Source organism: Primulina tabacum, chromosome 15 (assembly GCF_025594145.1).
Source record: "Primulina tabacum isolate GXHZ01 chromosome 15, ASM2559414v2, whole genome shotgun sequence".
Classification (NCBI taxonomy): Eukaryota; Viridiplantae; Streptophyta; class Magnoliopsida; order Lamiales; family Gesneriaceae; genus Primulina; species Primulina tabacum.
In genome coordinates this window covers 29,750,071-29,820,255 of record NC_134564.1, presented here as the reverse complement: position 1 = coordinate 29,820,255, position 70,185 = coordinate 29,750,071, and the positions used below count along the sequence as shown (strand labels likewise).

The 70,185-nt window shown below is 34.4% G+C and overlaps 4 protein-coding genes and 2 long non-coding RNA genes across 9 annotated transcripts; 4 read left to right on the top strand and 2 right to left on the bottom strand.

Moving 5' to 3' along the window:
* Positions 1-2,300: 2,300 nt before the first annotated feature.
* On the bottom strand, positions 2,301-2,855 carry LOC142526057 (uncharacterized). The gene has a single exon (XM_075630331.1). The coding sequence runs from the start codon at positions 2,853-2,855 to the stop codon at positions 2,301-2,303; it is 555 nt and encodes a 184-aa protein (XP_075486446.1).
* A 16,251-nt stretch (positions 2,856-19,106) lies between these two features.
* LOC142526056 (uncharacterized) lies at positions 19,107-20,255 on the top strand. Its single transcript, XM_075630330.1, has 4 exons — positions 19,107-19,125; positions 19,442-19,609; positions 19,677-20,075; positions 20,191-20,255. Exons 1-4 carry the CDS (start codon positions 19,107-19,109, stop codon positions 20,253-20,255), a joined length of 651 nt encoding a protein of 216 aa, XP_075486445.1.
* A 9,594-nt stretch (positions 20,256-29,849) lies between these two features.
* Positions 29,850-32,339, top strand: LOC142526339 (uncharacterized). 4 transcript variants are annotated; one of them, XR_012815226.1, is made up of 8 exons: positions 29,850-30,007; positions 30,527-30,594; positions 30,677-30,748; positions 30,867-31,192; positions 31,295-31,366; positions 31,445-31,945; positions 32,040-32,111; positions 32,209-32,339. It is a non-coding gene; the product is annotated as an uncharacterized LOC142526339 (long non-coding RNA). The 4 variants fall into 4 exon arrangements; XR_012815228.1 differs by lacking the exon at positions 29,850-30,007 and having other exon boundaries at positions 30,163-30,594; positions 31,445-31,730; positions 31,820-31,945; XR_012815225.1 differs by lacking the exon at positions 29,850-30,007 and having other exon boundaries at positions 30,163-30,594.
* A 118-nt stretch (positions 32,340-32,457) lies between these two features.
* On the top strand, positions 32,458-34,294 carry LOC142526340 (uncharacterized). Its single transcript, XR_012815229.1, has 3 exons — positions 32,458-32,718; positions 32,819-33,344; positions 33,634-34,294. It is a non-coding gene; the product is annotated as an uncharacterized LOC142526340 (long non-coding RNA).
* A 7,631-nt stretch (positions 34,295-41,925) lies between these two features.
* LOC142526338 (phenylacetaldehyde reductase) lies at positions 41,926-44,101 on the bottom strand. The gene is made up of 3 exons (XM_075630663.1): positions 43,486-44,101; positions 42,861-43,210; positions 41,926-42,251 (listed from the first exon to the last, which is right to left on the bottom strand). The coding sequence occupies exons 1-3, from the start codon at positions 43,984-43,986 to the stop codon at positions 42,089-42,091; spliced, it is 1,014 nt and encodes a 337-aa protein (XP_075486778.1). The 5' UTR covers positions 43,987-44,101; the 3' UTR covers positions 41,926-42,088.
* A 19,869-nt stretch (positions 44,102-63,970) lies between these two features.
* Positions 63,971-67,286, top strand: LOC142527842 (NAC domain-containing protein 6-like). Its single transcript, XM_075632817.1, has 3 exons — positions 63,971-64,336; positions 65,050-65,318; positions 65,882-67,286. Exons 1-3 carry the CDS (start codon positions 64,129-64,131, stop codon positions 66,521-66,523), a joined length of 1,119 nt encoding a protein of 372 aa, XP_075488932.1. The 5' UTR covers positions 63,971-64,128; the 3' UTR covers positions 66,524-67,286.
* The last annotated feature ends 2,899 nt before the right edge of the window (positions 67,287-70,185 follow it).

Here is a 70,185-nt window from a genome sequence, read left to right as displayed (position 1 = left end):
AAGTCTCGCCTTGAATCGATCCACTGTCCCATCAGACTTGAATTTAACTTTGTATACCCATCTACATCCAATAGGTTTGTTAGCCAATGGTAAATCAACCACATCCCAAGTATGATTGTTTTCCAATGCTGCCAATTCTAAGTTCATCGCATCTCGCCATCTAGGATCTGTGATAGCCTTATGATAAGAATTTGGCTCTGTTATTGAAGACATAGCAGCAAGATAAGCTTGGTATGAGGAAGAAAAGTTGGAATATGTCAGGTACTTAGATATGGGGTAATAACAAACGGCTGAATTGGCTTTGGTTAGTTGAGAACAAGAAAAATCCTTCAACCAAATGGGGGGAACAATGGCCCTTGATGACCTTCGCAATGGTGGATCAGCAGAAATCTCAGAATGAGTGACAGGAGCTGAAGCAACAGCTTCAGTATGGACGGATGTAGATTCATCTTCATCTAAAGGAGTGGTACATGGAAAAATTGGAGCTTCAGAGTGTTCAGTGATAAAAGGAAATGTATTCTCATGGAATGTCACGTCTTTATAAATAAACACTCGTTTGGTATGTAAGTCTAGGACTTTATATCCCTTTTGAACAGTCAAATAGCCCAAGAAAACACAACGAGCAGCCCTAGGTGAAAACTTTTATCCTACTGGTAGGACATAAACATAACACAAACATCCAAATATCCGTAGATGTTTAAATGCAGGGGGCTTATGAAAAAGTAATTCAAATGGTGTCTTATGGTTCAAAATAGGGGTAGGAGTTCGATTAATAAGGTAAAACTGCTGTCAATACACGATCTCCCCAGTATTTCAATGGAATGGAAGACTGAAAACTCAATGATCTAGCCACATTAAGAATGTGTCTATGTTTTCTCTCCACCAACCCGTTTTGCTGCGGAGTGTATGGACTAAGAGCTTTGATGCACTATCCCAAGAGATTGAAAAAGGGTATTGCAACCAGAGTTGAAGAAATCTGTTACATTGTCAGTCCTAATGATTTTGATCTTGGTGGAAAATTGGGTATCAACCATGGCAAGAAAAAAACGAATCATCTCAAGTGTATCTAGTTTGGAATGCATAAGAAACACCCATGTGCCTCTAGAAAATTCATCCACAATGGTCAAGAAGTATTTTTCTCCATTGTATGTGGGAGTGTTAAATGGACCCCATATATCCATGTGCACTAATTCAAATACCCGAGATGTTTTAGTGTAACTTTCAGAAGGCAAACTTAGTCTTGATTGCTTTGATATTGGGCAAATAGAACAATGTGGCAACGCATCATTATTGGAGATAAAAGGTAGTAGTTTCATCCTAGTAAAAGACATATGACCCAAATGCTTATGCCAATCATGAAAACTAACAGAAGTATGAGCAACAAAAGGCCTGTCTACTGTCAAAGTATTACATCTTGTTTCAAAAGGAAAGAAACCTAGTCTCTGTGTTGACAGGCAATTTGGAGCAAAATGATAGAGTCCACCCTCTTCTCTACAATCCCCATTATCCTCCCAGTCTTGAGGTCCTGAAACAAACAAAAACACGGATCAAAGGTAACAAAGCAATGGTGGTGCTTGGTGAATTTGGAAACAAAATATTGAATATGAGAGGGTAAGGGTATTGGTTATAGGTACTGTCCCTATTTTGCTTATGTATGTTTGACTACCATTCGACAATCCCACGGACTTAGTGGAATCTGCGATGGACTTCGAATTTTGCAACAAAAAAATATCTCCAACCATATGCTCATTTACTCCTGTATCCACTATCCAGGCATGTGGGGCACGATGTAAGTGTAAGTTGTTACCTGCCATATTCACCACTGGCTCTGTGGTCGTTTGAAGACTCGAACTTCCAAGCAACTTCATAATTTCTGCATATTGTGCTGCTATAAAAACTTGTGCACCAATTGGTGTGTTAGAATGTGGTGTCTCAGCAGATCCTTTCTCCACTAAGTTTACTTCTCTTTGAACCTTTTTGTTTTTCTGAAAATCTTTGCCAAACTTCTTACTGTAAGACTTTCCTTGTTGTGGTTTATACAACTTGTGCCCTGGTGGATAGCCATTGAGATGAAAGCAGTAATCTATTCTGTGTCCAGTCCAGTGACAATAGTCACATTTCATGTCTCTTTTGTGCTCTGTATTCTTATCCTTATTCTGCATAGAATAGAAAACTGATGTTTGAGTTTCATTCGATGTAAGTGATCTATGCGATTCTTCTTGTGATAGCATGGAAAACGCTTGACCAACAGTTGGTAAAGGAGTCATCATAAGTATCTGGCTCCTAATGTGTACATAGCTTTAATTCAATCCCATCAAAAACTGAAGCAATCGCTGCTGTTGATCATGTTCAACATATTGCCTTGCCGTAGCACATTCACAAGAAGGCAGAGTAACTAGTGAAGCATATTCATCCCACAAGTGTTTCAATTTATAGTAATAGGTGGATATGGTGCTACTACCTTGCACCAATCGACCTATATCACGATGAAGTGAAAAAATTCTGGAACCATTCACCTTATCAAACTGATCCTTAAGATCTATCCACACATTCGAAGCCTCGGTGGAATGCACCATCCAGCCAAAAATCTCCTTCGATACTGAATTCATAATCCAGGACAACACTAATGCATTGCATCGTTCCCACTGTTGCAACATGAGATTGCCTGCAACTGGTCGCTTACATGTACCATCAATGAACACAACTTTATTCTTTGCACGCAATGAAATTAGCATAGCCCTACTCCAAATCCCGTAATTCTCAACTCCAGTTAACTGCTCATTAATTAAATTCAAACCTGGAGTGTCCGAAGCATGAATGGTCATCGGATCGTTGAAATTGTTAGCGCTTCCCATATTTGCAAGGGTAGAGCAGAGAAATCGAATCTTCAATTCCAGTCCAGAAAGTGAACGCGATCTATGGCAATCACCAGTCACGCGAAGTTCAGCTGGATCCCTAGCTCAATCTCCAAGCTCTGATACCATGTTGAATTTGTGTTTGGAGCGAAGGGAAGATTCGTGTTTATTGAGAGAGTTTGAAAATTAGTTTCAGTTACAAGAGCTTACAGTATTTATAGGCTTATGAAGAATAGAAAGTAAGAAACGCTAATACACTTACTGATGCTAATGTTCTCAACATTTTATGAAACAGACCGCCATCTCTTAAAATTTGTTATGCATGCATATGAAAAAGAATAGGTCTTTTGTGAGACAGTCTCACAAATCTTTATCTGTGAGACAGGTCAACCCTATCGATATTCACAATAAAAAGTAATACTCTTAACATAAAAAGTAATATGTTTTCATGGTTGACCCAAATAAGATATCCGTATCACAAAATACGACCCGTGAGACCGTCTCACACAAGTTTTTTCCTATGAAAAAATAGGGGAATTTTGTAAATTCAGATGACTTTCTTTTTTATTATTCTTATAATTTTCTCCCGTAAATAGGGATATCAATGAACCTAGTGCATTAAACTTGTCATGTTTGGGAAAAGGTTTAAACCCGGTCAATCGGGTCTCGAGACTCGTTAAGACCCGATCGACTATATAAATTAATAATAATTTACTTACATTTTATGTCACGCCCCGAGACCGGGTTATGACATCGGCGTTGTTTAACAACCACACGATCGAAAAACAACTAGCCTCGTAGTACATCATAAACCGAAACCAGTTTATCATCATAAATTTCTCAAAAGTTCACTGTCGTTACAACTCAAAAGAAATAGAAACATGCGGAAGCGTAAATACACGATACTGAAATCATAAGACAGAATAATCGACCGGTCCCGAATTAGACTGCTTCATCACCATCCCCAAAAGTAGTCTTGCTCCTCATCCTCAATTTGATTCTCATTCTTATCTGGGTGGGAAAGTAAGGGGTGAGTATTTTGGAGAAATACTCAGTAAATGGGGGCTGATCGCGCATGACAATTATCGAGGATATACATATGAATAAATTATCAAAATTTCAATATTAAGCATGTTGAATCAAATACTAACACAAATACGAATATAGCACTGAAAATCATCTCATTTTCTACGGTTTTTACTGATCAGTCCCCTATATGTTACTTCCTCTAAGGGGCGAGGCCAAAAAAACGGTTATTATAACCCACCGCATCAGGGCCTAAACAAAGTATATCAAAGTTCGGAATTTCCTTTACCATTTCTAAATCGAGTCATTACAGTGCATTTCAAAAAAAAATTCAAACATGCTTTCACATATTTAACTGATATCGAACAAAGAACAATTCAAGGGATTTCAATACCAAATGGAAATGAATATATCACGCCGATCGAATTTTCAAAGTCATGTTTAATTTATTTTCGAAACATATTATGCCCACTTAAAAAGAAATAAGTGTGCCAAATAAAATAATATCAAGAACCCACTTACAAAGAAAGATATATAGCAAAAGCCCACTTACCGTATTCTGACTGCTCAAGGAAACGTAAACGTGAACGGTGAGATTGCGGCAGAGCTTTGTTACTAGAGGGCGAAGAGCTTCGAGAATACGGTGCTGCTAGAGAGGATTTCGAGAATTTGGATGTGCAAGTTTCGAATGAGGAGCCTTTCTTTTTATAGGCACGAATAATCTGCTACAAGGTAAGCTCTGAAGTCGCTCCACGAATGACGCTGCGTTGATGGCTCCACGAATGACGCTGATGGCTTAATCAATGGGTGATTGCACTAACCTCTCCCGGATGAATGTGGCCACTTTTTGGTTCAAGGTGCTCACTCGAGATTTATGCTGAAATGGAGTGATTTTGGTTGTATGAGTTCCTCCACAATTGGTGCACTTCCATAGTGCATGGTCTTCACATTCTCCCCTCCTTAATGTAAGTTTCGTCCTCGAAACTTGGATTATCTTGTCCTTCGAAAAGGTAAGGGTAATGGTTTCTCATTTTCTCTTCGAGTTCCCAAGTGGCTTCTCTTTCGGTGTGATTGGACCATTGTACTTTGACGTATGGAATCGTTCGTCGTCTTAGCACTTGGTCTTTGGCATCCACAATTCTGATCGTGACTTCCTTATAAGTAAGGCCTTCATTCAAGTCTCCTTCGATTAGGATTGGTTCAGCTTCGAGGATGTGGCTTGGATCCGAAACATATCTTCTTAGTTGTGACACATGGAAAACATTATGGATTCTAGACATACTCGGTGGGAGTGCCAATCTGTATGCAAGTGTACCCACTTTCCCTAGAATTTCAAAAGGTCCAACATATCTAGGGTTCAGTTTCCCGGGTTTGTTGAATCGAACCACACCTTTCATTGGTGATACTTTCAAGTATGCTTTATCTCCCGCTATGAATTCCACTGGTCTTCTTTTCAAATTAGCCCAACTTTTCTGTCGGTCTTGTGCCACTTTAAGTCTCTCCTCGATTATAGTGATTTTATCCACTGTTTCTTGGATCAATTCGGGTCCAGTGATGGCCTTTTCTCCTACTTCATCCCAATATAGTGGTGACCGACATTTTCACCCATACAGAGCTTTATACGGCGCCATTCCGATGCTGCTGTGAAAACTGTTATTGTAAGCAAACTCAATCAAAGGCAAATGTTCACTCCAATTACCGCTAAAGTCTAGGGCACACGCTCTCAGCATGTCTTCCAAAGTTTGAATTGTCCTCTCTGTTTGACCATCGGTCTGAGGGTGGTAGGCCGTAATGAGGGTGACCTTAGTTCCCATGGATTGTTGAAAACTCTTCCAAAAACGAGATACAAACCTCAGGTCTCTGTCTGACAAGATGCTGGCTGGAACCCCATGTAATCGTACGATGTTATTCATGTACAATGTGGCTAGCTTGTCCAAATTATAGTTCATGCGGACTGGTAAGAAATGCACAGATTTTGTGAGTCTATCTACGATTACCCAGATGCCATCATGGCTTTGTCTAGACTTTGGTAACCCAACCACAAAGCCCATGGAGATATGTTCCCATTTCCATTCTGGAATTTCTAGAGGTTGAAGAAGTCCTCCAGGTCTTTGGTGCTCTGCTTTGACCTGTTGGCACACAAGACATTTGGAAACAAATATCGCAACATCCTTTTTCATTCCACTCCACCAGAAATTCTTCTTTAAGTCTCTGTACATCTTGGTACTGCCAGGATGGACTGAAAATTTCGACTTATGTGCTTCTGACATTACTTCTTGTCGAAGGTTATCTATGTCTGGTACACACAATCGTCCTTTCATCCAAATGACTCCTTTGTCGTCGATCTGAGTATCTTGAGACTTTGCTTTCTTGGCTTGTTCCTTAAGTTTTACTAGAACTGGGTCTCGATCCTGGTTCAACTTGACGATTTCTCGCAGACATGGTTGAGCGGAGAGTGCAGCTAAGGTAACCTTACTCATATTCCTCCGACTCAAAGCATCAACTACTTTGTTTACCTTACCTGGATGGTAGCTTATGGTCAAGTCATAATCCTTCAACAGCTCAATCCATCGCCTTTGTCTCATATTTAATTCCTTTTGGATGAACAAGTATTTGAGGCTCTGGTGGTCTGTGAAGATTTCGCACTTGGAGCCATAGAGATAATGTCTCCATATCTTCAAAGCAAAGACGACTGCTGCCAGTTCGAGGTCGTGAGTGGGATAATTTCGTTCATGCGGCTTCAACTGCCTTGATGCATAGGCAATCACTCTTCCTTCTTGCATGAGTACACATCCCAACCCTTCCTTCGATGCGTCATTGTAGATGGTGAAATCCTTATCTTCAGTGGGCAAGACTAACACTGGTGTAGACGCGAGCTTTTCTTTCAATGTCTGAAAACTTTTCTCGCAGTTGTCATCCCAAATGAATTTAGAATTCTTTTGAGTAAGCCTTATTAATGGTACGGCTATGGAAGAGAATCCTTCAACGAATTTCCTGTAATAGCCTGCCAATCCAAGAAAGCTTCTAATGTCTGTGGCGTTTCTCGGTTTCGACCAATCTAGAATTGACTCCACTTTCTTTGGATCCACTGATACTCCTGCTTCCGATATCACATGCCCTAAAAAGGATACACTGTTTAGCCAGAATTCGCATTTCTTGAACTTGGCATAGAGTTCTTTCTCCCTTAAGGTTTGTAGAGTGAGGCGGAGATGCTCTTCGTGATCTTCTTTGCTAGGAGAGTAGACAAGGATGTCATCAATGAATACCACTATGAACCGATCCAGGAACGGTTTGAATACTTTGTTCATTAGGTCCATAAAGGCTGCTGGTGCGTTTGTCAGACCAAAAGGCATCACCGTGAATTCGTAGTGTCCATACCTTGTCCGAAAGGCCGTCTTTGGGATGTCTTCAGCCCTGACCTTCAATTGGTGGTAGCCCGTTCTCAAATCCAATTTGGAAAATATTGTGGCTCCCTTAAGCTGATCGAACAGGTCATCTATTCTCGGAAGAGGGTACTTGTTCTTGATAGTGATCTTATTCAATTCCCTATAGTCAATGCACAGTCTCATGCTCCCATCTTTCTTCTTGACAAAAAGTACTGGAGCTCCCCATGGAGACGCACTTGGTCGAATATGCTTTTTGTCTAACAATTCTTGAAGTTGCTCCTTTAGCTCCTTAAGTTCAGCTGGTGCCATTCTGTACGGTACCTTGGAGATGGGTGCCGCCCCGGGCACTAAATTGATTTCGAACTCAATTTCACGATCTGGGACTGTCCCTGGTAGTTCCTCTGGAAAGACGTCTGAGAATTCTCGCACGATAGGGATATCCTCTGGTTTAAGTTCACTCTCCTCCTTCACTACGTTAACCATAGCTAGACAGATATCTTCTCCAGATTTCATGGCTTTCCATGCTTGGGATGCGGAAAGAAGTGACTTCCGTTCCTTGGATTTGCCATGATACACGACCTCTTTTTGGTTCGGGGTTCGGAGCCTAACACTCTTTCCCTTGCAATCTACCATCGCATTGTTTCTTGCTAACCAATCCATTCCTAAGATGATATCGAACTCCACCATGTTTAGTTGTATCAATTCTGCTTGGAATAGGTGCTCATTGATACAGATTTTACACTTTCGGTGCACTCTATGCGTTTCGATTGTCTTACTAGTAGGAGTTGCTACTCTAAATGGTTCGACTAGTAATTCAGGTGTAACCCTTAGTTTCTTAGTGAACCTTTTAGATATAAATGAATGAGTAGCACCACTGTCAAACAAAACATAAGCTGGCATTTCATTGACAAAAATGGTACCTACCACGACATCGTTTGCATCATCTGCTTCTTCTTGAGTTATTGCAAACACACGAGCGTTGGGCTTATTCTCCCTTGGCTTGTTGAGGTTAGCATCAGCATTAGGCTTGGTACTTCTTTTCAATGGCTCGGGGAAGTTAGCAATTCGATGCCCTAATTTCCCACAATTGAAACATGCTCCCGTCTGTCGGTGGCATTCTCCAGAATGACGATTATTACATTTGGGGCACATCTTTAGTTCTTGGTAAGCTGGGTGGGACGAAGCACCTTTGAATGACCCACTGGATTGGTTTGGTCTTTTGAATGGTGGTTTCCCTTGAGATGACTGTCCAGTGAGAGGTCGCTTATTCTTGTTCTCATCCTCCCGGCGCTTGATGTCTGTCTCGGATCTTATTGCTGCGCCCATCAGATCAGCAAAGCTCGTGGGTTGGTAAACTGCTAAAGCTGACTGGATACGGCTACTCAGACCACGCTTGAACCGATGCATTTTCAAGGTGTCATCACCCATGATAGTGGGTGCATAGGTTCCAAGGGAGTTGAATCGGGAGGTGTAATCTACTACTGACATGTCTGGAGTTTGCGAGAAATTCTCAAACTCGCTCAATTTCTGTAGTCTTACTTCTGCTGGGAAATACTGTTTGAGAAAGACATCTCTGAATTGTTGCCAGGTGATCGCTCCGGCGGCTGTCAGGGTAGGTGAGACTGTTTCCCACCACTTGCTCGCCTTATCTTCAAGGAATGGTATTATCACCTCTACTTTGAGTGCCTCGGGTATCTCTAATAGTCGCAGCTGGGTTTCCACACTTTTCAACCAATTCTGGCTACTTTCAGGGTCGGCGTCTCCCTTGAACACTGGGCAACGGTTCTTACGAAGGAACTCATAATGGTGCTTGATCCCATTGTGTGCCGGTGGTGGTTGAGGCTGCTGATTACCGTTACCATTGGTGTTTCCCAAACCCTGGATAGTTGTTGCCACTATGGTGGCTATAGCCATCAAATCTACTTGGCTCAGGCCCACTCTGGGTGGTGGATTGCCGTCAGCATTTGGATCTCCAATATTATCGTTGCGGTTGTTAATGTTTGCGTACCGCAGGTTGCGATTGTTTCGTGGAGGTCTTCCGGCCATTTCCTACAAGGGTACAAGTTTCTAAGATATTGTTTGCTCACATACATATGAATTAATCATGAACTGAAATTGGCCGCTGATATAATCAAGTAAACTTTTTATTGATTCAATCGAAAATAGAAGCAATACAAATCAAAGTTTTTAGGAAACAAGAAAAGAAAGGACAGAAAATTCATGAGAAAGCAAATGGATTATAAATCCTTATTACAAATAGTCACGACTCTAAATCCTTAATTATCTAAAATCTCGCCATCTCCTACTGCTTCATCTTCAGTTGGTTCTTCTATCGGTTCCATTTCAGGTCCTAAGTTGATAATGACATCCTGAAGTTGTTGAACCTGATTTTGTAAGTGTTCGTTATGCATAGTCAGATGTTGCACTGATTCTTGCAGCTCTTGAATGATCAGTGCATCTTGCTGATGTCGTTGGACTGCTATATAAGAGGTCTGCTCCAAGAGAGCACTGAGATGAGCTTTCTTTTCCTCTAGCTCGTGCTTTTCTTCTTGCAGCTTATGTAATGTCGCAATCAACTTCCCGTTGTCTTTTTGTTCTAGTGCGAGGGATGCTCGAAGGTCCTTAATGATGAGGTCCTTGTCAGGGACGGGTATAACACTCATACGTGCTGTGGTCCGAGTGCGAGGCATAGAAGAACTTGAAGCCATTTCCTGAAATCGAGAAAAAAATTGGAAAGGCTCAGAGTAAATCAATCATATAGAGCAGAAAGCAGCAAAAATGCTGGAATAGAAATTTATCGAAAATTTTCCAAAAATGGCAATTTTCGAGATATGTACATGGATGGAAAGCACATGTCGAGAGGGCTCCAGAACAATCGACGGAATCGAATTCGGAATTTCCTACGAAAAGTTCTTGGAGTTACAAAACTTTCCTAAAACGGCAAAATCGAGGTTTCGGAGGCCTAAACGAAGGAATTTCGCGATTTCGCGCTGTAGCTCCCGATTAGGGTCGGGAGTCTTGATCGTTGGGCCGTTTCGGAGGGGAATAGCATTGGCCGATTTATAAAATTCCACCGAAAATTTTTTTTTTTCCGAAGATTTTCTTCCCCAACCGGATTATGAACCTGGCGGCTCTGATACCACTTAAATGTCACGCCCCGAGACCGGGTTATGACACCGGCGTTGTTTAACAACCACACGATCGAAAAACAACTAACCTCGTAGTACATCATAAACCGAAACCAGTTTATTATCATAAATTTCTCAAAAGTTCACTGTCTTTACAACTCAAAAGAAATAGAAACATGCGGAAGCGTAAATACACGATACTGAAATCATAAGACAGAATAATCGACCGGTCCCGAATTAGACTGCTTCATCACCATCCCCAAAAGTAGTCTTGCTCCTCATCCTCAATTTGATTCTCATTCTTATCTGGGTGGGAAAGTAAGGGGTGAGTATTTTGGAGAAATACTCAGTAAATGGGGGCTGATCGCGCATGACAATTATCGAGGATATACATATGAATAAATTATCAAAATTTCAATATTAAGCATGTTGAATCAAATACTAACACAAATACGAATATAGCACTGAAAATCATCTCATTTTCTACGGTTTTTACTGATCAGCCCCCGATATGTTATTCCTCTAAGGGGCGAGGCCAAAGGAACGGTTATTATAACCCACCGCATCAGGGCCTAAACAATGTATATCAAAGTTCGGAATTTCCTTTACCATTTCTAAATCGAGTCATTACAGTGCATTTCAAAAAAAAATTCAAACATGCTTTCACATATTTAACTGATATCGAACAAAGAACAATTCAAGGGATTTCAATACCAAATGGAAATGAATATATCACGCCGACCGAATTTTCAATGTCATGTTTAATTTATTTTCGAAACATATTATGCCCACTTAAAAAGAAATAAGTGTGCCAAATAAAATAGTATCAAGAACCCACTTACAAAGAAATATATATAGCAAAAGCCCACTTATCGTATTCTGACTGCTCAAGGAAACGTAAACGTGAACGGTGAGATTGCGGCAGAGCTTTGTTACTAGAGGGCGAAGAGCTTCGAGAATACGGTGCTGCTAGAGAGGATTTCGAGAATTTGGATGTGCAAGTTTCGAATGAGGAGCCTTTCTTTTTATAGGCACGAATAATCTGCTACAAGGTAAGCTCTGAAGTCGCTCCACGAATGACGCTGCGTTGATGGCTCCACGAATGACGCTGATGGCTTAATCAATGGGTGATTGCACTAACCTCTCCCGGATGAATGTGGCCACTTTTTGGTTCAAGGTGCTCACTCGAGATTTATGCTGAAATGGAGTGATTTTGGTTGTATGAGTTCCTCCACAATTGGTGCACTTCCATAGTGCATGGTCTTCACATTTTATATCATATTGAATAATGAATATGATAAAATCTTTAATTCTCATTCACAATATTTTAGTCCATTGTTGCTAACTTATTATTAATTATTAAAATGTTACGATTTGGATATAATTTTAATGAATAAATTATATTTTAGAATTTTTGTTGTGTATTTATTAGAATAAAATTTTTTTCAAATGTTTAGTGGGTTTGCGGGTCAATTCAGATTTGACCCGTCTAGTTTTGAGACAGGACGACGAGTCTCGAGTCAAATTTTTCTTGGTATCATTAGGGGTGAGAAATAATATCGAATTTTCGCTATACCGAGATTACCGTACCGAAAAAATATCGAATTTATCGAATTTTCGGTATACCAAAGATTTCGGTACGGTACGATAATAATACCGAGTTTTTTGGTACGGTAAAAGTATGCAATTTGAAAATTTCAGTATATATCAGAATACCGAAATAACGAAAAAATATAATATTTTAAAATAATAAATTTATAAAATTTTAAAAATATAAGGTTTTTTCGGTATAAAATGATATATACCGACACCGTACCGAAATTTTCGGTATGCCGTACAATTTCGCTATAATCGGTATGCTAGTTATACGTACCGAAATTTTCGGTATACCAAATTTCGGTACGGTATCGGTATGAATTTTCTAATACCGTAATTTTCGGTATGGTATACGTATATAATTTTCGGTATAGTACGATATACCACGGCTAGGTAAGATAGGTTTCAGTGTTGGCTAAATCTATCCCAAACCCACCCCATTGTCATTCGTTTTCATAACTTGATTATCATTCCTCGTTTTCCACTCAAACTTGATTCCTATCCTTGACCATGAATTTATGCCATTTTTTGACCTTTTCAATGTATGCTCAATAAATTCTTAAAAAAATGTATTCTCAATAAATACAGAGGTATAATATTAATGCATTATTATTTGGGAAACTGAAATATTTTACTTTACACAGAATAAATGAATGCAAAGATAAAATTAAAAACATGTGATCGATTTGTCATACTGCTTTACTCTAATTCATATTTAGTTATTTTATCTTTGGTTTATTTAAGCTAATGTCGTTATTTTAATAATTTTACTTATACACCCACTCTCAACAGCTTAGGAAATTAGAGGCCAAATAACTAGGTTAGAGTCAGAAGATCATTCGAGAGCCCATTCCAGATCTAATCGATCGACCTTCCAATGGTCCATTTGAAGCTCACGAAGGGAACTTGGCCAACTTGCCCGCAGACCTGATTACACACTACTGTTTGGTCATGCACCCGCCCCCGTAATCCGACCTCCCGACTCAAGCTCTTAGGAAGGCCCCGAATGGATCGCTTAGTATAGATAGGGCTCGCGTGTTATGATCATCTAGATCATATTCAAGATTTTTATTTGTAAATTCAGTATCACAATCACTTCGAATCCTATTTATCTCATAAGATTTCTGATTTTGAATATGTTTTAGAAACTTGATCAGCACTGCACTGCATGATCCTTACCACTAAAGAATATTACCCAAGTAAATTTTGAATTATCAATAATAACATGGATGTATTTCATTCCTTCTAAGTTTAGTACTAATATGTGCCCAAAAATATCCATGTGCAATATTTCTAAGTATCGATATGTCAGTTTACTCTCTTTATTTTTAAAATTAGATCTGATTTGCTTACCAAACTGATAAGTTGAACGTACCTTATTTTTCACAAACTCGATTTTGACATGCCAAAACCAAATCTTGCTCACACAAGTTATTAATTGATTTAAAGTTTAGTTAATTAAGTTTATTGTGTCATAACCAATGCTTATCATTATTAATAGATACAAAACAATTCGGCGTCAGTAAGGTTCGATTATCAACATTTTTAGTTAAGTAGTCACTCTTATGAAATTCAACTCAGTAACCATTATCACATAGCCAACTGATAGTGATTAAATTATGTCATATTTCAACAAGTAAAAGATCTAATAACTACATTTTCGTGAGTAATCTTACCATTACTCATGGTCTTACCATTCACTTTGTCAGCAGAAATAATCTGTGGTCATTGAAATCATATAAGTTCTATCAAAAGTTGGGCTTAATTCACGTGTCTCGAAAATCTATTGTCCAATTATCATTTTGAATCCTCCAATATTTCTTTATTATTAACATGCAGACACAAATGTGATCAACTAGTACCCAATCTTATTTGGGTCGTCATTTTGTAACCCACAAATTGATCATTCTGATTGTCACGCCATGAGCCCGGGCCTATGCATGTGTGACTGCACAACGGGCCCCTATAGCAACTACTTCGTATTCGTCATCGTTTTTATGAAAATGATTAACTCAAGTTGCTATAGAAGTTCATTATAAGCCCACTATAAACTCATTTTAAATCTTTAAATTTTTTTTAAGATGTAGGACAAGGGTATCACAATCATCCTTTCTTCAGAACGCGATTTGCTCGTCGCGACCTGACCACTCGATCTGCCAGCGCCGAGAATCTAGAGGTGACTCCTACATGTTCAAGAGGTGGCTCCCGTCATGTAGTATTTTCTCCCGCAGGTTCAAAAGGTGACTCTTATGCACGTAACACTTTGCCCCGCATAGAATTTATTTCCCGATGTTCTTTGCCGGTGACCGGATCTGATACCATTCTGTCGCGCACCTAGCCTGGGTCCGCGCCTGCGTGGCTGCACAATGGGCCCCTATAGCAACTATTTCGTATTTGTCCTCGCTTTTACGAAAATGATTAATTGCTATAGAAGTCCATTGTAGCCTATTATAAACTCATTTTAGATCTTTAATTTTTTTAAGATGTGGGACAAGGGTATCACACTGATCGACCAACCACTTTAGTTTTTACGAATTATTGTGCAGAAACATGTTTGTGTGGTGTTCTATGTGTGCCAGAAACAAAATGTTTTTTTCCCACTTTTCTCACTTCATTGGTCATCGTATATCTCTTCTAAACAAGCTTACTGATATAGTATTGGTATGATTTACCCTTCATAGAGTCTTATCTTACCAAACTGAATCTATGGTCAAACCAGTTGGGCTCAGCATGAAAATTGTTTGGTCTATGCCCCATACCAAATTTTCGGCCCTTGTTCATATGTTCAATAGGATTTTCAACTTAAGAGATAAAATCCTGATGTTCGTACATTGTGCAAGATAAAACAAAACTAATGAATCTAGTTTTGCTTTTGTATAAGCACACTTGATAATTATCGTCAGCGAGGTTTCTATAATTGATACGGAAACCGAGACATGTCATGTCTCTTGATGGATTCTGCAGCTCCTGCATTTTCTCAAAGCTAACTGAAGACTAGTTCTAAAGTTTTATCTGCTCGTCTAATTTATTGTTCTCAGAAATCAGTAGTTGATGCTCAACTTATACTAGCTCATTCTCAGTTTCTAGCTTCGCGGCTTTTGCCAGACTCGACACTTTACATTACTGTTTCTAGTTACGATCTATCTACTTTTCAGACAGGATTGAATGCTTAGCTTTAAATTTGTCAAACGATTGAGAAAGTATCTTATAATAAGTATCCATGTCATGAAGTGTTGTGACAAGATCATCTCGTGTGAATTCAGTTGAGATAAAATCAAATATCTAGTCACTAACTGATTTCAGCTCGGAATCGGCAACGAGGCACTGAACCTCTTCTTCATCACTGCTACTACTGGTACTATCTGATTTATATAAGTCGAACTCAGAATCTGTAAGGCCCTGTAATTAATTATCCTGTAATTTGGCATAGTTGGAATAATTATTGAGTTGTAAATTAAAATAATGATTTATGCCAAATATGTATTTTAGAATATCGAAAAATTTAACGATATAAAATATATATAGAGTTTAAATAATACACGAGAGCAAAATAAATACAAACCAGGATAAATAGGCTTGAGCTACTATTTTTTGGTGACCAATTATTATATTTATACATACACACACACACACCCCATTCTAAAAAGAAGAAACAAGAGAAGAAAGGAAAGAAAACTCATTTCCCTCGACCTCTCTTCTCGCAACCCTTGTAACAGCTATCGTAAAATCAATATATCTCCTCCGTCCCAAATCAAAACTAAAAAACTCTTAAAAGGTTGTTTTTCTAACATCCCAAGCTTCGATTCAAGTCATAAATCACAAATTTTGAGCAAGGATTGGACTAAATGGGAATTTAGTCCCATTTTGAAGTTTCAAAAGTAGTAACATTTTGTTTAAACTAATTAAAATTTTATTTGTGAAAGCAATTCATACAAATTAATAAAAGTTAATAACATGTTTTTACAAGAAGAAACTAGCATAAAAGAAACATATATTGATGAAGGTGACAATAATTTATTATAAATATTCCAGACGAACTGACTCATAGAATATATGACTCAGCATGCTATCAAAATTACTTAATCAATACAACAATTGACGAATAATTCATTGTTATTTCCTTCTTATTCAATTCTGGGATACTTGGATCAGGAAGTTACGATAGATAAAAAAATTTAAAGGTTAAGTCTATAAAGATTTAATGAGAATTAAACGATGGTCCATATGATATTAAATTTTAAAGAATAATACGATAAGCGATATAATTAACATACGATCATATGATGTACGAAAAAAGAGGTTAGCAAAGAATTCTTGAAGAAATCGAACCAAGAACTAATTTGTCCAGACAAAGTCACTTTATTCAATAGACTCGATCTCCGTACTGAAATCCATTGTCTAGGACTCTATTCTATTTAATCACTTTAACATTGAATCATTCGATGATTAACCAAGACATCATTTGGAAGAAATTATATAAGAATGACACTTAGTGTGATGATATTTTAATGAGAAAATTACGCTGAATCATTCAATAAGATAATTACAACATATTAGTAATAAGAAGAGAAATGAGTAGAGTAAATTCTCAAACAAGATATTATCGAGATGATAGATTTGATCGTTAAAAAAGATACAAGTATGGTTGAAAATTCAATATGATAGAAGGAGCGATCATCGGAGTAATACATATCTTATATGCACCAACAAGATTAGAAGATACAATAATTATACATGCACAATAAAACTTGATGATTATCATTTGAGAATACATCATATCATAATTTCCGTGTCAAATGTCAAAAGGCTGTTGAAAGAAACCACCCCAAATCCAGCTCGTGCTCGGTCATCCGGCCTGGGAGCTCGGGTTACCATCCAAGCCCTTCTTCGAAGGAACCACCCCAAATCCATTTCTCTCGTCAGATCGAGCATCCCATCTCAAGCCATACCTACCGAACTTGGGATAACCTTCTATCCGCAACCCTTCCACGCACTTATGCTAATCCCCCAAACAAAGTCCCCTCTACTATCATTCTATTGCATGTACCCGGAGCTCAGCTTAGCCTCCTTCACCCACGGGGTGTAGACGTTAGAGATTTTAAATTTGGTGGGTAGGATTTGTTTTGAAGTATACATATAAACATAAAAATGTGACATATTATATAGATTTTCTTTAGTAAAAATTGTTGGATTTATTTTGTGGGCTCACATAATTTAATTAATTGTATATGTACAATTTATCTAATAAAGGGTCCAATAAAGTGATCTAATTAATTATGGGTTTTCAAAGTATTAAATAAATTGGTATGGTCCACCTTATGTGTAGAAACCCAGCCCAATTAGGTATTCTATGATGAGTTGAATACTGCTAAGGTTATGGTCCCCAAGGCACAGCGAACATAACACAGAATACATACGGCACACGTATTCTAGATATCTCTCCTTCTCCCATCAAAGGCAAGAATAAGGTGGTCGATTCTATGTTGCCTTGAAAGATCTATAACTCTGACGCTATCTCAATCAATGGATTCTGGTATGTGTTTACTGTTATTTATATTTTCTGATAATTCGACATGAATTTCTGGCGTGTTGTGATGTATGGATTTAATCACATGATTTATAGATTTATTTTATTAAATCTCCAACAAGTGGTATCAGAGCCACATTCATGTTGAATTATGAGAATTTTTTATTGATGGATCGAAACAGAAAATTACGTTTTATTCCCAGATCTGAGACGATTTTTTAGTCTATAAATTTTTTTTGGATTCAGATCTGATTTTTCTTAAAATTTTATGAATTTGGATCTGAATAAATTCATGCTCTTTGGATCTAGAATTTTCGAATTTAACATCCAAAATTCAGATTAATTTTTTTAAAAAAATTAAAATTTAAATTAAAAAATGAAAATTCGATTTTCGAAATTTGGGATAAGCAGCCGGATTTTGGCTAATCGGACGTTAATCGGCCGATTTCCCGCGGCGAATGCTTAGGCATTTTGTTTTCAACACTCAGGCGCTCTATATACCTCCGTCCATTAGTCGTATAATCTTCTGTATCGATCGAATTTGGTTGCATTTGCTTCCTGAATCGCGATCTTATGTGTGTTTTGTATCTGGACTGATTCCGGCCGATTTTCGGCCTAATACGGATCGATGATGGTATGGAGGTGGTCGGCCGTGGTAAGGCGACGACTGGTCATGGTCGCCGCCGACTGGTTTGGCAGGAGGTGGCAGCGGCGGCGGTTTTAAGGATATAGTTAGGGTTTCGGGATTTGGGGATTTTTTTGGTGATTTAAGGCCTTGTTTGGTTTCTAATTTTGAACCAGATTTTGAAATCCAGAATTTTGAACATTTATTAAATTTTGACTTCCGCAATTCTGATTTGTGAAATTAAATTCGACCATTTCAAAATTTAATTGCATGAAATAAAATTAATATGAAATTATTCTTTATTTTATTGTCTTTGTTTATTTCGATAAAATATTTATGGATGAATAATTATAAGATGCAAATATTTTATTTCTTGCATATTTGGTCTCTATGTTTTATTTGGCTCAATCAAAGTTAAATTAATATCTTGTATCTCAAATTTGGTTAAATTTGAATTACATGTTAATAAAGTGATTTTTTGAGATATGTAGATATTGTTCAAGTTCAAAATAAATTGTATTTCAATTTATGCGAAAAATAGTCGGCCTAAAGGAAGACAATTTTTTGGCCAAATTCCAAACACAATAGATGATTTTAAAGTGTATCTAGATCTATGCGAAAAATAATCGGCCCAAAGGAAGATTATTTTCTGGCCAGATTTTAGATTCAATATATCTTCTTCAAGTGCATTTATATCTATAAGAAAAATATTCGGCCCAAAAGAAGAATATTTTTTGGCCAGATTGCAGACATAATAAGTGGAAAAAAAATGTGTTTATATCTATGCAGAAAATAATCGGCCCAAAGGAAGGTTATTTTTTGGCCAGATTATAAGCACATAATTATGTGGTCTTAAAGCGTGTCAAAACTATGCAGAAATTAATCGGCCCAAAGGAAAATTATTTACTTGCCAGATTGTAGACACATTATATGATATTAAATTGTGTTAAATTTATGCGGAAAATGATCGGCCCAAAGGAAGGTTACTTTGTGGCCAAATTTTAGCACAATATGTGGTACTAAATATGTGATAATTTCATATTTATACATGCATGCAATTTTCGGTCCAAAGAAAGACATATTGTTGGCCGGATTTATTATCAAGATTTAATAACCATGATGTTTGAGTGTATCACTTACAAATTGTTATTTTTGTTCAAAGACTAAATAGCAATATTGTATTAGGTACTTTTTTTATGAGCCCACCACCAGCATGCTTATATTTTGTGATTTATTTAATTTAAATATATGCATGGACTATATTTTATTGTGAGTTTTTTTGTTCTATTTTGTTATAGTGTCTTCTATATCTGCCAATCTGAACAACATTCCAGTACTTAATGGCTCAAACTTCAAGAAATGGAAAGAGCATGCTATGATAGTGCTCGGCTGCATGGATTTGGACTATGCGCTAAGGGAAGATCTTCCCGCACTTTTGACCAGTTCAGGAACTGCTGATCAAAAGGGTTCTTTGGAAAAGTGGGAAGCGATCAAATCGCATGAGTCTGATGATTATGAAACATTCCATTCCAGATACTAAAAGGAGTGCAATTCCTGAAGAAAATGATGCCAAAAAGTTCCTTACTCAAATAGCAGATCGTTTCGCTGCAAACGAAAAGGTCGAGATAAGTACTATCCTGAATAAACTTGTCTCACTGTGGCACAAAGAGAAAGGGAACATAAGAGAGTACATAATGGAAATGTCAAATCTTGTAACTCGACTAAAAGCATTCAAGTTGGAATTGTCGGAAGACATAGTCGTGCATTTAGTCTTGATCTCTCTGCCTGCGCAATTTAATCAATTCAAAATAAGTTATAATACCCAGAAGAAAAAGTGGACTTTGAATGAGCTTATTGCGCAATGGGTTCAGGTGGAGGAGAGATTGAAACAAGATATGATTGAAAGTGCACACTTGGCATCTAACTATCAAGGTAATTGCATCAATAAGAAAAGGAAATGGCGCAATAAGGAAGGAAACTCTGGAACTTCACATCATATGGAGCAACATAAACAAGATGAAGTGATCACTTGTTTCTTTTGCAAAAGGACTGATGGGCGAAGAAAGATTGTCCCAAATACGCCAATTGGCGTGCAAAAAAAAGGTTGCCTAAGGAGCCGGTTGCCAACTGATGTTGAAAGATACATCTTATGGAAAATGACAATAAAACTGTTGGTGTTTTTTAAAAAAAAAAGCTTTATTTAGGAACTGAGTTTTTTTTATTTTATGGTATTTGAATTTGAAAAACGAAATTTGATTTTAGTTTCATGTTTGAACAAAGCAAGTTTTTGCTTCATTCATGTGGTATTTTCAATTTTTCGAAATTCAAATATGTTTGGTATGACTTCCTTGATTGATAAGCTTGATAAATTGAATATCAATATTTTAAATGACATTGACATTATGCATGCATGAAATTTTGAAATTAAATGCAAATTAATTTCGTATGTTGACTTTACTGGGAGTGAGTAAATTGGAAAGTCAACATTGAGAGTAATATATTGATGTTTATGTCCACATATGTGGTGGTATAAATTTTATCAGGTGGTAATCTCATTCGAATTTATAGAGAACATTGTTTAGATATTGTGAACATCATTAGAATGTTGGGCAGATATTTAAAAAACCCGACATTGGATTATTAATCGGGTTATGCGGTACATAAAGTGAACTAAAGATTTTATGCTCACACATCGGAAATCTGACATTTGGAAATAGTTGGATATTCGGACTCCGAATAAAGTTACGGAATTTTATCACCGGTAATGATCATTGGTTTAAGAAACCATTGAGGATCAATTGTGATAATAAAGCCGCTATATTATATTTAAAAAACAACTGAAACTTGTCAAAGTCAAAAGATATTGACATGAAGTTTCTAGTTAGAAGGAAATAATTCTGAGTAATTGTGTGTCAATTGAGCATGTTATTGCAAACTCTATAATTGCGGATACAGTTGTCATGGGTTGGCCACCCAAGATTTTTTGGGCATTTGACACACATTGGTGTTGTCCATATAGTTAATATGCCTGTATAGTGGGAGTTTGTATTCGGTTTAAGCATTGACTCATTTGACATGATTTGAGTTTGTGTACAGACTAAGGTTTATTTGAATTACTTTGAAATAAAGTGATGACTTTCATTGCGGTTTAGCATTTGGTTGAAAGTCTGTTATTGATCTCTTTGAGACATTAGGAGGACCAGTTGGAAATGCAAGTTTTATTCTGTAAACACATTTATGTATTTCCATGTTACACATCCATACTTGATCTATGTTATTGATTATGCTAATATTGTGATCATTGATGGGTATAGTGATTTTAAATGTAGCGATGACTGCTTTGGTTCAATATTGGTGTAATTGATAGACCAGATTGTTAAGGAATATTTTGGTTTAGATAACAAGAGCTCAATCCAGTTTTTGCATGTACAATATCCGGATAACTTATGTGACCCAAGTGGGAGATTATTGGAATTATTTTGTGGGCTCACATAATTTAATTAATTGTACATGGACAAGTTATCTAATAAAGGACCCAATAAAGTGATCTAATTAATTATGGGTTTCCAAAGTATTAAATAAATTGGTATAATCCACCTTATGTGTAGAAATCCAACCCAATTAGGTCTTCTATGATGTGTTGAAAACTGCTAAGGTTATATAAGGTTATGGTCCCCAAGGCACAACGAACATAACACATAATACATACGGCACACGTATTCTAGATCTCTCTCCATCTCTCATCAAAGGCAAGAATAAGGTGATCGATTCTCTGTTGCCTTGGAAGATCCATAACTCTGACACTATATCAATCAATGGATTCTGATATGTGTTTATTGTTATTTATATATTCTGATAATTCGACATGCATTCCTGACGTGTTGTGATGTATGGATTTAATCACATGATTTATATATTTATTTTATTAAATCTCCAACAAAAATCTCTTAAATATATCAAAATTTGAAAAATCTTGAAATATGATATCTGGATATTACATTCCATTTTTATCATGAGTGTCGTACTTGTGACGACGTATTCTAATTATTACTCTTTTTATCATTATACTATGCATTAATTTGAATTTAACATGTTACTGTATTTTCATCAACCACTGTAATTGTATTATCTTATTAATATTTTTAAAACTTTTTTTTTAAAAAAAGTTCCCTGCTCGAATTTGATTGTCAAGCAAGAAAGATTGTGAGTAGGTTGGTGTTTTCTCTTCCTACAATCAGAAATTCTCGAGGATAATTTTAATTTGTGAATGCTTTGAACATTTGTTTTTCTACCGGTGAATATACGTTTGTATTTAATCATATACATGAACTTAATAAGACATTTTTTTATGTTAATAATTGACATTAATTTATTATCTGATAGAGAGAATCGATTACAATCTGGCTGCGGATCTAAGATTATTAATGCATTGAATTTATAATTTTTGCATGTCTGGCGATAATAACTTTGTGAGACGATCTCATGAATCTTTATCTGTGAGACGAGTCAATCCTATCAATATTCACAATAAAAAGTAATATTCTTAGCATAAAAAGTAATATTTTTTTATAGATGATCCAAATAAGATATCTGTATCACAAAATACGACCCGTGAGATCGTCTCACACAAATTTTTGCCAAAAAAAAACTCACATGAGACAGTTTCATGAGTCAATTTTGTGAAACTAATATTTTATTTGAATTATCAAAAAAAAAATGTACGAATAAAAATCTACAAGATGATTTCACGACAGAAATAAGAAAAGAAAAAAATAATATATTGTACCCAAAAATAATAATAACTATGAACACAATAGCCGCCTATTTTGACTTTCAGGCATTAAAAAAGATGCTTCCATGGAGAAGAAAAGTCGGATCAATCGAGTTGCCTAAATTATCCGATGCCTATTAGTTTATCTACTTTTATTACCTGACTGTTTTGGCCTCCTCTCGAGTCGAATCAACTGCGAATTCGGGCATGAAGTTAAGATAATAGATGTAATTTCGGATCAAATCTATAGAAATATTGATTTATATATATTTTTTAGTCTCGACTTTAGAGAATTTTTTTCACTATCGATTTTCGAAAACCAATTAAAATTTCAAATAAAAGGGAAATGATTTTTTTGTAAGTCCCGTCTTCAAAACAAAATTAAAAAAGGTTACGTTTGAAAAGTCCTCTTAAATCATTGCACCACGGCACAATGATTGATCCATCGTCACGAGTTTTAAAGTTTTTTTTATTTATTATATTATTATAATTTTAATTCAATGTTTTGGCTAACTCCGAAGGCAAATGAATCAATTCATTTTTTAGTTATTCGAAACTCGACTCGATAAAAATCTTGTTTGAATTCGTTTGTTAATCATATCAATAAAAGATCAAGCTCGATTTCGAATTCGAAAATTTAATTAAATCAAACTCAAGAATGAGGATATTCGGCTTGTGAGCTCGCAAACATATTCGATAATAGACTCGCAAACATTTTCGATAATAGGCTCGCGAGCTCGAGCTCAGCTTGTTTAGGTGGCTCGTAAGCTGGAGCTCGAGCTCGACTCTTTTAGGTGAGCGGCTCGTAAGCTTGAACTTGGCTCATTTGTTTAGTTGAAAAATAAAAATATTAAAATAAAAATATTAGTATTATTGTCAATGGAAGGAATTAAACACAAAACATAGTTGAAAAAAGATGAATTTACTCCATATAGTCACAATTACATTTTTTTTATCTTACTTGCATATTATTATACTAAAATGTTCTTTGAAACATAATAAATTAACACAAATACACCAACTTATTCTTTTTCCCAAAAAGTTACATCACCAAATTATATACATGTTGAGTAACTTTACAAATTTTTATCCTAAAATATTATATTAAATTGAATATAATGAATTAATATTGATTAAAAAATAAAATCTCTTTGGAACACAGCTAATGCAATATTAAATGAGTAAAGTTATTGTAATGTTATTTATATGATGATATCAGTGAATAACAAATATTTGTTATCTGGATGCCAGATGTATTATTTTAGGATGTTCAATAATATAATGAGTTTATGTTTTTTTTTGTTGTTGTTATTTTTGTTTTTTTGGTTATTTATGAATGAATTTATATTTTTATGTTTGATTTAAAATTAGTTCAGAGATAGATTTAATTTTTAACGAGCTCGAATCAAACTTAAAATCGAGCTCAATTATATGCTTTATCAGCTCGAAAACGAGCCGAGCTCAAGCCATACTTGTTAAACATGATAAACGAGCTATTAATGAATCAAACTCGATCATGACTTGATTAACATGATAAACGAGCTTTTAACGAGTCGAGTTCAAGCTTTTCTCAAGCTTAGTGATTTCAACATAAACCGAGCTTGAGCCTAATAATAGAAACTTGAATCGAGCTCGAGCCGAGCTCGAACATCAAACAATCTTAAACGAGCCAAGCTCGAGCCTGATATTATTTGATTTGATTTAAATCGTTTACACCATCATTCATACCAATAATTAGTAATTTTATGACAAATATAATGCCCCTGGACACGGCACGGCACGGCACGGCACGAACCAGAAGAAAGTTAATTAAAAAATATTTATTTCTTCGGAAAATGATTGCAAAAAATATATCTTTTGAGAGCCGAATAATTAGACTTGGTATCTCAAATGGGTCGAGACCCACAATATCTTTGCCTGAAATCAAGAGTTAGGTATCCAACTGTAACAAGTTGCTTCCTCAACTAAAATATCCTCTGATTTATTTGGATTTCTAATATGTTAAAATTGAAATTTGGACAGAACTCAACTTCAAAAGCTATATCAAGAGTAATGCAATTTTCAAGGATTTTTTCAATCGATGTGAGACAACTAACAATCTCCTAATACTCAGAAATGAACATATAAAGCATGTAGTTTACAAGTAATCCAACTATGAGTTATGCAACACATGATAATAGAACTTGAGCTCTGATACTATGTTAAGATTGAGATTTGGACGGAACTCAACCCAAAAAGTTATCCCAAAAGAAGAATATTGTCAAATCTATAAATAAAACTTTTAAAAATTTTATCCAACTGATATAAGACAATTAACATAATCATTTAAAAATATATGTTAGTTTCTTGGGATAATATAATTATTAATCAGTTAAAGTTTTTATAAAGAAAGTTCAATGAACTAAGGTCGAAATAGTAACTAGAGTTGTTAACCCGTCGCTTTCTTTGCTTGTGATTTTCGAGTCATTTCTAAAAAGAATCTTTAAACCTTTAGATAAACAACAAAAAACAAATTTATTTTTAATTTTTATTAATTTGATCTAGTTAACTTAATTAACTATTTTGATATTACATTTATTGTCTGAGTTAAATCATTCAGAATAATTGATTCATAATTATATTTAAATTGAATAAATTGTAAATTTGTGCATAAATTATATCTACAAATTAAACTAATTATAAGCATTGAAAACCAAGGAAGAAGCAGCTAACGGGCTCCAAATTTTGAATTACATTTTTTTAAAAAATAAATAATTGAGAGTTATAAAAACAATTCTACAACCTTTTATATAAAATAATATAATGTATTTTTAAAGTTGAAGAAAACTTTTCTAAAGTCTTTACCGGTGTATTATTTTAAAAAAATAAAATTGGAATGTTTAATTTTGAAAATGTATTTGAATATTTATATTTACTTGAACAACATCATTTACGTTTGATTTCAAAATCATTATAATTAAACCATACATATATTATTAATTATCTATTTATATTTTTTTATTACATTTAATTGAATAATGAATATCTTAATCACCTATCTTAGTTTATAATATTTTATTATTAAAATATTTTTGTTATATTATAAAATGTTTAATATGAAAATATATAATTATGATTTTTGTTTTATTATGAGTTGAATATAAATTGATAGATTTTAATTTGTGATAATATTTTTTTGTTTCTAAAAAATTCAACGTAAAATTGGAAGATAACTTTTATTATTTATTAAATTTTAAACATTTTTTATTATGTAGTTACTAAAATATTAAATAATATTATTCTAGTTTTCTAATAAAGCACCATATGTTTAATTTTATGGAATCAATCGTCTTATTAAATATTTTATTGTATGCATGAAACAAAAAAATTAGAGGATCATCCGTGCAATCAGTAATCACAAAGCAACTATATCACACCTTATTCAAATCTGAAAATAGCAAAAATAAAAATTGCAAAATACCATAATTTTTTTTTCTTGAAAAACAGTATGCTACTTAAATAATTATCTCAACTGATAATAAAAAAGTATCATCAGATTATCAATTCGGTATAAATTTTTATATAAAATATAATTAATATATATTTATATAAAATAAACTTGGAAACACATAATTTATGCATGCATACCAGTGTTCTAAAAAACCCGCTTAAACCTCGCTCGACAAAAACGTCCCGCTTCGGAGAAAAGCGGTTAAACAGTAGTTTGACCTAATTAAACGTAATTAAAACGTTTAATTAAGTGTACTTAAGCACAATTAATCACATTTATTTATTTTTTTAAAAAATTATTTCGAAGGTATGTCTTTTATTTTAAAATAATAAATTAGGTTTATAATTCAGATATTTATTTTTTAATTTTAATTATGATTAAGCATGCCTGATAATGATTTGACAAATAATTAACATTTTTTAATGTGGTCTAGTTGCAAAAACAAATAAAGATTGCAATTTTGAGATTTTTATGCTTTTATAAATATGAGAATTAATGCATCAGACTTAAATTTATCATATTTATGTATTATTTTATCCATTTATTGGTTTGAGATAATTACAATTACACTAAAAATAAAAAACGATTTTTCACGCTTAAACATGTGCTAATCTCGCTTAAGCTTGAAAAGCTTGGAGCTCGATATCCGTGCTTCGGGACGCTTCACGATTTTTAGAACCTTGATTCATACATTATACAACGAAATACCTTTCAAGTCTAGTGTTAAATGTTAGATTAAATTTTTGAGATTTGTATATAAGAACAAGGATAAATTCACTCTCTTGAACTAGTTTTTGGACGAAGGTGGGTAATCTTAGCAATCCGGCCCTATTTTAAAAGTAATTTTTTTTAAAATAGTCTACTAGCCGGCATGCCTTGAGCCGCGAGTGGAGTGGGTTCCCACTCGCTTGTTCGATGGAATTAGTAATGGAATCTCAGCGCTTACTTGCAAGAAAGCTATCGTATTACGGCAACAAGGGCCCAACAACACGCTGTTGTACACTCTATATATAACTGGTTGAATGAGTCGGAGCAGTCAGGCAAATATTTTCTTGAATTATTTTAGCTAGCAGCTTCTCCCACCAGCCCAAAAATTGAGATCTTTGGTTGAGTTGTCTACTCGTTTTTTGGAATTGGCTGAGATTTGGGTACGGATATTGATGGTTTAAAGCAAAATTATACCATTGTTCTTGCCCAAATTTGTTTGGAGAAATGTAGCAATCAAATGAAGAATAGAGCAGGCAGTCTTCGATGCATTGCATTTGCTTACACAGGGGAATGGAAGCCCGAGAATCCCAATCAAATGCGGATGAAAAATATAGCATCATCCAATTAGATTTGACTTTACTTGAGATATTTGGTATTATGGATATCAGAAGATTGGAGGAAAAAAACCATTCAATCTGGTGGAATTATCAGTAATGGCCGATGACAGCTTTGATGTCAATGTTAACAATTACACTAGATTGGATGTTTTTTTTGGATCTCGACATATATTCATGGTACCAACTATCTCAAGTAAGGTCAAACCTTATTCGATAACGCTATATTTGTCATCTACATTTGATTGGGATTCTCCGGCTCCGTTCGCTAATAAGCAGATGCAATGCATCGAAGGCTGCTTGGTTCTGTTGCCTGGAGTCTGAATGATGTAGCGAATTAAGGTCTTTTCTTGTTTTCTTAGTCTCTTCGTTTCTCTCACAGTGTAGTAGTAGCATTTCTTATCTTCACTGAATCAAACGTTTCTACCACAAGGAATGGTGTAATCTTGCTTCCGACTTATCAATTTCGAAACCCAAATCCCAACTTCTTGACAGAATTATTCATTTCTCGATCTTGTCCTATTCTGCAGTAACATATCTGAAACTTGGTCCCTTCCCTCCTGTTCGATGCCGGATAATCCGTTTTGTTTGAAGTAGATCCAACTGTTCTGCAAACTAAAAACTTCCTCACCAGAGAATCATTCTGTTTCACTCGGTAAGCCAAGTGTCAGAATGACGTCTCAACTAAAGGCAGGTCAGATTGCGTTGAAACACGTGGGAGGAAACCAACGTTAACAGAATTCGAGGACTCCAATATTTTGATGCCGACCCACCCTTGTTTTTCGAACGACAATCGGAAGAATAGCTGTTTCTTGGAAGCCTTCTGGCGGGGCGAGAGACATATCAAGAAACTTGGCATTGGGTCAGCCTCTGTCTTTGGATATGTATTAGAGACAATACCTTTTGGTGAGTCCTGTTCATTTCCATGGATTCTATCCTGTACGCTGGATTCAAGAAACTTGGCACTGCTAAAGCTCTTGTGCTTCATCGTTTTTGCTGAGATTTATGTTATTAAATTATGTATTTCGAAGAACTGTAGAATCTTCACAGTTACCATTTTCATTCATTCACTTGTGGGATATTTGAGGAACTTGTTTTTTTTTTTTTTTTGATGACGGTGACTCGGCAAATGTTTTAATTTTTTCCCCTTTGAACGCAGAGAAGCGTGGCGTTTGGCTAGCCAGTAGATTGATAAACTCTGCTTTCTTTGTGCTTGTAATTGAAAAATTACTATAATCTACTGCTGAAGCTGCGTGGTAGTCTTAATTTAACAATCAACTGGCTTTAAGTCAATTTTGCTGGAATGTTCCTCATAACTTAGTTCTTGATTATATATCTTATGGAGTTGGAATGACACGTAAATATTGCTTATTTAAGAAAATAGGCATGATCAACTATTTTTTTAAAAAATAACACTTCATAAAGTTATTTTTTTAAATGATTTAGTAAAGATGGATAACAAAATTCCAGTTAATATATAAGACCGTAGTATTTCTCTGGAGAGGCCGAAGGACAAGATGACCTTATTTGGATGGTTTTGGTTGGGTACCAATCCGCAATTATATTGTATGTATAGTATTGCTGACGTGATAACAAGAACTCAACCTTTCTTGATATTTTACCTTTGTAAATCTTATATATTGTATACTGATGAGATCCGAGCAAAATGGTGAGTTGGGTCGGGACAATCCACCGGATTTGATAAGAGTTTTGTTAAGGAAAAATGAGCAAAGGAAATGGCTTTAACCGTGTCCTGCAAACAAGGAAACGAACTTGTGAATGAGCGCCGGAGGGATGTTCGGCGTGGCCACTCCGATACTTAAGTCAGCAGGTGAATATGAAGGCTAAAGGGCTCTATATGTGATTAATATACTTGAATGCTAAAAAGTCCAGAATACTTCAAATGAAATACGTACCTGCTATTTATAGGAAAGAAGGTGATGAGTACTTTGTTTTCAGTGCTCACTTGCTACTTAGGGTTACCTCGGAAAGGGGTGAGCTGGATCGGAACAATCCACCGGGTAGAATGCCTCCCGGGAGCTTGCATGAGCTTCTGGTAGCCCGGGGAGAAGATGTCACGGACATCCACCTAGCCAGCTTTTGAAGAATTCATCCTGCAAAGCTCTGATGAGGGTATCACCGTATACATTGTATGTCACAAATAATAACTAATGTACTTGATGAATTTAATCCCGATATCTGATTTCAGCACATTGGCAAGCACCGGTTTAAGTGGTCAGCTAACATCAGACATTGGAGGATTATCCGGGTTGCTGATTCTGTGGGTTTTCTATTCTTCTCTTGTTTTCCAATTTGTTACACCTTTGGCCGTATAAACAACTTCTAATTGTAACCTTCATAAAAACAAACAAATCTTTTGTTCGTTTTTGGGCAATTTGTAAACTTTTTATGTTTGTGACCCAAAGCATGGGCATCATACTAATGGCTTTTTGTTTCTGTCAGCAAGATGTGAAAGTTTGAAATAAGATAATGAACATAAAGAATCCTCATCTCGAAGTGTCTAGAAATTAAGAAATTACTGGCTACACTGTATATATTTCATACTTATTCTTGATTCTTGAGATTAATTAGTGCTTGAATACATAGATAATTTAGCAAAAATGGATAAAGGCGTGTCCAAATGCCATTTCTGTTAAACATTAATTGGCTACTTAATAGCTTAATGGGACTTTCCTCTCCCACTCAGTAGGAGTTCCTACATTACAATGTCATTTCTTGATATTCCTATAATAGCTTGGATGCATAAATGAATTTTCATGTCATAAGCTTTCGTTTACAGGGATCTATCATACAACAAAGGGTTGACCGGATCGCTTCCTTCTTGGAAAACTTGAAGTTGTCTAGCTTGTAAGAATATTTTCTGATATTACATTTACCAGTAGATGTAAAATTTATTCCTCAATTAAGAGAATTTTAAACTGCATTGCAGAATACTTGTCGGTTGCAAATTTTCTGGTCCAATACCATCTTCAGTAGGATCGCTTCAAAGACTGGTTTTTCTGTATGGATTTTAGTTTTCCCGCCTACCACGTGTTTAATTAAGTGCAGGATTATCGAACAAAAATACTTCAAGTTTCACAATTTTTTCTCATTTCCCTCTTTTTCCCCTTTTCTTGAAGGTCTCTCAATTCGAGCAACTTCATTGGTGGGATACCACCTTCTATTGGATATTTATCGAATCTTTATTGGCAGGATTTAGCTGATAACAAGCTTTCTGGAACTATACCCGTCTCCAATGCAACCAGCCCCAGTCTTGATATGCTTGTTGGCACAAAACAATTGTATGCATATTTCTCTTTTCACGATTACTTTGCCTTACGAATGTTAGGTGGATTGCTCTTGTATTTTAACTTTTCCCTCAACTTTGTGCAGTCAGTTTTGGAAACAATCAGCTATCCGGTGAAATACCATCTCAGCTATTTAGCTCAAACATGACTCTACATGTGTAGGTCCCTCTAAATTTGTTAAACTAACCATGGATCTTGATTCTCACGTGTGCTACAATGAACGCTATTTAGCTCTGTTCTAATAACGTTTATTTAATCAGACTTTCCGAAAACAACCAGCTAACAGGAAGCATCCCTTCTACTTTGGGGCTTGTCCGGACCCTTGAAGTGTTGTAAGTAACACTATCCTATTATCTACCTACTGTTTTTGCTGCTGTCATTTGCAAAATCTGAATCTTTGTTTGCCGCAGACGTCTTGACAAGAATGCTTTAAGTGGCTTTTTTCCAGAGAACTTCAACAACCTCACCAGTGTACAGGAGCTATAAGTTAAAAAGAAAGGCCTAAATTTGATGTTAATTTTTTTCCTCATCTGTGGAACATTCACGAAGCATCAAATTTTGTAGTGAAAGCCTGTGTGATATTGATCATTGCAGGTTTTTGGCAAACAATAAGTTAACTGGGCCTTTTCCTGATCTTAGTGGCATGAACATGCTCAGATATGTGTAAGTCGGACGACAGTTTACTGAAATTTGAAAGTAGTGTTATCTATGTTTTCACACCATGATCCCATAATCTTCTTAACATTTGTGGAACAATCATTAATTTCAATATCAATATGTTTCAGAACCTTCCAATATGTAATGATCAAGTACTATAACAAACCTTAATTTTCCAGCGACATGAGAAATAATTCATTTGATGCAACAGATATTCCGCCATGGTTTTCCACGTTGCAGACCTTGAATTCACTGTACCACCCTCTCTCTCTCTCTCTCTCTCTCTCTCTAGTTTGACACGAAGGTTTCGATGATGTTTGTTAGCTGACAAAACAACTGAACTTGCAGTATTATGGACAAAACACAAATTCAAGGGCAACTTCCAGTTTCTTTGTCAGCCTTTCCCAGCTGCAGATTGTGGTAAACTCTGTTTATTAAAACATCTTTTATCATTCAAGTATTACATGCTTCCATATTCCCATATTGGTGACCATGATCAGTTTTTTTCTTCAATCAGCTCTTTGAAGAACAATCGGATCAATGGTACATTAAATATTGGCTCCACTTGCAGACAACTACAGCTTATTGATTTACAGAACAACTTGGTTGATGCCTTAACTCAGGAGCTGGGTACAATATTCAAATTGTGTATGTTATACATTACTCTCAAGCCTCCATAGTCCATGTTTCCTTATTATGTTGTGTCCAAAACATTCATAGTTTTTGAAGGACTTTCTTCTTACTTTGGAGATATGTATGCAAACTTGTGGGCGACCCAATATGTGATGAAGGAGGAACGGATGCTTACTGCACCATTACTCAGCAGTTTAACTACTCATACTCAACACCTGCTGAAAATTGTGTGCCCCCCTTGAACTGAATCTCCAGATTTTTCCATCCGGCCAAGATTATTTCAATCAATCAAGAATTTCTGTAATTGGATTTATTCTAAGCAATCAAACTTTCAAGTCACCACGTGAATTTGGTCCCTTTTATTTCATTGGACATGACTATGCATTCTTTCCGGGTAAACTGGTCTACTATTCAAAATTTTAGCATTAAATGAATGCCAAAATTTGTTTGTTTTTCGTGTGGATTTTCATTTTATTTTTCAGGGCTGACTGCAGGGTCGCACAAGTCATTAAACAATAAAGTTATCAAAAGAGCAGCAGTGGGTGGAGCTGTCCTTGTCTTGCTATTACTCCTTGCAGGAGTTTATGCTTTCCACCATAGGAGAAGAGCTGAAATGGCAGCCCAAAAGAGCTATCCTTTTGGTATGTTTATGAGGCTTTCTGGCATAACTTCTATTAATTTTTGTTGTTGGTTGGGTAGCGACAACTTTATCTGCTGTCCTTCGAGATTGTATGTGTCATGTGTGGCAAGTCAATAAAAACATGTTATCCCAGTTGATGTACAAGTTAAAAGATTTGAGTCATATTTTCACTATCAGCTAAAGTTAGGTACACTCCCATCTTTTATGCTCCCTTGAAGTTGTGACCATCATTTCCTACTCGCAGCGACCTGGGACCCAACCACAGATAGTGCAAAGTGCCACAGCTAAAAGGAGCAAAATGTTTATCTTTTGAAGAAATTAAGAAATGCACAAATAACTCCTCAGAAACCAATGATATTGGAAGTGGTGGATACAGGAAGGTCTGAGGTTCATCATTTTGTTAATGCTTTCAGCTTCTTTTTCCTTCTTCTGCACTGCATGATTTCTTCATGGATGGCACATCTCTACAAAAACCCTTCTATTATTCACAACTAATTTTGTTACAGTGGCAACGAGCAAACGATGGAGCCATATTTGTGGCTTTAGAACTTTTGAGACCATAGTTGTGGAAACAAATATCTACAAATGAAATAATATGGGAAAAAATTTCCTTTATGAGTTCTTGTATAGTTCTTGTTTCACATCACTCTCATTTTGTACATTTCTCAGGTATATCGAGGAACTCTTCCTAATGGCCAACTGGTTGCCATTAAAAGAGCTGGGCAAGGATCTATACAAGGTATCCAGGAGTTCAAAACTGAGATTGAACTTCTGTCACGAGTTCATCACAAGAATGTTGTCAATCTAGAGGGTTTTTGTTTCGAGCAAGGTGAACAATTGCTGGTGTGCTAATACATAGCAAATTGCACATTGAATGATAGTCTTTAGATACTTCTGTCCTTTTCACTTATGGATGCTCGTTATTTGTGATACAAGCCTCGCGAGGATTTTGAGACTTTACAACAAGGAAGTTCTTTGTTTGCATGGAAATTATGGACGGAACAAAAAGTTTCTGACATTACACATGACAGCATTTCTAGATGTTTAAGATTTTGATAAGGTTGTCATTCGGCACATACCAGAGCAAGGCCGAAGAGGAGGAATTTCTGACTCTAGATTAAGTGTGTTACTGTTATTATGATAACAAGTTTTATTTTCTAGAATTGATCAAGGAACACACGCTGAATGCTGTAATCTTAAATGTTTTACCAATAACCATATTTTTTCAGGAAAAAATAGAACATGTATTAAAAGCTAGAAATATTCTTTTCTTTACAATATTCTAATGTGGACAATAAAGTATGAAAGTACAAACTAATCAGATATACATGAACTGGTGATATTATTTATTTTCCATGCTCTAGCCACTTAGTGTGAGAACCCGAAATTCCAGCAGTAGAAATTCCAGCAGTAGCTAGCATTTTGCAGCAGCTAGCAATATTCAGCAGCAATGCAAAAAGTTCAGCAGAAGCTAACAATTCCAGCAGCAACTAATATTTCAGAAGGTGATATTTTTCCGGCAGATAGAATCCAACAGCAGAAGAGTTCAGTAGCACGAAATTCCAGCAGACAGCTACTGATTCTGCTCATGACTTGTAACTGAAGCATTTAAAATGGAATCAAGGTTGTTAATGGCACATCATGATAGATTATGACCATTAATTGGGAGGCTAACAGTCAGAATTTTACCTGTAAATAACACCCTCAAACATCTAAACTGGTGTTACCCAAGTCCTGAGTTATCACTTGAAATTCGAGCTAAGAGAGGGTGCCTATTTTCGAGCAGTAAAATCCAGTCGCGAGAACAAACAGATTTCAGACTTTAACCGAGAAAGCAAATTACAGTAAGTGGGCTTATGTATAAATATCTTGAAATCAGTTTGATAATTCCTGTTTTGAAGCAAAGTATCTGTATTTTTTATTTATGATATTGATTTTGAAGCACTGAAACCTAGTGAACTAATTGTAGGAATATATATTCTGAAACATTCCTGATTCCTGATTTCTGGCATCACCCTTTAGAGGAGATAACATATAGGGAACTGATATCAGTTTAGCCATGAAATTCACAAACGTGCTCAGTGCTTGCTTGCTAAATTTTAAGTTCTGATTTCTGTTCTGAAACATGTTATTCCTGAATACTGATTCATGTTCTGAAAGTAAAAGTTCCTATATATTATTTGTATTACTGTTTTTGTTGAAAATGGGTTCGAAAACTGAGAGTTATTCCCGCCACCACTTATTGAGTGACAACCATATCACTCACCCACCAAACTCATCTTAGATAAGAACGAGGAAGAATTGTTAGAAGAAGAGCAGAATCAGTTCTGGGGCTGGTGAAGAAGACTGTTATTTTTCAGTTCTGATTTATATTTTTTATATTCCGCTGCATCTGTTAAGACATTATTATGTCTGGTTTTACATTTCCGCTGTAAAACATTAGTTATTTGAGTTTGTATCAGACAATGAAATATTCAGTATTATGAAAAAAAGACTGGTTTCAGAACTTTGTACTTTTGAGGCTCGTTGTTTTCGAATGTAAATTTGAGAGCAACGCCGGTGTCGACCAACCCCGTCCATGGGGCGTGACAACTTGTCTTAACGTGTAATCTTTTTAAACATGACTGTTTCTAATTGATTTATAAAAAATGCAAAGAAATAAAATTTTGTGTTTGGCTTGAAATACTCATCTCCTATATCAGATTGTGGAAGTAGTCTGAATGGTCTTGAGAAACTATAAACCTAAAATGTTACCAATTTGGGTTAACCAGAAGCCGGAATAGAGGTGCAGCAGTTTTTAGTGAAACCCATTATATAAGAGTCTTGCTTGTTTGGATTCCAGGGCATGACAGGGATCTTCAAGTCCATTCTGTCGGTAACCGACATGCAATTAATGCATGTCGGGTGGAATAATCAAAGTTGGATGAGTTTTTTAAACGTGGAGGGTTGGCATATTTCGTGGGTCAACAAAGTTGGATGGAAATTGCGTGATGAAATTGTGCGCAATTTCCTGGTTCACACTGGATGACGCATCTATAAATAGATGCATCATTCGAACATTTCAAGGCATCCCTTCTTCGAATTTTCTCTCATCTTATAAGCATTTAAGTGCTTAGTTCTATAATATTTGTGAGGTGTTTTGTTCTCCTGTATTAAGAGAGTGTGTGTTCTCTTTGGAAACACAGTGAGTGAGTTGTACACCAGTAAAATATTATAGTGGAAATTCTTTTCATCTTGCCCGTGGTTTTTATCCTAATAATTTTTAGGGGTTCTCCACGTAAATCTCGGTGTCCAATTTATTCTTTATTTTCGGGTTTTATTATCTCAAATTCCGTACGTGGGACCAACAAGTGGTATCAGAGCCTTGGTTTAAAATTTCTTAAAATTCTGAGTATGCTCTGTGGTTGCAGCCTAAACTGATCTTCCACATCAGAAAAGATTTTTTGAGATTTTTTTATTTAAGGTGGGATTATTTTGTCCAGTCTACTAAAATTGTTGTAGACATAATGGCGGGAAGGTACGAGATATCAAAATTCAACGGAAGCAATTTTATATTGTGGAAAATAAAGATACAAGCAGTTTTAAGAAAGGAAAATTGCTTGGCGACTATTGGAGATAGACCGGTGGAGATTACAGATGATGGAAAGTGGAACGAGATGAATGATAATGCTGTTGCCAATTTACACTTGGCTATAGCTGACGAAGTTTTGTCAAATATCTCTGAGATAAAAACAGCCAAAGTTATCTGGGATACTCTGACAAAGATGTACGAGGTCAAATCGCTACACAACATGATTTTCCTAAAGAGAAGGCTTTATACTCTTCGGATGGCGGAATCCTCATCGATGACCGACCATATCAATACACTAAATACTCTATTTGCCCAACTCACTTCCATGGGGCATAAAATAGGGGAAAATGAACGTGCGGAGCTTCTACTTCAAAATCTACAAGATTCATACAATCAACTTATCATTAACATTACCAACAATATTCTGATGGGCTTTCTAAGATTCGACAATGTCTTAACTGCGGTTCTCGAAGAAAAAAGCCGGCGCAAGAATAAGGAAGATAGGTTGGTAACATCGAAGCAAGCAGAGGCTTTACCGATGATAAGAGGAAGATTTATGGACCGTGACTCCAGTGGGAGTCAAAGGCGAGGTAGATCAAAGTCAAGAAGTAAGAAGAAAAATATTTACTGCTTTAAATGTGGCGGTAAAGGGCACTTCAAGAGAGAGTGTACGAGTATCGATAAAAGTTCTCAAGGAAATGTGGCCAGTACTTCAGGCAGTGGTGAAATATTATTCAGCGAAGCGGCAACAGTTGCAGAAGGCAGACACAAATTTTGTGACACATGGATAATGGATTCAGGTGCGACGTGGCACATGACGTCTCGAAGAGAATGGTTTGATCATTATGAACCAGTCTCAGGAGGATCTGTATTCATGAGAAATGACCATGCCTTGTAAATCGCTGGGGTCAGTACTATCAAAATTAAAATGTTTGATGGCACCATTCGCACCATACAGGAGGTACGACATGTGAAAGGACTGACGAAAAATCTTTTGTCCTTGAGGCAATTGGATGACATCGGGTGCAAAACTCGTATCGAGAACGGGATCATGAAAATTGTGAAGGGCGCGCTTGTGGTTATGAAGGCGGAAAATGTTGCTGCAAATCTGTATGTACTTTTGGGAGAAACACACAAAGAGGTAGAACTAGCTGTTGCATCAATTGGTTCAGGAGAAGAATTAACAGTGTTATGGCATAGAAAGCTCGGGCATATGTCAGAACGAGGGTTGAAAATTCTCTCAGAACGGAAGCTGCTGCCGGGACTTACAAAAGTGTCACTACCCTTTTGTGAGCACTGTGTTACCAGTAAACAACACAAATTAAAGTTTGGCACTTCTACTGCCAGGAGCAAAAGCATATTGGAGCTGATTCATTCGGATGTTTGGCAAGCACCGGTTGTATCCCTAGGAGGAGCGAGATACTTTGTCTCGTTCATTGATGATTTCTCTAGGAGATGTTGGGTGTATCCAATCAAGAAGAAATCAGATGTTCTTCAAGTCTTCAAAGATTTCAAAGCGCGGGTTGAACTTGATTCTGAAAAGAAAATCAAGTGTCTGAGGACTGACAATGGAGGAGAATATACCAATGACGAGTTTGATGCATTTTGTCAACACGAGGGCATCAAGAGACAGTTCACGGCGGCTTACACACCTCAACAAAATGGAGTGGCGGAGCGGATGAACAGGACCTTGTTGAACAGAACAAGAGCTATGTTGAGGACTGCGGGTCTAGAAAAGTCATTTTGGACGGAAGCAGTCAAAACTGCTTGTTATATTATCAATCGTTCTCCTTCAGTGGCGATTGATCTGAAGACTCCGATGGAGATGTGGACTGAGAAGCCGACAGATTATTCTCATTTGCATACATTTGGAAGTCCTGTGTACGTTCTGTACAATGAGCAAGAAAGATCGAAGTTGGATTCGAAATCCAGAAAATGTATCTTCTTGGGTTATGCTGATGGAGTAAAGGGATTTCGCTTGTGGGATCCTACTGTTCACAAGCTTGTTATCAGCAGGGATGTTATCTTCGAGGAAGATAAAGTAAAGGGAGACAAAGGCACATCGAATTCAGAAACTACTATTTTTCAGGTGGAAAATAAGACGGACGAAGATCAAGTTTCTTGTGAAGCAGTACCAAAGCACGAAGAACAAGAACATGTTGAGTCTGAAGTTTCCAATGTGAGGCAGTCAACTCGAGACAGAAGACCACCAGGTTGGCTTTCAGATTATGTCACTGAAAGCAACATTGCATATTGTCTATTATCAGAGGATGGTGAGCCATCGAGTTTCCACGAGGCTACTCAAAGCTCGGATGTATCCTTGTGGATGATAGCAATGCAAGAAGAGTTGGAGGCATTAGACAGAAATAAAACTTGGGATCTTGTTACACTACCACGAGGGAGGAAAGCCATTGGAAACAGATGGGTCTATAAGATCAAGCGTGATGGCAATAACCAAGTGGAACGGTATCGTGCTAGATTGGTGGTAAAAGGGTATGCTCAGAAAGAAGGCATTGACTTCAATGAGATATTTTCTCCTGTGGTTCGGCTTACAACAGTCAGAGTGGTGTTGGCATTATATGCGGTGTTTGACCTACATCTAGAACAGCTAGATGTGAAAACGGCGTTTCTTCATGGAGATCTTGAAGAAGAAATCTATATGCTCCAGCCAGAAGGTTTTGCGGAAAAAGGCAAAGAGAACTTGGTTTTCAGGTTGAACAAATCTATGTACGGTCTCAAATAGGCGCCGAGGTGTTGGTACAAGAGATTTGATTCCTATATCATGAGCCTTGGATACAACAGACTGAGTGCAGACCCTTGTACATATTTCAAGAGGTCTGGTGATGATTATATTATTTTGCTGTTGTATGTGGACGACATGTTGGTGGCAGGCCCCAACAAAGATCAGGTCCAAGGATTGAAGGCACAGTTGGCTAGGGAATTTGATATGAGGACTTGGGACCAGCAAACAAGACTCTAGGGATGCAAGTTCACCGAGACAGAAGTAACAGAAAGATTTGGCTTTCCCAGAAAAATTATTTGAAGAAAGTCTTACAACGCTTCAATATGCAAGATAGTAAGCCAATATCGACCCATCTTCCTGTTAACTTCAAGTTATCCTCCGAGATGTGTCCTAGCAGTGAAGCAGAGAGGATGGAGATGTCTCGAGTACCATATGCATCAGCAGTGGAAAGTTTGATGTTCCCCATGATATGTACAAGATCGGACATTGCTCAATTAGTCGGTATATGGCGAATCCTGGACGAGAGCATTGGAGCACTGTTAAGAGGATCCTTAGATACATTAAGGGTACCTCGAATGCTGCATTATGTTATGGAGGATCGGATTTTACACTCATGGGCTATGTCGATTCAGATTATGCAGGTGATCTTGATAAGAGGAAATCTACTACTGGTTATGTGTTTACACTTGCAGGAGGAGCAGTAAGCTGGGTTTCAAAACTGCAGACAGTTGTGGCATTATCTACAACAGAGGCAGAATACATGGCAGCTACTCAAGCTTGCAAGGAGGCAATATGGACTAAAAGGTTATTGGAGGAGATCGGGCACAAACAAGAAAATGTTTCTTTGTTTTGCGACAGTCAGAGTGCCTTGCACATCGCAAGGAATCCAGCCTTTCATTCCAGGACTAAACACATTGGAGTACAATTTCACTTTGTACGAGAAGTAGTAGAAGAAGGAAACGTGGATATGCAGAAGATCCATACGAAGGATAACATAGCTGATTTTCTGACCAAGCCAGTGAACACTGATAAATTTGAGTGGTGTAGATCCTCAAGTGGCCTAGCAGAAACGTAAGCAGCAGGTAATGGCAAGATTGAAAGGATGTGTGGAGATGTGTTTGATTCTCAATCAAATCTCCAAGTGGGAGAAATGTCGGTAACCGACATGCAATAAATGCATGTCGGGTGGAATAATCAAAGATGGCTGAGTTTTTTAAACGTGGAGGGTTGGCATATTTCGTGGGTCAACAAAGTTGGATGGAAATTGCGTGATGAAATTGTGCGCAATTTCCTGGTTCACACTGGATGATGCATCTATTTATCATCTATAAATAGATGCATCATTCGAACATTTCAAGGCATCCCATTCTGAGTTCCTCTCTCAGTATACACATATTTGATTGTGTTCTATAATATTTGATAGGTGTTTGTTCTCCTGTATTAAGAGAGTTTGTGTTTTCTTTGGAAACACAGTGAGTGAGTTGTACACCAGTAAAATATTATAGTGGAAATTCTTTTCATCTTGCCCGTGGTTTTTACCCTAATAATTTTTAGGGGTTTTTCACGTAAATCTCGGTGTCCAATTTATTCTTTATTTTCGGGTTTTATTATCTCAAATTCCGTACGGGGACCAACACATTCTGCTATTTATGCAACCACTGTCCCATGGAAAAGGTATAGATAAAGTGAAAAATCTTTTTTGCAGGGAAATATAGGAATCAGATTAGATTGGATGAGGAGACTTCGAATGGCTCTTGGATCGGCCGAAGGATTGCAATATCCGCACGACCTTGCGAATCCTCCCGTCAAACACAGGGACATCAAATCAAAAAATATTTTGTTAGATGAACGATTGAACGCTAAAGTAAAAGATTTCGGTCCATCCAAACCTGTGAATGAATCTCAAAAGGGTAATGTTACCACTCAAGTTAAAGGCAAAATGATCAGTAGATTTCCAACCGCTGTCTTGAACATAAAATGTTGTGTTGTTCTATGGTACACGAACTGATGTATCAGTTCATGAATTCTTTTTCTAAAACCAGGGATACTTGGATCCTGAATATTATATTACACAACAGTTAACTGAAAAGAGCGGCGTGTATATCTTCGGGGTATTGCTATTGGAACTTGTAACTGAAGAAGACGGACTGAGAAACGGAAATTCTTGAGTAGTGAAGGTATTGCTATTGAAACTTCGAGAAGAAAAGGTAGCAATGGATTTATCCAAAAATATGTACGGTCTTCAAGAATTTCTTGACCCCATGATTGCTTCTAGTATGCCAGAAAGAAGTGTAGAAATGTTTGTCGATCAGTCTTTGAGATGTGTCCACGAGTACAGGTTATCACAGACCGACTATGAGTGAAGTGGTTAAATAACTAGAGAACATCATGGTTCCATGTGGTCTGAATCCGAATGCTGAATCTGCATCATCAGCAGCGAGTTATGGAGCAAACAGAGGTCATGATCATCCTTTATTAATGAAAGTCTGTGTTCATACAGTGCAGGTTATCTTCCTTCAAGGTTAGAGCCTAAGTAGTTATCTATTGGTCTATTTTGGGTTTGTTTTTTATATCTTCTAGAAAATATTTTTTGAAAAAATATAGAAAATAAAAATTTATCTTCCCTAAGCTATTGACAACCGGCACGTGCAAAATTTTATATGAATTATGTCATTTTGAATCAAACTGAATTAGTAGTTCAAAAAATATGCAGAAAATGTCAATGAATCCGATCCAGATACCTTCAAGAGAACTAATTATTTTGAGTTTTCTACGACTTAAAATATAAACAAATAAACTTGAAAGTGGACTTAAGATAGTGATTGTTCCTGCCCCAGAAAGCCCTTTTCTTTGAGGCTAGTAACTGTGTCCCTCACAGCATCTTCAATTGGAGTAAACACTAATCCCAAATCAATCAGTCTCTTGGCTGCATCCTTACAAGCCACCAGGCCTGGTTGCGTTTCGCCTGAAAATCTGTATTGAACGCGTAAACTTGACATATGAACACACAACACAAAGATTAATTATTTTTGCGAAATTCAGCAGCCATGAACCGAGTTGCAAGAGAAATACAAACAGATATCAAGCTAGTCTTAAGCCTCGAGCAATTTCATATCCCTTCATATTCATGGAAACTTCAATCAGATAAAGTTTCAAGAATCAAGCCAGTGATTTCAGGACTATGGTCAATTACTTTTGACTCGAATCATGCTTTCAAGTTTGAAATAGAGTAATAATCTAATTACATCATCAAAAACACAGTAAAAAGCTTGAACATCAAAATTTTGATCCAGCCCTTCACAAAGGCTCGAGCTTTAATCATTGATCATTTGTCACCAATGTGTTTGATATGCTTGCATAATCTGATGAAATACCAGCAAAATCCTTTCTCATGCATTATTTCAAAAAATAAAAGCAAAATTTCTCCGTCAAATGTAGTATTCCACTTATCACTTATGCCTCGAGTTTGAACTTTTTTTATTTGCAATTTCCAGAAAAGACCACAAGTTCCCAAAATATGCTGGCAAGACAAAATATATAACAACCTTGACATATCTACTGAAAAGGGAAAATTCATCAAACCTGTGAACCGGGAAGTCGGGGAAGAGTTTCGAGACTTGATTTGCAAAATCCCCAAACTGGTAGATGCCATTGGTGCAAAGATATCGACCCGAGGCAGCAGGAGTTTCGAAAAGCAACAACTGTGCCTTAGCTACGTCCTGGACATGCACTGCCCCTAACCAGTGATACTCCTGCGTATCTTTAGAACCCTGCAGAAGCTGTTGTAAAACAGCACAGCTTGCGTTCAATCCCCGTTGCAGAAGTTGTCCGAGACATGTGGCTGGATTGATCGCCACAACATCCAACCCGTTTTCCTTCGCAAAATCCCAGGCAGCTTTTTCAGCTAAAGTTTTTGAAACTGGATACCATTTCTGTCACATTACATATATAACCATGTATCAGATGAGATGATGAAGGTGTCGATTTACCATTAGCTCTTATATATGTTTTAAAAAATTCAAAGCATTAATGGCAAGAAATATTTAACTAATATCACAACAATTTAAAAAGTGTTTGCACGCAAGAACATTTTTTTATTTATTTATAATAATTAGAATTTATTAAATTTTTTATCAATATATAAATATGACCTTAAAATTTAATTTAATCTTTATTTTTACGTGTGTAGTAGGAAGTAGAAAGAGACCTGTCGAGACTGGCAGTAGTCAAGATCTGTCCACGAAGTCTCATCAAACACCTTCCCCTCCGGCCACCGTGGATTCGGAACTATGGCCGAGATCGACGACGTCAGCACCACGCGCCGCACTCCGAACCTCTTCGCGGCGGCGAGTACGTTCAGAGTACCCTTCACGGCGGGGTCCAGCAGCTCCGCCTGAGGGTCTTTGGGATCCTCAAGCGTGCACGGCGACGCCACGTGGAAGACACCCGCACATCCCTCCACCGCCTTGGCCACTGCGTCAGCGTCGAGGAGGTCGGCCTCGTGCACCACCAGCCTCACGGCGGGGCTGGCGGCCCCGGGGAGGGAAAAGATGTGAGAAGGGTCCGAGCCCGGGAAAACAGAGAGGTGGATGGTTGTGTATCCGTTCTGCAGAAGGGTTTTCACGATCCAGGAGCCGATGAAACCATTTGCTCCGGTGATGCATACTGGTTCTTTCGACACGGTGGTTTTTGCTCCGGCGGCGATCATTGTATACGATTATATATAATATAATATATATATAAGTAGCTTGATCATGTTGTTTGGGATATATATAATATCATGTAGATTGGTTTGTTAGAACTAGTGGTTTATCAATCGAAAGGAAAGATTTTTGGGATAATTAATCTAAAATTTTGTGATTCTTTGTAAGATAATATAAAAATTATTGTCAAAAACTCATGACGATCTCACGATTTTATTTTGTGAGACGGATATCTTATTTGGGTCATCTATAAAAAAATATTATTTTTTATGTTAAGAGTATTAATTTTTATTGTGAATATCGGTAGGGTTGATACATTTCACATATAAAAATTCGTGAGGCACAAAAATCCTACTCAAAATTATTTACGTAGATTAGTTTGCACGACCTGGTAGGGAATGACCATGTAAAGAAACTCTTTTATTTTCCTCCCCGAATGTGATTATTTTATTTTTAAGGAAAATTTAAAAAATAAAAAACTCAAATCAGTTTCGGTTTGACGAAGAAGTAATTTAGATAACCCAGTTAATTTTTCTGATCCATCAAATCTCGGTCATCCAACTTGTGTGATTGTTTAATCTTCTTACCTAACTTTCATAATCTAATAAAACTAGTGAGAAACGGTGTTACGAGTCAGTTTTATGAGACGTATATTATATTTAAATCATTAATGAAAAAATATTATTTTTAATTATAAATAAGAACAAAATTGATCAATCTCACTAATAAAAATCCGTGTACACACAAAATTATGAAGTGTCATTTTTACACATGTCATGATGTTGCTCAGCTTTGGGATTTTGTGTCCGAATAGGATCATGACATGTAAGGGTGGATATTTATTCTCGGGTATCGGGTATCCGATCTGACCCGATCGGATAAAACCCGATCGGATCGGGTATTTTTTTTATAAAAATCGGGTTCGTCGGGTACCCGATATTATCGAGTACCCAATATTATCAGGTTCGGGTAATTTTACCGATACCCGATCGGGTACCCGAATTTTTTTCTTTTTTTACTTTTTTTTATGGGTCTATCCGTCTATTCAATTAAAAAATACATGCATTTTTTTGTGGCTAGTCATAACCTTATATATTGACAAATGAGTAATCATAAAATGATATAACGACATGATTTTTTGTGAAATGTGAAAACTACATATGTTTTTTTAATTTATTAGTCATACTATGATATAATGACTAGCCATAACTCGATACAATGACAAGATTTTTTGTTAAATGTGAAAAAATATATTTTTTCAAAAAAAATTAAAAAAATGTTTTCTTTTCGGGAACCCGACCTGGCGGGTACCCGACCGACTGCCCGATACCCGTAAATACTCGGGTACCGGGGCAGTCGGGTACCCGACATGATCGGGTTGGTGTCGGGTTTGTCGGGTATCCGAACCCGAAAACCTGACTCGTCTCCACCCATTAACTTGTGTCCAAAACTCGTACAAGCTGTGTGTGTACGAATATGATAGAAAAAAATCATTAGGATGACCAAATGCTTTCTTCGTAGCAGTATTTTTAAAAAGATAAAATTACAAATTTGATTATGTATGATTATCTCTTTATGATTTTTTTCCATGTTATTGAATTTTAATTTTAGGATATTTCATGTGTAAATTTTCAGTTTTATTATGTTACTTTTGTCAATTTAGTCCTTCACTTCTGTACAGTTTTAAATTTTATTCTTTTTTCAACATGATGTTGATGTTACGTTGATATGTTGATATGATGATGATGTGTTGAGTGTCACGTGAGCTGTTTCATGCAAAAATGAATAAATTCCAAAACAAAAGACCGAAATTGAAAAATAAAATAAAATAAAAGACTTGACTAAAATTGAATTATGATTACATAACGGATCAAAATCACAAAGTTGTCATGTACAAGTATTGGAAAAACAATTTTCTCTTATAAAAACCCAACAAAGTTGATGATGATGATTACTATGTTGGGTAGTTTATTATATTTCAATCATGAGATATTTTTGGTATAAAAAATAATATTTGTTCATGGATAAGTCAAATAGGATATATGTCTCACAAAATTGACTCGTGAGGACGTTTCACGAAAGTTTTTATGATATTTTTGAGACCTCCGATTTTCTTATCGTTATAACATATATGAAGATCAGCGAATGAAGTTGCATGTCATCTAGCTTGTGAAGTTTTCAAATCCGAGTCTAGTTTCGAGTGGCTTAATTGCGTATTATCTTTTTACTTTTCTAATATTATATATCATGATTTTTACAAGATTCTTATTGGGTAGTTTCTTTATCTAAAAAAAAGTGAAATATATATCTTTTGGAGACCTATTCTTATCGTATCGATTTTGTGCACATTTCGAATAAACAAAGCATGCACGCATTATGATGTATTACTTGCTCAAAACAACATTTTGACTCATTTCTACATTCACCAACGCTTTTTTTTATCGTTTCTAAAACTAATTTATTCTAGAGTAGATCTTTTGTGAGATGATCTCACGAATCTTTATCTGTGAGACGGATCAACCTTACCGATATTCACAATAAAAAGTAATACTTTTAGCATAAAAAGTAATATTTTTTCATGGATTACGCAAAAAAGATATATGTCTCACAAAATACGACTCGATTGCTTTTATTTCTATTATTTACAATATCTTCAAATTTTAAAATAATAATATAAAATTACATAATATAATAAACTTTGTCACGTTATGATAGCTTTGGTTGAAAATATCTAGTTACAAAAATATAATTAAGCATGCTTTATTTCCCATAACTTTTATTTGATCATAAAATTGTATTTTTTAAATATTTTAATTTTATGAAATAAAATAGAGAATCGAGGAGTTAGATTTTGGGGAGAAAGATTAACTTGGAAAAAAAAATTATTTTCGAAAATTTATTGACGGACAGTTTTAAAACTAAATATAACTGCTATTTTTATCATATATGTTACATAAAAGTTAAAAACAAAAAAATAAAAATAAAAAACAAAAAGGATTTATAATTTTTAATTTATAAAAGAGTGGGTCTCTTGTGAGACGGTCTCACGAATCTTTATCTGTGAGACATGTCAACCCTACCGATATTTACAGTAAAAAGTAATACTCTTAGCATAATAAGTAATACTTTTTTATGGATGATCCAAATAAGAGATCCGTCTCACAAAATAGACATGTGAGATCGTCTCACACAAATTTTTGTCAAAATGTTAACTTAGTTATAAAATTAAAAAAAGACAGAAATTGATTGAAAATATATGAAGAGACTAGTGGCATCTTTCCGTTAATGGGCCTCTCGAGTCCAACTGAAACCGTCCATGGACTTACAGGGCCTTTTGCAATGGTACTATTGGGCCTCCAAACATAAAATCATATTGGATGGGCATTGAGTATACATATGCACGATACAATGAATTGATATTTTATATTTTATTATATATTATATTTAAGATAATGATATATAGGAAACTAAATAAAAACCATAGAATTAGAATAGCTTATATTGTTATTAGAATAAGTAATATTTTTTGAAAAATAGAATACGTATCCTCTTTAAGAGCATATTATGATTATAAATATTCAAATTTTACATAAATATTATCGTCTTTGTTTTGGTTTTTAATAAATTTAAAAGTATGATTTTGCATTCCTAAAGTTTTTCAAAATCCGTTGATAATTTATAGCTCAGCTGGCACCAAGGTTTCAAGTTTGAGACGATAATTCTAATTCGAAATTCAGTTGTAACAAACTTCTTCTCCAGTTAAAAAAACATACATACTGGTGATGAAGTGACATAAACTTTTCTCAAAATACGAAAAATATATAGGTTTGATATAACATTACAACAAAATCTCAATATCCAGTCATAAATATATATAAAAAAATATGCCTCGCTAGTAAGTATTAGGGATGCAATGCATAGTTATTTGTAATTATTATATTAAAAGTCGATTCGATATACATTAATTATATTACAAACTACAAAGTATGATACCATTATTTCTACTCAATTAATCGTATCAACATAAACTAGTTTAATGAAAATCATCTAGAGTCTGAATTTGAAACGAGAATTCAAATTCGAAACTCGATTGTTACTAATATATCTCTCAACTTAAGAAAAACAAGAAGAAGATATATTCAAGCTGTGTGAGACCTGAGGCTGAAGAGGACGGGGGTGATTGTCGGTGCCATGAGATTGCACGGACAATGAGCGGCTCCTGGCAGGATTCAAGACAGAGGGGACATGAATGAACTGATCTTACACCGGAAGGAGAGGGATTCCGAAACTGTTCAGGTATGGGACTGTGCAGTTGAGGAGGGCTTAAAAGATTTGATATGTACTACTTATATCAAGAAGTTGCATCTTCTTTTCGATAGCTCATCACATAAGAACTCCAAAGTTAAGTGTGCTTGATTTAGGGTAATTTGGGATGGGTGACCCCCTGGAAGTTTCATAGGGTGCGTGTGAGTGAGGACATAAGTACGTTGGAAAGACTCGTCTTGATACAGTGAGGACAGTAGTCGAATATGAGGCATTACGAGCTGGACTATTTTACATACAAGTTCAATAACGAACAAATTTTCAAAATAGAAATGTAGATTGCTTGAAATGTCCAAGTTGAAATGAAAAATAGCAAATATGAATTAACGTGGATAAGTCCTAATTATTAAGGAGGGTCAACTTCATGCAGTTGGCGGCAGTAAAAGGACTCACGAGTCTCCCGCCGCTGCATTCGTTGCACAATATATAGTTATCATCAATATCAACCCCGTCACATCCCCATACATATAGCTTGATTAAAAGCTAAAAAAATTATTGGATTTAGACAATATTTTTTATAAAATTATCTCACAAATCAATTTTATAATACGTATATCTCCGACACGACCCATAAATTTATTTCAATGTCAAAATTATTACTTTGGGTTGATCCGTTTTATAGATAAAGATTTGTGAGACTGTCTTATAAGAAACATACTATAAACATATATAATTTGTCGCCTGAACATATTAAATTATTAGTCTCAACTAAACTTATAGATACACGAATGAGCTAAGCTAAGATTTGCCAAAAGAGCTTTCTTGTTTCTTAGATTGGTTTCAAGTTACCCTACGGATGATTTCTTCATGAACATCACTATTTTTTCTAACATAATCCAATATGTAGATTATTTGAGGAGCCTGTCTAAGACAAACAAGAAGAAAATGTCAAAACATCTCAAATCATGTATGCCCTCTATAGGAAGCTATGAAAAAACAATGAGTTTTCATCCCATGAATTTGTACAAAAAGTTCTTACCGGATGCAGGTGCGCATGTTTAATTTTTACACTGTTATTTTAAAATTTTAGCAAGGCTTTCGCCCTAGATTTTTCATTAGATCAATTATAGTCATGCAACTCTATTTTTTGGGTAAAAACTTGTGTGAGACCATCTCACGTGTCGTATTTTATGAGAGATCTTTTATTTGGGTCATCCATGAAAAAGTAATATTTTTTAAGCTAAGAATATTAATTTTTATTGTGAATATCGGTAGGGTTGACCCGTCTCACAGATAAAGATTCGTGAGACCGTCTCACAAGAAACCTACTCATATTTTTGATCAATTTTAGTCTCTTTTTTTTCAAAATAATGTAATTAAATGACCAATATTATTGTTACATATTTTGAAGTATGTGGTTAAAAAAACATTCTCAAGATATGCATGTGCGTTTAACGACATAGTTTCAAATTTTATCAATGATATTGGTAATTTAGTAACATCATTTTGATGAAAAAACTAAAATTGATTAAAAAAACATAGTTACTGTAATTTATTTAACAAAACATAGACGACTAAAAATGTCACACGTCAATTAATACAAGATTAAAATTGACATTTTTGTCGTGTATATATATATATATACGTAAAAGTAAAAGTGGAATCTGTCCAATCATTTAATTCCATGAATACTGACAGTCAAAATAAAGTCTCCGTTGCAACTTATAATAAATGAGAGATGGGGAATAGGGACAATGGAATATTAAGCCATAGCGGTGTCTTTGGTATGGTTTTGGCCCATGCGAGTTCCAGCTCTTAGGCCCATCTATGTACAAGTTTATATGAAATTAATTTATCAGTTGAATTTCAAGAATTTATTATTCGTAATATTATTTTGAAATTGATATACTCGCACTCTATATAATGTTATTATTTATTATCAAGAATAAAAAATTTTAGACTTAAAGATATAGCTCTCTAATCTTTCACTTAATTATCTTGCAATCCAATGTTAAATAATTTAATAGTTAGACTTTAGTGAACATATGGAAAATACGATCACATAAAAATCATCAAATTAATCAGATATTGTCACGCTCGGGGCTCAGGTCCATGAAGGTGTGATTACATTATAGGCTTCTATAACAATTATTTTGTATTCGTTATTGTTTTACGAAAATGGTTAACTTTTTATTAACTTTATCGAATATAGCATATAGATAAACAAGGTTTGCGAAGTTTGATGATGATAATTAGTTATAGGACTATACTTTATTTAACGAAACATACACGACTAAAAATATCACACACCAATGCATACAAGAATAAAATTGACATACATATATATAATTAGTTATAATGAAGAGTATTTTAAAAAATTAAAATAATAAACATATCAACAGATTTAATTAAAAAATATATCATGATATTTTTTCATTAAATAATATTATATTGAGCATGTTATAAGAAAACTTGGATAAGACCTATCTTAAAGCTAGGGCGGTGTTCTCTTTCATGGAATAGTGTTATTGGTTCATTTCAGCTTGCTACACCTTAAAGTGCAACTACTAACTGAAAGTATTATACTAAATGAAATTATTAGATTTTATATTTTGTCCTATGAAAAACATCTTAAACTAAGTATTAAATATTTTATCAAAACATAATTTTTTGCATTCACATGAACCATTCGAGCATATTTCTAAGAATTTTTCATAATTTTATTAGAAATTAATTATATTTAAAAAAATTACGTGACTGCTAGTGTTAAATATCTAATATCGGCTAGATAAAATCAATAACAGTTGTATATATGGACTTGGACAATCCTCTTTATTGAACTATTTTTCGGAGTTGAGTTAGATTCAAGTCTCAATCTTAAAATGGTGTCAGATAATGAGTCATCCGATAATATCTTGTGAACTTCACGTTTCATTTGTTCATTTTTGAACGTAAGAGGTATGTTAAATATTCCATATCGTCTGGATTAAGCTCTTGAGGGGTTTATATATAAATTTGAACAATCTTCTATCCTTGAGTTAGCTTTTGGGGTTGAGTTATATTCAAATCTCAATCTTAACAGATAGTAGCTAGGTTCAATAATATAAAATAATACTTTTATACGCGAAATTTAGGTTTAAATATAAAAATTAAAATTCACTTGCGTGGATAGTTATCAGTTTGTTTAATTTTTTTTTAAATTTGTTAACTTATTTTGTATTATACATATATATTACATTTAGATTCGATAACGTTATTCAATAAAAGCTCACATAATCAACAAAATAAATAACAAAAATTAAAGTGTCTGGTCGTAAAATTTAGGAACAAATATTCTGAAACAATATATAAAAACAAAAGATACATATCAAATCGTTTATATATATATATACGTTTGAATTACAAACAAAGAATCCCATGAAACAAAGCTGTACGTCAACTAATCTGATCAAGCTTTAGGATCTAATGCATGTGGATTAGTTCCAAAGTTACTTTAATTTTTATTGCATGTGGATTCGAAAAGTTTTTTGGACAAATTATCTAAGTTTTTGTCATGAGAAGCTACTGTCTCATTTAAGATCAAAATTTGTTCTTTGTTTGTTTATTGCCCACATTCGAGGCTCAAAATTCTTGGGTGTTCATCAAAATTTCGAGCCATAATTTAAAGTTTAAATGTCCAATTTATGACCCTTTCACAAGTGACATTTTGAATAATGATGTGTTTATTATTTAGAGATCCATAGATGTTCATATTGATCCGTCAATCTTGTTTGTCGTTCGACTATATATTATCATTTGATATTGATAAATACTTCGATCAAAATCTTGGAAGGAAAATCATATTTTCTAATTTCGTAATTTTTACATTTTTAATCTCTGTGGGCCAAATACGTCAGTAATATATAACGTCGCGTCATAATTATTTCCAGTATCATATTATTATTTTTTAGCTTCACACCATCACTTCTGAAATAGAACTAAAGTAGAAAAAATGTATAAATTATTAAACTAAGATAATGAATTGATCTTTAGCATGATAACAAATGAAAAAAAAAACATATAAGTTGCATAAACAACATATATATATATATATATATATATATATTGGAATAGAATAAAAAATAGTATGACACAACCGATCCTGACAGGTACACATTATAACATGATTGGTCCGACGGCGAATATATTGCGACGGACCAATTTGGTCGGTATATTGGTTGGCTTCGAACCCATTTGGTCCATTCAATTGTGTTTGATTGATGGTTCTTTGCTCTGTCTCATCTCTCCTTGAACCACAAATTTCATTTCACTCCTAGATTATTTTCCTGGCACAATAGCAAGATTGGACCATTTTGTAAAATGATCCGAATACTATTTCTTGATTTACATTCTCTGGTAATTTCCTGGAAATTTTATATAAAAAGAATCAAATTCAAAATATTGATTAGGCAGTCCTTATATTTGATGTCGCATGTTTGATTCTATGTGATTTTATTTTTCTCTATGCATCTGTATATTTTTTACAATTTTAATTATTTTTTCGTGTGAGGGATAATGTGATACTATACACATCAATGTCATGTTCCTTTATGTCAACATCACGTTTCTATCATGTCGGAAAAAAATTAAAATCACATAAAAAATTCAAAGAACAAGAAAAAAATAAAAAAGATAACAAGCTAAGATTGAGATTTAACCCAAAAAACACAAATTATAAAGAGACAAATATAAACGACGATTTTCGTATTTATATAATATCTCATTATGAAAATTACGAGAAGGTGAAGCTTGTCTCAATTATCAAAAGTTTTATTTTGTTTACGCACGATGGTTTGGTACACATAAAACTTTACAACCTTAATTAAAGTTTATATAATTTCAATATCTCCATAACCCTTAATTACAAGTGACAATTGCAAATTTCAAGATTCATTCTCCTTCCAGAATAGGCTAAATTTACTGCTTTTCCAAGGGGATAATAGATATTAAAATTTCTATTTTATTTGATAATTAAATAACTTTTGTAGGACCGAGCGCTTGCCGCTTTACCAAAAACTATAGCTAGTAGTAATGGTGCAACTCAAATCTTTTAAACCACACAGCAGCTCAAGCACCACAATTCGATCGCTCTAACAATCAAGGACAATTATTGCACCCAACAACGTTTTTTTTTTTGTCTTTCCACTGCATATATTATTTGAAAAATATTGCTGATTTTATCAAAATACAATTTCACATTTTCAATGGTATTCTTTAATTCGACTCACATCTTTACATGGCAAGAAAATAACGGGAAAGAACCTATTTTATGATCATGTTCGAAAACCCAAGGAACACATGCCTAAAAGATGGTCAAAGCTTTTGTATATATTATTTTACTCAAAATAAATAGTATTATTTCAAAAAAAAAAAGTTTATTGTTAGAATAAACCACGATTATCTATATACAATTAGTAGTAATGACATTTATCATATCATCATCAGCATTTTATGATTATGAATTTTTTAGTCTCAATTTTTTAAAAGTATTCTTGGTAAAGTATAACACACATTTTACCCATCATTTCAAAATTTAAAATGTTCAATTATTATCAATATGTATTGCATCTTTATATCATTCAAAGTGGAAGAAATGAAAGAGTATGTATATATGTATATTTTATGATAATTTTGAAATAAAAACAATCAAAACAAGTATAAAAATGGATCAATTTTTTAAAATATCAGTACAAATTACTAATTGAAATTACACCGTTACAAAAAGTATCTATAACTTTTGATAAAACAAAAAAAACACTTAAATTCTACGATAATTTTGTTTGCCCTAAAATTAAATTGGGTCCAATTAATCGAATTCAAGCCTAAGGAGAAGGAAGCAAGGTAGAAGATCAGAGAAGCCCGTCATCAAAATTTGTAAAACGAATTTATTTGACTCAAGAACAGTATCGTCAAGTATATATATGACCGATCCAAATATTCCAATTAATAGAAATCGTGTTTGATTCTCTAATTAGTGCCATGATTATCGTCACGAGTTATAGTATATATACAAAAGTTCAATAATTAAGTACTTTTTTTGAATTTAAGTACTTGTAAAATGTATTCCGCGTGACAAAAAAATGATTTGAAATATAAGGAAGAATAATTACAAATTTTAGGGTTGACAACCGCCAGAATGGTCCTGGCCACGGGATTCTTGTGGGAAATATATGTATCCATTTATTGATATACGGTTCTCTCTAGAATGGCCCAGCCCTAATTTTTTTCCTTTAAAAAAAAAAACCTTTGACCTTTTTCATTAATTTTTTAGAACCAAATGTCAGATCATCTTACGTTTTCAAAATATTAAATTTAATTTCTTGAGATATTTAATTTTTAGGAGATTATTATATTATATAAATTCCGAGAGTAAGAATAAACATAAATTCCAAGTTTCATGAATAAAATTCTTAAGTTGGTATACATCATTTCAAATTTCGGTGGTAATTTGTTTGGTAATGATGATTTAAATTTAAATTAATAATTAGGGATAATTGCAAAAAATATCTTCTAAATTATCATATTCTGTGTTTTAATCTTGTAAGTATTCAGTTTTGGGTTTTTGTTATGTAAGTTAGTTTATGTTTTGATTTTCGGTCCTTTTTTGATAGACTGTTGACGTTGTGCGGGATATGTTGGTATTTTCCGTCGCTACATCAATACTCCTACAAAAAAGGACCGAAATCGAAACACAACCTAACTTACATAGTTACATGACCTGAATTCAAAGTTGAATACTTGAAGGAACAAACCATAAAGTAGATAAACTTAGATGAAAACTTTTGGCTATTTTTCCTAATAATTAAATTGGAAGATTTTTTCCTATCTGATTAATGCAATTTGATCCTAATTAAAATCAATTTACGCACAGCCCTACCTTTCCAATTGAGATGCATAAAATCATAAGAAATTACGGGAAAAAGAACACATGAATTTGATTCAAAGTCCTGTATTGTTTTGGTTTACTTGACGGGGTAATTTCACCTGTCTTTGAAAACAAATTCGCGGTGGAATTCCCTACTCGAAAGGACTTTTCAAAATTCGGTGTGCTATTTAACACGATTCTTATATCTAAATCGATAATTGTAACATTAATTTTATTAGTAGCTCTCTTGTTAAACGATCTAACGAATTTTTATCCGTGAGACGGGTCAACCATACCCATATTTACAATAATAAGTCATAGTTTTGGCATAAAAATTAATAACTTTTCAAGGATGACATAAATATGATACTCGTCTCACAAAATTGACTCGGGAGACCGTATCATAAAATTTTTTGTGTAATTTTATTGTAGGCACAACGAAAATATAAAGAAATAAATATAAATTAAATGTTGTATTATCAAGTATCATATTCAATAGAAATATAATATTTGAGAAGAGAAATTGGCAATCGATCTTACTCGTCGTTAATATAGTAGTAAAAGGGGAGATCATAATTTTGGTCTTGTAACTGATCCAATTTTTATTTTCAGTTTTAATTTGTATTTTTCCATAAGTTTGTCCTTATTTTCGTCAAATATCGATCGGATGAGAAATAAATATAAATAGCGATTGAAGAACATATTAACGAAATATTAAAGAGAATTTCTCACAAGGATAAGAAAAAATACTGATTATCTTCAGAAAATTTATATTTGAAATTTTATTTTATTTTAGCCCACCTGCGAGGACCAAAGTCACATGTCTGTCTAATGAGACACGGTTTGGCTTTCCATTACGGAACAAAAATAATGTTATTCATGTATCACCAAAGCACATGGGGTACTGATATGTCAAGTTCAAAGCGAAAAGATCTAGCAAAGCGTTATGCTGTGTTGAATTTTTTGTCCTAGAGATTGATATTTAGATAAGTTATTTTTCGATTATATAAATCACAACGTTTTTCATTTTTTGTCTCATTGCGAATCATTCACGGTCTTAGCCTATTAATTTACACATTTTTTCGAATTTATTTATTTTTCACTAGAGTGTTGATCTGATATGCATCAGACATAATGGTGTGGCTCCCAACAATCGTGAAGTGTCCGATGCAATGTCAGAATAAGGTGACGATTAATAAAATTGAATAAAAAAATAAACTAGTAGATTAAGATTGTAAATTAATAGACAACTGGATAAAAAAATAAAATACGTACAAGTTACAAGGGAAAAATATAATTTTTCACTATTTTATGTTATGAAGCCAAATTTCAAATACAAGTATTATATTCACACACACATATATACAACTCACACTTCTAAAAAAGTGTGCCTGACTTCGTAACCAACTTCTCTTTGGTATCTTGCATTAAAGTTCAACAAACAAATAAAATTCAGTAGAAGCATATTTGAGAAGACCACTTGAAATCTTCTCAAAGACATCTTTATAGGCTTTACTGATTTCAGTTTGGGAAGATGAGTTTGACTTGCCCTATTAAATCTTGGTGTCAACAAGACCATTTTATATCAGTGTTCCAGACATTTATTGTCATATTATATTTTGTGAAAAAATCAAATGAAAACTGACATCAAGTTCTATTTCTGTTACGACATCAATACAACTAAAATATAATCATTCAAATCTGAATGTTGCAATCCCTCTTTATAAGACCAAATTCAAGAATAAGGATACTATGCACACTTTACGAATTGCCTACACATTTTACCTGAGATTCAAGTTCTACTGATGTATATTATTAAGACCACACTAGCTCGAAGTATTAACAGATATTTTTTCAGGATCATCTGTGCTAAATTTTTTCATTCACAAGTATGTCAAATGTTTATTATTTCAAGTGTAAGTCTTGTAATTGAGAGAAATTGTTTTTATGTGCGTATTATTATTCAAAAGTATTTAAGTTGAGTACTAAGAGTTTCAGTAAAACATTTGTGAGTCCTACTGAAGTGAATAATTGCAATATTTGAGATTATCAAAGTCTTTTAGTGGAATCTTTCTACAAACAGAAGAAGGTACGACATGAAAATATTTGTCCTTCAAACTTCTAAAAACAAATCTATGTGCCATTACTTTCCGTATTTCATTCATTTTTATTGTGTGCTGATTTTCGTTTTATTGATTTTTAGAATATTTGTTTCACTGAATTCAGTTGGACTTTTTTCGCATTAATTTTACAAGTTGTATTCTGCAGTCAGAAGATTGAGATTTGATCTTGACTGCTGACGCTAGTTGAGGTCTCTTAAGCTCAGAAGAAGAAAATTTTGCGAAGATATTTATTCACCATCTGTCTAGACACCTCCACCGATCCTAAACATTGGAAATACACAAGTTCTATTTCTATTACGGCGTCAATACAACTAAATTATAATCATTCAAACTTGAATGTTGCAATCCCTCTGCATAAGACCAAATTCAAGAATCAGAATACTCTACACACTCTAAGAATTGCCTACACATTTTATCTTAGATTTAAGTTCTACTAATATATATTGAAATGAATATTTTATTCCTTTATTATTTTTTGTTTTAAAATTGATATTATCAATTTAAGATTTTGTCTTTCTAGATTATAAGATCGTTCTTGATTTATTTCTAGGTGATAAGATCTTGGTTTATTTATCTCTAGATATTATAGGATTTGTTTTTAATATTATTTTTATCTCTAAGATATTTTATCATTGTTTAAAAGAGTTTTATATCTAATGAAAATCTTGTTTCCATATTTTCTAGAACTCTTGTTTGGGAAGATTTTTAGGTCAAGTATGAGATATAAATATGGAGTGCCTTACAGCCGTCGATGGGGCTTTTCAGAGAGTTGTACAGGAGAGCTTTTCGCAGAGAAAAAATCACAAGAGTCCAACATATATTTGCTCTGCAGTTTTTATGTGATCCGGTGATCACTTTATTGTGCAGTTGCTGAAGTTTTCTATGATCGAGTGATCACTTTTGTAGGAGCTTTTTGGTGAGTCTTTTGGTGTGAGCTTTTGAGAGGATCGGCTGAGGAGTTCTTGCATAGAAGAAAAATACTAGAGCCGAGCCTATTTTTGATGAGAAGCTTTTGTGTGATAGGTTGATCAGTTTGCGAGAGCTGCTGGAGTTTTCTCTGAACACACTCATATTTCAGAGTTGAAGATTTTCGTGTGAAGACTTTAAGTGATTGATTCATGTTTATGTCGTGTTGCTGATTGGTGTCGAAGACACTTGAAGATCAATACTGACGCATAATGTTGATCGAAGAGTGATCTTTTATTTGTTTCAAGCAACTTTGGTTTATGCATCTAGTTTTAAGTTTGGTTGATTTTGATGCATCTTAATTCCTTGGAGTGTCAAGAAATTTGATTTTGTAATACTCACTAGTATTGCTTTGGTGTAAACGATTTAGATAGTTTTCTAGTGAATTTTTGCCATGAGACATTGCACAAGTATTTGTACTTGTGCATAATTTAAATCTGATGTTTATTTATTAAAAATTTATGTGTGTGTTAAATAATCAATTTCCGCTGCATGTTGTGCGCTTGTGTTGACAACATCAGAGCACAACAGTAACATCTGATACATACACTATAATTTATTTCATGTCTGTTTATGATCAACAGCCCCCTTGCATATCTTATTAAGAACACACTCCAAGTTTTATCATAATATTTTCAGGATCATCGATCTGTGCTGAAGTTTTTCATTCACAAGTATATCAAATATTTATTATTTCAAGTGTAAGTCTTGTGATTGAGAGAAATTGTTTTTATGTGCATATTATTATTCAAAAGTGTTTAAGTTGAGTACTAAGAGTTTCAGTAAGACATTTTTGAGTCCTACTGAAGTGAATAATTGCAATATTTGAAATTATCAAAATCTTTTAGTGGAATCTTTCTGCAAACAAAAGAAGGTAAGGCATAGAAAAGATTTGTCCTTCAAACTTCTAAAAACAAATCTATGTGCAATTACTTTTCCGTATTTCATTCATTTTTATCGTGTCCTGATTTTCGTTTTACTGATTTTTAGAATATTTTTTTCACTGAATTGTTGGACTTTTTTCGCAGTAATTTTACAAGTATACTGCACTCAGAAAATTGACATTTGCTCTTGACTGCTGACGCTAGTTGAGGTCTCTTAAGCTCAGAAGAATAAAATTTTGCGAGATATTTATTCACTCTCTCTCTAGACACCTCTCTAGACACCTCCACCATCCTAAACATTGAAAATACAAATAAAAGAGTATACATGTCAAAACGGGCTGACGGGGCGGGCCAGCCCGCCACCCGCCGCAACCCGCCATTAGGCGGGGCGTGGCGGGCCTCTAAATGGCCAACCCAGCCCAACCCACCTTGGGCCGCGGGTTAGGCGGGCCAACCCGCTTATTTTTTTTTTAAAAAAAATACTAAACAATATTAAAATAAACATAGAAGAAAAATATATTTCAGTCAAATAATTTCATAAAAAACTTAAAAACATTGAAATAAGACATTGAAAGCATACAACAATCAACATAATCCATAAAAAAATAAAATGCTTATTCTAATTCACACAAGATTTCATCGTACACATGTACTAAAAATTAACTCATGTAATATCACCAACCGTAAATACAATGAAACCTTTAAATGTGAATTCCAAATCTTTTTTAGTATACACTTTCTCCAGTTTCTTAAGGGTTTGTCATCACAAGAAAACAAAAATTAACGATCTTAATGGTTTGTCCGCATAAGGCACCTATCTCTTACCATCCACATTTTCTTAAAAAGTGAGAAACATTGGAAGATAACACAAAGTCGAGAAAACAGACGGTTGTAAATTTCAGAAAATATTATGTGTTCAACAATACACATAATTAATTTATTTACTATATTATTTCGATAATTCTGGATTAATTCGAGTTAAACATTAAAAAAAGGGAGGAGACTGGAGAGTATAACATTTTCAAAAAAAATAGAAGCATAGAGATTTTACCAGATTGATTGAAGTTAGGCACATGAGAAAAAATAAAGAAGAAATAAGAATTTTTATATAAAATTAAAAATATAAAATTCGACCCTAATTTGGCGGGCCAGCCCGCAACCCAAACGGGCTCAACCCATTTGGCCCGTCTCCAAACGGGCTGCTATTTTATCAACCCAACCCGCTCAATTTTTATTGCGGGGCGGGTTGGCCCGACGGGCCTGACCCAATTTGACAAGCCTATAAAAGAGTACCTAAAATTTGATAGCTGATTCTAATTTTCATAGGCTAATTTTTATTTTTATTTTTTAACTCCACGATATGCCGCCAAGGAAACTCCCTAATTTGGACAGTGAACGTGAATAAAATCGAGCTAAAATCTAGTTTAAAACAAAGTTTGGAGCGGGATCAATGAAATTCGAACTTAAACTCGATTTTAAAATTTTATTTTTCTACAAAATTATTTAAAAAAATTCTACCATTTATTATCGAAATTCAAAATCCAAAAAGTCATTAGTCCTAGTAGTTTAATTAGAACATGGATAAATTTAGAAATGATATCATAAATTAATTATTCTTAATTGACTAGGAATTACACAGCATTTGTGACAGGGGGCACACCTAGTACCAAAATATGCAGCACAAGATCAATACAAAATAAAGTGAAATTAGAGGGACCAAATTATATATGTTTTAAGAAATTACACATGGATATATAAAATTAAAGAGCACGTTGAATAAAAATATGGAGAGTACAATAATTATAATAAAAATTATATTAAAAAAAAGGAATGAATTCTAATGTTTTAAATTATTAGAGTGGTCACGGGGTTCACTTGACTATGCAGATTAGTATACCCCAACACATGCAATATATTGGCGTCCCCAACCTAAGTCATATGCGTGCAGCAAATTGTCTACCCCAACACCACCCTATACTAGTCTAAACTACCTGTTAATTACTAAATTAAATGAAAGTTAACTATTTAGTAATTATGGTTGATAATTACAAAGTCTGTTTAAAATTGCGTCTACTCGAGCGCCTCGATCAGATGTTAATTGTATTTGCATTATTAGAGATTGATTGAGTTGTTGATCATCTTAATTACATGAATTCGGTCGATATGTGTATCGAGCGACCTTTAATTTCTGTTTAAAAAATTAATTGGAGATGACTAAGTCTCCTTAAAGGCCATTATTTTATGGGAAAATTGCAATTTTTAATCCTATATATTTGTTTTTTTTTACGATTTTGATCATCTATGTTGTCCGATTTCAACTGTAGTTCACTAATTTTTTTCTTTTGCAATTGTTTAGTCTTTTTTTCCAAATGTGACACCTATGTTGCATCAATGTGGCGCTGATATGATGTTGACATGGTGTTGATGTCTGTACTGCCATATTAGCACTCCCATAGAAAATATTAAAATTGTCAAAAATTGAAATATGTAGGACTAAGATTAAAATTTGATTATAATGAGGACCGAAATTGCAAAGAAGTGAATATACAAGATCAAAATTGTAATTAATGTTCCTGATTTTATGTTTGTCAAATCAATAATATTTCAGCATTTAGCGGGAATTCCATTAATTAACAGAAGAAAAATTGAATAAACACGACTCTTAAATACTAACTCCAAATAAAAATATTCGAGCTCGACACGATTAGTTGCTCGAGAGGCGTGCTCTCAATTGAAATAGAACTTTCAGTCGAAGTCCTGGCAAACTACTCACAAGTGAATCGAGTTATTCGCAACTCATTATCATGAATGTTATTAAATGGAGAATGAAACCTAACTTATTTTGGGTCTTCTTTGTACTTGATACAGGTTTAGGGGTAATGCTAGTGCTATGAAAGTATCGGAGTTGATCTTTATTTAATTGTTTTGTTGCATTAAGTGCCTAGCTAATTAGTATGGAGTTTTAGTTTCATTAATGATGTGTATTATATATACACACACACATGGTTCACACCATCGTGCAAACTTATATGAACACTGTTGTATGCAATAATTGTCCCTGCTTGGTAGAGCGATCGAATCGTGGTGTTTGAGCTGCTGTGCGGTTTAGAAGATTTGAGTTGCACCATTACCACTAGCTATAGGTTTTGGTAAAGCGGTAAGCACTCGGTCCTACAATTGGTATCAGAGCCAATGTCACGGGTTCGATTCTCATTGATGGCAAAGAGTGCGATTATTGGGAGAGAGATTGTTGTGTGCAATAATTATCCCTGCTTGGTAGAGCGATCGAATCGTGGTGCTTGAGCTGCTGTGCGGTTTAAAAGATTTGAGTTGCACCATTACTACTAGCTATAGCTTTTGGTAAAGCGGTAAGCACTCGGTCCTACAAATACCGCTAAAGTGATACTCACCTATTAGATGTAAAATTTTGATATATTTCATCACATCCCATAGGTGATTGATATTTCAGCGGTGTTCACATAGGTGTATACAGAGAGTAGGTTGTGCAACATATCAAACTATATATATAATATATATAAGGTCATTGTTTCATTCTAAACTAGTTCAATTGTCAATATAGCATATTTAGCCATATAAACGAAGATCTGAAATAACTTAATGACAAAAAAAAGTTAATGGATAATATAGTTATATTATTGCATATAAAAGATATAGCTATAGGGCTGCAGCTGCTGTCTTTATAAATGGAAAAATATATTTAAATAGAATTAATTATATATATACAATGCATTTCTAAATTGAAAATTCTATGTTTATAATCAATAATAATGGTTCGGTCTATTCTATAATAAGAGAAATACTTCTCACAAAACATACAACTTGGAGACAGACATGCATACATATGTGTCAAGTGTTTAATTCTTGCATCATTATTAAGAAAAATTCAGTGCACACTTAGAGTAGTTAAATCTGTTTGAACACACACACACAAATATATATATATATATATATATATATATATATATATATATGTATATATGTAATCTGATGCAACACATTCATGGTTCCTTTAACGTCGGTAAGAATTCTGTCAAGCTTTGGGTCATGGAGATACAACTCGCGAATGAGTTAATGAACCAAGTGGATCAATATTTAAAGTGTTAATAATGCAAAATAATGTGAAAAATAAATTATGACATATATAGCTATTTTTGCTCTTTCTTTCACCATTAAAGTGATGGGAAATTACCTGAAAAATGTTCATAATGCAAAATAATGTGAAAAATAAAATATAACATATATAGCTATGTTTTTCATCTTTTATCTTGTTATGTGTCAATCCACAGTCTTAGTTCACAATCTGCATTTTTTTTTTCAATTTTAATCTTTTTTATTCGGAGTGAAGACCTCGGCCATCTACATTATTATATTAGCACTTTTCGGTGACATTCTTTAATCTGATAAAAATACAAATGAGTGAACTAAGACTGTGAATTGATCAATATACAAAGCCGAAAATGTAATTTTTCATTTTCAAGTAATTATTTTTTAAGAAAACTCTTGGATACATGACACTGATAAGCAAGATTAAATACATGAATATGAGGAAATAACTATAATTTTTTCAGTCCACGTTAAGTTGGTGTAACAAAAATAATTATGTAATGACTTTCCACTCAATATATATATATATAATGACGGAAATAAAAAATTACAGAATTTTTAACTAAAACCTACCCCATAATTTTCGAAAGTAACAAGATTAATGGCGTAATTAAAAGGGTCCAAACCCACCGCAAAGAAACTTGGCCACCCTGTCCTGTAAATGAGATGTCCCTTTCTGATTTTAAATACCTAAAAATTCAATATATCTTCCCAATTGTAGGCCCTCAAATTCAAACTCATCTCACCGTTTTCTTCCTCCTCTCCACAACTCTTCTAGATATTGTATAAGAACCACTGTCTCCACTTGCGCTTCATCCCATGCATGTAGAAAAGGTCTGAATCAAGAAATGTGTCGCCATTAATGCAGCGGAAGCAGCAGCCATGAGCAATAGTCAAGAAGATGAAACTGTTAACAAGCAAGAAGATGATCAGCACCAGCATGACATGGTCATGCCGGGTTTTCGCTTCCATCCGACAGAAGAAGAGCTGGTGGAATTCTACCTCCGCCGTAAGGTGGAGGGCAAGCGTTTTAATGTCGAACTTATCACGTTTTTAGACCTTTATCGCTATGACCCTTGGGAACTTCCTGGTATACATGTGTTTTCTTGTGTTATATTTGTGAATCTATGTGTGTTTTTACCTTTTAAAAGAACCCTTTCCACTGGCAGACCTACTATATAGTTCACTCCTCCTGTTTATTTATTGATTTCAGTTTACGCAAGCATGTAGATATATAAGGGCTTTTACTAGCCGAATTCATGTTGCGATGGTAGAAAATCATCCCTTCTGTTTCTTTCTTGATTTTCAATTTTTTACAACTAGTTTCAATTCAAGGGCTTTCAGCATGATGCTGTCGAATCGGCATAATTGATCATAAAAAATCACCCCTTCTTTACTTTCTTGATTTTCAATTTTCGGCAAGCTGTACAGAAAATTTACAAGGGTTTTTAGAAACCAGTTCCTAGAGATAGATCAGTATGAGCAATTGGAGAAAATCAACCCTTTTTTCCTTTCTAGATTTTCATTTTTCCACAAGCATGGAAATGAATTTCAAGAGCTTCGATCTATAAGTTTGTTCTGACTTCTGACTGATCAATACAACTGATCACAGAAAATCGAAGAAACTGTCGAACACCTATTATATTTTACTCCGATCCGATCTGTTATCTTGCTAACTAAAACTATATGTGTTCTCAATATATTGAGTTCCTTTTACTTTTCATAAGTGTGTGTGTGTGTATGTGTGTGTTATTATTTATGGAACTTAATTAATTTTTTCCCCTTTTGCTTTAAATTTCTTAGCTTTAGCTGCAATAGGGGAGAAAGAATGGTACTTCTATGTGCCTAGAGATAGGAAGTATCGCAACGGGGATCGGCCTAATCGTGTGACAACTTCTGGATATTGGAAGGCAACTGGAGCTGATAGAATGATTAGAATTGAGAATTTGAGGTCTATTGGCCTGAAGAAAACCCTTGTTTTCTACTCCGGCAAGGCCCCAAAAGGGATCCGAACTAGTTGGATCATGAATGAATACCGACTGCCTCACCACGAAACCGAACGCCTACAGAAGGTATGAGATAGTTAGTTCAGTATGATATAATCAATAATGGTGGAAATATGTGAAAAAACTAGAATGAAATTTTACCATCTAGGTCTTTCTAAAAGAAACTTCTTTCTAAGGAATTTAATGTTTCTACTTTTTGATTTTGTTGAAAACCTCACTTCTGAAAAATGTCCATAGATTAATGTATCTCATGAAATTATGTATATAAGAAGAAACTGCTTTCGTTCTCGATTCATTAATTACTATGTGAAAATTCATGAGATCCATGCCAAGATCTAAAGAGACGTGTCCAAAACTTCTGTATTTAGGCTATTTCATGATTTATAACTAAAGGGTTCACATGAAAAAAGTGCAAGAATTAATAGTTTAACTGATTTATTAGGACACGTGAAAATAATTTCAGTTCTGTTCTTATTTATGGATAGAGTTCGCAAATTCAAACTCTTTAAATATTCTTGTGACCAGAGACAGGGCAAGACATTAATCTTCATTCAAATTTCAAACTCTTCTGTCATCTTGTTAATTTCATTTGATCTTCTATTCGAAACTTAAATTATTACTATTTTCAGGCGGAAATTTCTCTGTGTCGAGTCTACAAACGGGCTGGAGTCGAAGACCATCCATCTCTGCCTCGTTCCCTCCATGCAAAAGCTTCATCTTCGTCTTCCTCACGAGGGTCACAATCAACACAAAAACAACATGAAACGATGGACCTGGGAATCGAAACATTCCAAACCGAAGGGATCATGAGCGAATCGAGCCCTAGTAGTAGCACAAACGTTGGAACGTCACTTGCACTTTCAAATCCCAACTCTTTCAACCTTAATCCATTACTACACATGGCTTCCACCATCGATGCAGCTGCTCCAAGTTCTGTAGAAAGGGATAGAATGATTCTTCTTCACAATAATTCCCAACAAATATGCACTACCATATTTGCAAATTCATCTTCTTCACATGCAATTGACGATCTCCATAAATTGGTGAATAATCACTCAATAAATCAAGAAAACCATCAATTCTCTAATAATGTTATTGTCCCCACTCTCCTTTCCCGCTTCTCAACATTGCAGCCTCAGCCACAGCAGCAGCAACAGTTTGCTCTGAACGTGATTCCGGGCTCGACTCAGGCGGCTTACTCGGATAGATTATGGGATTGGAATTCAATATCAGATCAGGCAAGCAAGGACTACAACAGTCATTTCAAGTAACTGATTCTTATATAATAATATATCGATGCATATAAATTATATATATAAATAATTCACTGATTATATTATGTGCCTAGCTAGTGCTAATATGTTGATTCTCTTTTTTAAGCACATGATACATTTAAATTTAAGATGAAGACTTTTAATGTTAGTTTGCTTACTAATTAGGGTTTTCGGGGTTTCTTTCTTTCTTTTCTTCAATGTTTTCGAATTTGTAGTAACTAAAAGCTCCTCTTTAAATTTTAATGGCTGTTAATATTAGCCATTGACTTCAAGAAATTATTGTTTTTCAACTGCATTAATTAAGAGTGGAAATCCTAAACTAAAATGGGGATGCTATTGGTTAATTTGTTTATATATCTAGCTATAATTTCAGCATATTAAAGGAAATAATTTTCTTTTTGAATATATTTATATTTTTCTAGCTTAAGTTGTGTTAGTTTTTGAGAACAATAGTGCTAGTGAGTTAGCATTGTAACAGATTTTGGAGAAAAATGTGAAAGTATTAAGTTTCATATTGAACGATAATATTTCTTGTGGCCCATTCATTTAAAGCAACAGTTTTGGAAATTTTCTTTATCTAAAAGATTATTAATTATTTTACTTTACAAAAAATATATATTTAATTATCTAAGGGGATTCCAAAATTATAACAGTATCTGTATGGAATCAAGCATTGGGATTCCTAGTTCACAAAAATAATGAATTTCTGTGTCATTCTATGGTTTCATGGTACTGACAAGATCCCAAATGTACTCTGTCTGCAGCTGTCTGTGTGTGAATTGTTTTCACTTCCAAAGGAATTGATATATATAACTTATCTTTTAAGATTTTAAAAGTTCATCACATCTTTAAAATATTATCACTTGCCTGAGACAGGACCCAAATTGTTTAGTGTTAAAACATTATATCCGAAACACAACACCAAATATATTATGCATATATAAATTTTTTAATGTATTTAAAAAAAATTATTCTCATGGATTTTTATTCATGAGACTAATACAATAAAATGTAATACTTTTGGTATAAAAAATAATATTTTTTATGAGTGACCTAAATAAAATATATGTCTCACAAAATTAACCAATAAAATTGTTCTCACGAGATTTTTTTTGTTCCTTAAAAATTTCGAAAATAAATCCAAACATAATGTACAAGTTTCGTCTTGACTGTTGCATCACTCTCTAATTTATTACCGATTGTTATTCTCAAGAACTAAACCCTAATATAAGAAAGAGTTTTGTTCCATTTAAATTATACTCGAGTGTGGCCAATAAATTGATCATATTTTCTACTTTTCTTTTCGTTTTTCTCCCACACAATAAAAATATTTCATATGGCGACATCACTAATTTCATGTGAAATTTTAAATATGTTAAAAAATCGGTTAGTTTTGCTGATTTCAGTTAAGAATTTATCACCGATGATCTACAGAGCTTCATAATCCACGTCAAATAGAAATTTGAGCTCCACAAATTTTGTCTAGCTCCGAGAATGATTCTTCACGAAAAGGGAACTTGGAGGTCCTTCAATGGTCTGATCTATCTGTTCTTGAGTATTCATCACAAAAAATTTACAACTGATACGGGCGAAGATCGTGGATTTCCAAAGATCCCGGCCCTCGCCCTCGAGAAACGTACACTAATGCATTCCAAGACATCGGTATGTGTTGTAGGATGCGAGCTCCGGGCTTGAGAGTGAAGTCCAAGTAGATTGTAGGGGTCCTGGCCAGTGTATATTGATGATCACTTAACTCCCAATGCTTCCCTTGCTATAAATCTAACCTTGACTCCATCTTTCATAGCTTCTTCGAATGTCCTCACTGTTCATTTCTTGATATCTTGGCTCTATCCTTCGGACAAAGTAAATATGATCAGTTTCAAAATAAATCAATGCCTCGTACTCAGAAAGACAACACTCGAGAAAAATTTCTCAACTTGTGGATGTACCGCATGCACCACTCTCTCTAATGGTTCGAGCAAAAAAAATTCATTCATGTAGTCCGTTCGGACTAAAGAAAAGAAAAAAATGATAGTTCTATCCTATGAATATAATATATTTGAAATAGTTGAATAGTCTCGAAAAAATGATAGTTCTACATAATTATTTACGTTTTAGTTCTAAAACGAAAACAAAATTAATTTGTTTAAAATTATTTTTAAATATTAGTATCGACATCTATCTTGTTATTTCAATAGCAGGAAATTCAAATGTAAACTGAAAACAGTTGAATTATTAAAGTTTTAGTCCAAGTAAAATAGTGTCTATTGAGATCGTGAACTTTCATTTTGAGTATTTGTTTGGTTTATAGTGTTTGATTGGTGCATTTTTGTGATTTCGGATTATTTCTAATTTAGTTATGTGCTTTTATAGTTGTTTTTTAAGATGTTTTGATGGTTCTAAGGTAGTAGCAAAAAAGTGATATATCATTATTAATATATTGTACGAAATGAAGCATTCTTTTAGATTTGAAAAACTTTTGTGCAACGTTCTTACTGGTCAATTTTGTGTGACAGATTTTCTATTTGGGTCATTCATGAAAAGTATTATTTTTTATACCAAAAGTATTATTTATTATTGTTGTAAATATGATTAAAATTGACATGTCTCACGGATAAGGATCATTGAGACCGTTTTACAAAATACATACTATTTTTATATTCTTAGAGTACAAAAATGAAAATAAATTGAGTAATAATAGGACTTCTGGATGTGGAAAAACAAATATCTTTAATCAAACTATTTTTATTTTTTTTTTGCGTTCAAATTTTATAAATAATTGTACTCAAAATTTAAAATATTTTTCTAAATGACATGTACGTTTCTTTCTTCTTCTAGTTATGCAAATATTATATTTATGATGTTCTCTCCAAATTTTTTCAAGAAATATTTTTGAGAAAGAAAGGTAAGATTCTCTATAACCCCATAAGTATTGTGGGATCGATTGTAGTGAAAATACCATTCTCTTGCAATAAAATTGTTCGCTAATTTAGAGATCGGCCAATTAAATCGGTCTCTAATAATTAAAGCCCAAGCTTTTTGATACCGCCGAAATCGTTTTTATTTCGTAATAGATATTGATTCGAGAACCAAGGCAAAAACTTGTGTGAGACAGTCTCACAGGTCGTATTTTGTGAGACGGATCTCTTATTTGAGTGATTCATAAAAAAATATTACTTTATATGCTAAGAGTATTACTTTTTATTGTGAATATCGGTAAGGTTGACCTGTCTTACAGATAAAGATTCGTGAGACCGTCTCCGAGACCAAAATGAGCGAATTTCTTGCGGTGATAAAATATGAAATTTAAAGTTTCTCTAAGATATTCTGCATATTTAAATATATTTATTTTTTATATGATCAAATTATTTTAATTTATCTAATATTTTAATTTACATAAAATAATTAATTTTATGTGATAATATTTTTTTATGAACGGGTATTCACTGTCAACTCATTGTAATTATTATTATTTTTTTTAATATTTTTTCCACCAAACTAAAAGTATTAGCTTATTTCATACTTTGACTGCATATTTATAAAAAAAAAATTACTCAAAAGAAATCAAACTAAATTTAACCTGATAATTGGTTTGTTGAATGTTGGAAAAAAATTCGGCACACACAAACTCACTAGCACCAAAATGGCACGGCAACAGC

Excerpts from the sequence above, each read along its gene's own strand:
- LOC142526057 (XM_075630331.1), bottom strand. The coding sequence starts at position 2,855 with ATGGGAAGCGCTAACAATTTCAACGATCCGATGACCATTCATGCTTCG.
- LOC142526056 (XM_075630330.1), top strand. Across the intron at positions 19,610-19,676 it reads AGGAACTGCTGATCAAAAGG|ATACTAAAAGGAGTGCAATT; the intron begins GTTCTTTGGAAA and ends ATTCCATTCCAG. Across the intron at positions 20,076-20,190 it reads CTTGGCATCTAACTATCAAG|GACTGATGGGCGAAGAAAGA; the intron begins GTAATTGCATCA and ends CTTTTGCAAAAG.
- LOC142526338 (XM_075630663.1), bottom strand. The coding sequence starts at position 43,986 with ATGATCGCCGCCGGAGCAAAAACCACCGTGTCGAAAGAACCAGTATGC. Across the intron at positions 43,211-43,485 it reads ACTACTGCCAGTCTCGACAG|AAATGGTATCCAGTTTCAAA; the intron begins GTCTCTTTCTAC and ends GTAATGTGACAG. Across the intron at positions 42,252-42,860 it reads CCCGACTTCCCGGTTCACAG|ATTTTCAGGCGAAACGCAAC; the intron begins GTTTGATGAATT and ends CGTTCAATACAG.
- LOC142527842 (XM_075632817.1), top strand. The coding sequence starts at position 64,129 with ATGAGCAATAGTCAAGAAGATGAAACTGTTAACAAGCAAGAAGATGAT. Across the intron at positions 64,337-65,049 it reads TGACCCTTGGGAACTTCCTG|CTTTAGCTGCAATAGGGGAG; the intron begins GTATACATGTGT and ends TAAATTTCTTAG. Across the intron at positions 65,319-65,881 it reads AAACCGAACGCCTACAGAAG|GCGGAAATTTCTCTGTGTCG; the intron begins GTATGAGATAGT and ends TACTATTTTCAG.